Raw genomic sequence first — 60,948 nt, 5'->3', positions numbered from 1 at the left:
AATGCTTTTAAGTAGGTAATTTTATATTTTTATCTGGCTTATCCCATTGTTCACAGGATTCTAAGTGTGCTACCATCCAATCTGAATAAGTTTCGCTTTTTTTTTTTTTTTTTTTTTTTGAGACGGAGTCTCGCTCTGTCGCCCAGGCTGGAGTGCAGTGGCATGATCTGGGATCACTGGAAGCTCCGCCTCCTGGGTTCACGTCATTCTCCTGCCTCAGCCTCCCGAGTAGCTGGGACTACAGGCGCCCGCCACCTCACCCAGCTAGTTTTTTTTATTCTTTTGAGTAGAGACGGGGTTTCACTGTGTTAGCCAGGATGGTCTCGATCTCCTGACCTCATGATCCGCCCGCCTCGGCCTCCCAAAGTGCTGGGATTACAGGCTTGAGCCACTGTGCCCGGCCTTCAAATATTTTTAAAACAGTTCACTAAAGCTAAATAGGTCAAAAATTCCTCACAATGCTATTTTCCTTTCTTCCTTTTTCTTTTCTTTCCTTTCCTTTTTTTCTCCTTCCATCCTTCCTTTTTTCTTTCCTTCCTTTTTTCTTCTCTTTCCTTCCTTCCATCCTTTTTTTCTTTTCCTTCCTTTTTTTTCCTTTTCTTCCTTCCTTCCATCCTTTTTTTCTTCTTTCCTTCCTTCTTTCCCTCCCTCCCTCCCTTCCTTCCATTTATCTTTTTTTTTTGAGGCAGGGTCTCACTGTCACCCAGGCTGGTGTGCAGTGGTACAATCTTTGAATCTCAGCTCACTATAATCTCCGCCTCCCAGGCTCAAGTGATCCTCCACCTCAGCCTCCCGTGTAGCTGGGACCACAGGCGCCTCCACACTTGGAGTTTTTTGTAGAGAAGGGGGTGTCACCATGTTGCTCAGGCTGGTCTCGAACTCCTGAGCTCTAGCAATTTGCCCACAGCAGTCTCTCAAAGTGCTGGGATTACAGGCATAAGCCACCGCACCTGGCTTCTTTTACCCTGTTTTTTTTTTTTTTGACAGTGTCTTGCTCTGTCGCCCAGTCTGGAGTGCAGTGTCACAATCTGGGCACACTGCAACCTCCACCTCCTGGGTTCAAGTGATTCTCCTGCCTCAGCCTCCTGAGCAGCTGGGATTACAGGCGTCCGCCACCACGCCCAGCTGATTTTTTTGAATTTTTAGTAGTGACAGGATTTCACCATGTTGGCCAGGCCGGTCTCAAGCTCCTGACCTTAGGTGATCCGCCCGCCTCAGCCTCCCAAAGTTCTGAGATTACAGGCGTGAGCTGCCGCGCCCGGCCCTACATTTTTGCTTTTAAAATTTTGGGGGGGCCAGAGAGACAGAACGAAACACTATCTCAAAAAAAAAAAAAAAAAAAAAAAAGAAAGAAAAGAAAAAGAAAAAGAAAAAACGAAAACAAAATCTTTTTCGAGACAGGGTTTTGCTCTATGACCCAGGCTGGAGTGCAGTGGTGCAATCTTGGTTCACTGAAGCCTTGAGCTCCGGGACTCAAGTGACCCTCCGACCTCAGCCTCTTGAGCAGCTGGGACCACAGGCACGCACCACCACAACTGGTTAATTTTTCTGCTTTTTGTAGAGATGAGGTTTCACCATGTTGCCCAGGCTGGTCTCGAACTCCTGGGCTCAAGCGATCCGTCTGCCTCAGTTTCCCAAAGTGCTGGGATTACAGTCCTAAGCCACCATGCCCAGCCCCCATTTTCTCTTAATGCTGAAAAAGCTTTCCTGAATTATAATTTTTAAAACTTAAAAGACCAAAAAGGGCCATTTACAGTGGTGCAGATTGAGATTTATAAGCTTCCTTTATCTTGCAATATCTTAAGAACACTTAAAGGTTTTTTTTTTTTGAGACGCAGTCTTGCCCTGTCGCCCAGGCTGGAGTGCAGTGGAGCGATCTTGGCTCACTGCAACTTCCGCCTCCTGGGTTCAAGCGATTCTCCGGCCTCAGCCTTCCCAGCAGCTGGGACCACAGGCCCTGGCAACACACTTGGCCTTTTTTTTTTTTTTTTTTTCCAGGAGAGACGGGGTTTCACCATGTTGGCCAGCCTGGTCTTGAATTCCTGACCTCAAGTGACCTGCCCACCTCAGCCTCGCAAAGTGTTAGGATTACAGGCAGGAGCCACCAAGTCCAGCCGCTTACTGCTTTCTTAAGGTGTTTTCTGGGTATTTACCCTGACTTTGGGGGTGGGTTGGAGTTATGTAAAACAACATCACAGACTTCCTATGAAGACTTTTTTTTTTTTTTTTTTTTTGAGATGGAGTCTTGCTCTGTTGCCCAGGCTGGAGTGCAGTGGCATATCTCTCGGCTCACTGCAACCTCCACCTCCTGGGTTCAAGTGATTTTCGTGCCTCAGCCTCCCAAGTAGCTGGGACTACAGGCACCCACCACCACACCCACCTAATTTTTGTACTTTTAGTAGAGATGGGATTTCTCCATGTTGGCCAGGCTGGTCTGGAACTCCTGACCTCAGTTGATCCGCCCACCTCAGCCTCCCAAAGTTGTTGGGATTACAAGGCATGAGCCACTGTGCCCGGCCTTCCGACCTTTTTTTTTTTTGAGGCACATGTCACCATGCCCGGCTTATTTTTACTTTTTTTGAGACAGGCATGAGCAACCATGCCCAGCCAAAAATTTCTTGTACATGTCATTTGGCATACATGTGAAGACAGCCTTAAGAAATTCCTAGAATTGTCTGGCCGGGCGCGGTGGCTCAAGCCTGTAATCCCAGCACTTCGGGAGGCCGAGACGGGCGGATCACGAGGTCAGGAGATCGAGACCATCCTGGCTAACACGGTGAAACCCCGTCTCTACTAAAAAAAAATACAAAAAATTAGCCGGGCGAGGTGGCGGGCGCCTGTAGTCCCAGCTACTCGGGAGGCTGAGGCAGGAGAATGGTGTGAACCCGGGAGGCGGAGCTTGCAGTGAGCCGAGATCTGGCCACAGCACTCCAGCCTGGGCGACAGAGTGAGACTCCGTCTCAAAATAAATAAATAAATAAATAAATAAATAAATAAATAAATAAGAAATTCCTAGAATTGTCAAACTTACCTCCTGGGCGACAGAGTGAGACTCCGTCTCAAAATAAATAAATAAATAAATAAATAAATAAATAAATAAATAAGAAATTCCTAGAATTGTCAAACTTACCTCCACAGGGATTTTCAATGATCTATTCATACCAAGCAATGTATAAGAATGCCTAGTTCCTCGCACTCTTGCCAAGATTAAAAACAAAAAACTGGCTTATCTTCGCTAATCTTAAGGATGAACAAACTTATGAGTATTCGTGTAATATTATGCATCTTTTCACCTAATATTTAAGAACCAGTTATAGTTACTTTCTTGTGAATGATGTTTCTTGGGAACATAAGCATTTCTAGTTTTCCTATTGAGGACTTTTTCTTTTTTTTTTTTCTTTTTGAGATGGAGTCTCGCTCTGTGGCCCAGGCTGGAATGCAGTGGCACGATCTTGGCTCACTGCAACCTCCGCCTCCCAGGTTCAAGCAATTCTCGTGCCTCAGCCTCCCGAGTAGCTGGGATTACAGGCATGCGCCACCACGCCCAGCTAATTTTTGTATTTTTAGTAGAGACAGGATTTCACCATGTTGGCCAGGCTGGTCTTGAACTCCTGACCTCAGGTGATCTCCCCACCTCGGCCTCCCAAAGTGCTGGGATTACAGGCGTGAGCCACCGTGCCCGGCCGAGTTATCGGTCTTTTCTTTTTTTTTTTTTTTTTTTTTTTTGAGACAGAGTCTGGCTCTGTCGCCCAGGCTGGAGTGCAGTGGCCGGATCTCAGCTCACTGCAAGCTCCGCCTCCCGGGTTTACGCCATTCTCCTGCCTCAGCCTCCCGAGTAGCTGGGACTACAGGCGCCCGCCACCTCGCCCGGCTAGGTTTTTGTATTTTTTAGTAGAGACGGGGTTTCACTGTGTTAGCCAGGATGGTTTCGATCTCCTGACCTCGTGATCCGCCCGTCTCGGCCTCCCAAAGTGCTGGGATTACAGGCTTGAGCCACCGCGCCCGGCATATCGGTCTTTTCTTAATGAACTGGCAGATACTTTACATAAAGGAAATTAGCTCTTTGTGATGAATTGCAACTATTTCTTCCCAAGTTTGCCACAGCTTCCAATTTCCCTTGATGGTAGTTTTTGTTATGCAGAACTTTTAATTTTTATGTAGCTGATTTTTATATATTTTTAAGTTATGGTAAAATACACATAATAATCCATTTTTATTTTTAATATTTTATTTTTCAGATTCTCAGCCTCTGCACAGCCTTAGTACTCCCTGAGAAATTCAACGTTTGCATATCCTTTCCACAAAAATGAGAGGAAAAAGAACCAGTACATGCTAGTGACTGATGCATTTATTAGTTTCTAACAAAAAGTCATACATGGTAGGCACAGTAGAAATACTAACAGAGAAATTAGTTTATTTTGAAACCAATTTTAGTCAGGAAGACTTCTTCACAGAGAATTAGCTGAATATATAAATACTAAATATATCATACCATGTATGTGATATATTTACACCTAAATATACCACACCCTCCTTTTTGGTCACAGACTATTCCAGAAAGATTAAATAGATAACTTTTAATTTGAGGCATTCCAAGAATGTCCACCCTAAAACTTAAAGTGAAATTGCTCTTAGAGAAATATTGATTTGATGAGAAGATCGATCTTGGTCTGTCTTAGCCAAATTGGGTTTATTTTTACTTAACAACCAATGTGATAGTAATAGTTGCAAACTACACTTCATTTAACTACAATCATTACTCAGAGGGCAATCACCTTAAGAGGCAAATGAAGTTTTAAATTAGCACAGAATTTATAATTACCCAATCAACATTGATATAGATGCCATCAAGTATGCAAAGATTAACAAAATTTCTATTACCAAACTTAGGGGAAAAAAACCTAATGACATACAGAAATATCAGCAAATTTAAGCTAGAATTAGCTCTAGGACATTTTATTGTATTTTCACATTAAAGAATAGATTACGAGATATCAGCAGAAATGCTGTTAAAGCTGTTGTTTTACTAATCGTTGTTCACGTTAATGAAACAAAAGATCAATCATCTCTGAGCTAAATTTCACAAAATGAAATTAGTGTCTTCTGATTTAACTGTCACGAGTTAAGAAAGGGCAAAACCCAAGCACCATACTTTCTATTTCTGTTCATAAACTCAAATAAAGGGAGTATCAACACGAACATGTAAGAAAACACATGGTTGTTTCAGGCTCCACAACACAAGATACTGTGAGGTAACTCTGCTGTAATACACTCCCATTTTTCTCTGGAATAGCAGATGAATAGAAAAGCAGGTTTCCAAAAATTCACACAATTTAGTAGCTAATTTTGATTTTGATGCCTGATAGTAGGGGGTGAAAAGCTACAAAACCCCAATGTTTCCTGTGTTCTTTCACAAAGGACGGGGAAGAGGATGCTCTGCCAAACGGCCCCTGCTGCGCCATTCTGGACCAGTTTCAATGATCCGACTGTCAGTCCCCCCATCCAGCCTCATCCTCATCCGGACCAGACTCTGCCCACCCAATCAGTTTCAATGATCCGGACTGTCGGTCCCCCCATCCAGCCTCATCCTCATCCGGACCAGACTCTGACTACCCAGTTTCAATGATCCGACTGTCAGTGCCCCCATCCAGCCCCAGCCTCATCCTCATCCGGACCAGACTCTGACTACCCAGTTTCAATGATCCAGACTGTCAGTCCCCCCATCCAGCCTCATCCTCATCCGGACCAGACTCTGCCCACCCAATCAGTTTCAATGATCCGGACTGTCGGTCACCCCATCCAGCCTCATCCTCATCCGGACCAGACTCTGACTACCCAGTTTCAATGATCCGGACTGCCAGTCACCCCATCCAGCCTCATCCTCATCCGGACCAGACTCTGCCCACCCAATCAGGTTCAATGATCCAGACTGTCAGTCACCCCATCCAGCCTCATCCCAGCTCTTAACTCCTTCTGCGTAGTCCAGTTTCCTTTCTGGCAACTAATTCCCAAAAACCGTGATTTTCTGATTTAACACTGATTCGAATCCACTTTAAACCAAAGGAAACAGGCCAGGCGTGGTGGCTCATGCCTATAATCCCAGCACTCTGGGAGGCTGAAGCAGGCGGATCACCTAAGGTCAGGAGTTCAAGACCAGCCTGGCCAACATGGTGAAATCCCATCTCTACTAAAAATACAAAAATACAAAAAAAAAAAAAAAAAAAAAGCTGGGCAGGGTGGCACATGCCTGTGATCCCAGCTACTCGGGAGGTTGAGATAGGCAAATCACTTGAACCCGGGAGGCAGAGGTTGCAGTAAGCTGAGATCACGCCACTGCACTCCAGCCTGGGCCACAGAGCAAGACTCTATCTCAAAAGAAAAAAGAAAAAAAAGAAAAAAAAAAAAGGAAATAAAAAGAGAAATATCTGGGATTTCCCACATATGAAGATGAATCCAAATTTTGAAACTCCGTCAAACAAAACAAAACAAAACAAAAAAAACACCAAAGGAAATGCTACAATGCCGAAAACTAAATTAAACTGGAGATGGAAATTAGATTACTTTAGGAAAATACCTTTTGAGTACTCTATAAAACATGGGACAATAGCAAGAAAATACATTTTAAACCTGAATGGGTTCCTTAATTACTTAGAATAGTACAATATTGCTTTGATTACCAGTCATGACGAAAAGGTGAGCAAAGGCCATAAAACATGCATTTTTTGGAAAGACAGTGGCACTTGGAGACTTCCTGGAGTTGGCCAAAGCTTAAGCTATCTATAAGAATTGTAAAACTTAATACATATCCATTATTAAGGAAATGACAGGGGACCCCCGCTTACCGCTGAGCTGTGCAGAAGCACATGTGTCTATGCAGCCCTCACCACCACACAGACCTTTATTAAGGACAATGCGTGTGCCCCGAGAGCAGCATGAGTAACATGTGGATAAAGATTCCATGATAGAAAAGAGCTTCACACTCCAGCTTTACTAGATCACAAAGCACTCCCTTTACCAGGCATTACTTTGTGGACCTCTGAAACATCTGAAAAATACTTTTCTGTGAAATGCTAGGCTGTAGGGAATGAGCACTTTTGGATACATTACACTGATCTCTAGAAGAATTTGGCATCTTTCTTCCATTCACTGAATGCTTCAACTGCATCTTTAAAGACAGGTGCCTGTTTTCGTCCCTGGAGCCTCTCTGCGGTTTTGGATGCTCTGTATGAGTTTGCCTTTTGGAGTTCCTGTCTTTGGGATTCTTCCTCTGTCCATTTGGCACTCTGTCTGGAGGGGAGGACGGAGCGCGGAGGTGATACCCATCTGGGGATCCTTTCTGTCGGTTTGGCACCATCTGCTCTTTATCCACCTCCTTCTGAAGTTGTAACGCCAACAACCTGTCCTGTTCTTCTTGTTTATGTCTCTCAAACAGCAGATGCTCCAGATCTATCAGTTTCTGGGTAAAGTTTATTTCTGTTTCCTCTTGATCTGGGGAACATTCGGGAGACGTTTTTCTTCTTTTTGCAGGAAAGTACGGATCCTCGACTGCTTCAAAGGAAGATTCTTGGTTTTTTCTTTTGGAAATATCCTTACTGATCAGTAGGCCCAGCTCTTCGTTTTCTGCCTCACCTGTGTTGTCTCCATTTGTCTGGGTCACCCCTGATGGGGGGGCACACCCACTCTCCGTTCTGCCACAAGGCGTGACTGCAGCTTCTTTAGGGTCGGGAACTCTGGTTTTAGGTCCCTCGTGACTTAAGACACAGAACTCTTTATCATGATTGCCTGCTCTTGTTTTGACGTTTCCTTCGTGGTACCATTCGGCACCACAGGAACATAACCATGGCATAGGGGACTCTGCTGAAGAATCTGCACCTTGTTCTCCAGTTCCAAGGGGTATCTGTGGAGAAAGTGTCGGCATATCTTCCATTTCTGTGTCTTGCCCTGTTGGGCTTTTCATATCACTACTGTCAATGTCCTGCAGAAAACAGAAAAAGACTGAGTGACCTAGGGGAAAATATCAAATCGTGAGATGTAAGTCTAATTACACCGATACTAGAGCGGAACTGTCACTATGCACTATTATTACTAATAAGGGATATTTCTTTCTTTTCTTTTTTTTCCAGACAGAGTCTTGCTCTGTTGCCCAGGCTGGAGTGCAGTGGCACGATCTCAGCTCACTGCAACCTCCACCTACCAGGTTCAAGTGATTCTCCTGCCTCAGTCTCCCAAGTAGGTGTATATTTATTCTTAATAGAATTTTTATTTCATGGGCAAATTTCGATTAAGCTATTACTTCATTTTCACTCCCATGAAAACCTACAGATTAAAACCCATAGACTAGATTCCAAATATGGCCAATAGCTGGTATCAGGACCTGACCTCCTTTCACCTCACAAAGGTCCGCCAGCACAGGGGTTTTTAACCCTTTTCTGTACTGTGGACCCTCCTTTTGGCATTTAGGTGAAGCTTACAGACCACTTCTGAGAATAATGTTTTTAACTAAAAAATTAAGATATATAGTAGCTTTACAAAAGGAACAATTTATATTGTAACACAATCATTAAAAGGTTTAAAAAAAGTGATGTAATAATGTGCATTAATCCACTAAATAATAAGATCTACCAGCCAGTCTAGTAACTCATAATATCTAATTATCTGTGTCATCCCTGAGGTAGTACACCCACTCTCTGTTTTGCCACAAGGCGTAACTGCAGTCTAATATCAACGTAGAGATATGTATAAATGATATTTAAAGATATCTGTAACATGGCCGGGCACGGTGGCTCACGCCTGTAATCCCACCACTTCGGGAGGCCGAGGCGGGCAGCTCACCTGAGGTCAGGAGTTTGAGACCAGCCTGGCCAACATGATGAAACCTCGTCTCTACTAAAAATACAGAAATAAGCCGGGTGTGGGGGCGGCACCTGTAGTCCTGGCTGCTGGGGAAGCTGAGGATGCACTGGGCATGCACCGCACTCCAGCCTGGGCGAGAGATTCTCTCAAAAAACAAAACAAAACAAAACAAACAAGCTAAAAAAAAAAAAAACCACTTAGTGTTTGGAAGACAAAGCTTGGGACTTCTATGAGTTACTTGTATAAGTAACTTGACTGGGTGTGTTTCTTACCAAGACCCCGGAAGCTACAGCCACTGTTAGAAGGAATAATTGACCCTTACAGGGTACGCGGCCTCCAAGTATTAATACACTCACTTGTGTGGCCTTCTTCCAGGCTGTCACCTTGGAGCTCTGCTGCTGAGGCCTCCTGCTGAACACAGATGCCTGATGCTGCCTTACTAGCACACTTTTCCTCATCTTGTAATATTCTTCTTTTTTTTTTTTCTGAGGTAGAGTCTCGCTCTGTCAGCCAGGCTGGCATGCAATGGCACGATCTCGGCTCACTGCAGCCTCCGCCTCCCGGGTTCAAGCGATACTCCTACCTCAGCCTGCTGAGTAGCAGGGACTACAGGTATGCGTCACACCTGGCTAATTTTTTTTTTTTTTTTTTGTATTTTTAGTAGAGATGGGATTTCACCACATGGGCCAGGCTGGTCTCAAACTCCCAACTTTCCACCCACCTCAGCCTCCCAAAGTGTTGGGATTACAGGCATGAGCCACTGTGCTTAGCCTCCCATCTTGTAATATTCTTTTTTTTTTGAAACGGAGTTTTGCTCATTGCCCAGGCTGGAATGCAATAGCACGATCTTGGCTCACTGCAACCTCCACTTCCTGGGTTCAAGCATTTCTCCTGCCTCAGCTTCCTGAGTAGCTGGGATTACAGGAATGCACCACCATGCCTGGCTAATTTTGTATTTTTAGTAGAGACGGGGTTTCTCCATATTGGTCACGCTGGTCTTGAACTCCCAACCTCAGGTGACCCACCTGCCTGAGTCTCCTAAAATGCTGGGATTACGGGCGCGAGCCACTGCGTTCTGGCTCCATCTTGTAATATTCTAAGTGAAGCTGGTGCCAGGTATGAGTTATTCAGTTTTGTGAGTCTGGATCACGTAGGTCAAGGATCAGTAGTCTATGGCTCATGGACCAAATCCAGCCTCCTGTTTTTGTAAACAGTTTTACTGGAATGCATTCAAGCTAATGTGTTTACATATTATCTGTAGATGCTTTCACACTACACCAGCATAGCTGAGAAGCGATGACACAGACCATACTAACTGCAAAGGCGAAATTATTTACTCTCTAGCCCATTTGAAAAAAACTTTGCTTTTTAAGGTAGATTTGCTTTTTATAGTATGTTTATTTTAAAAATTGTAGTTTCCTTTAGAGAAAAAGTGCTTTTTCTCTAGGTGAACCTAAGAGGACTCAGAAAGGGTGTCTGATTAACTATAGTGGCTTTTGCTAAAAGGTAGAAAAACTATGGATATCAGTAATCTATACCATTAATAAACTAGCAAAACTCAGAACATCTTCAGTATCAACATACCTTAGATACGGAGTTTTTCCTGACTTCTTGTACAGCTTCAGAGTGTGAGGCTGACCCAAACGGAGATTTAGGTGCCAAATACCTGAAAGAAAAGTTTACTAAAGTTTGAATGCTTTGAAAGGCAGATGGTATGTACCCAACATAATAAAGCTATTTATACTGAAGGTTGTCTGGTTTGCTGCTTGACTGATTTATCAGAGTGTATTTCATTTCCACGCTTCAGGTATTTTGGTCTAATGCCAGGACAAAACTTAAATGGTTGAGTATTGATATTTTAGTGAAAAACAGAAGAGGAAGTAAAAGTCAAATCTAAATACTTCTTTTCTCTTTTTTTTTGAGATGGCGTCTCCCTCTGTCACCCAGGCTGGAGTGCAGTGGCACGATCTCAGCACACCGCAACCTCCGCCTCCCAGGTTTAAGTGATTTTCCTGCCTCAGCCTCCTGAGTAGCAGGGATTAGAGGCACACGTCACCATGGCTGGCTAATTTTTGTATTTTTAGTAGTGACGGGGTTTCACCACGTTGGTCAGGCTAGTCTCGAACTCCTGACCCTCAGGTGATTGTCCGCCTCGGCCTCCCAAAGTGCTGGGATTACAGCCGTGAGCCACTGCGTCTGGTGTAAATATTTCTTAATTCTTGAAAAAAACTGAAAAAGGCAGATAGCATCAAAACAATGCAAGGCTCTACAGTCTTCACAAAAGTAATGAAAATGATGCTTCATGCCAGGAGAAAGGATATGATAACTTCTTCTTTACGCCAGAAATGTTGTCTGTTCACTACATTTTAAATCTCTACTATTGGGAAAAAGCCCACAGTTAAATTCCTTACTATTCTGGTATAGAGATGTCATCATGTACACTTTTATATCAACTGTCTTCTTTTTTTTTTTCTGAGATGGAGTCTCGCTCTGCCACCCAGGCTGGAGTGCAGTGGTGCAATCTCAGCTCACTGCAACTTCCGCCTCCCAGGTTCAAGTGATTCTCCTGCCTCAGCCTCCCAGGTAGCTGGGATTACAGGCGTGTGCTAGCATGACCAGCTAATTTTTGTATTTTTAGTAGAGACTGGGTTTCACCACATTGGCCAAGCTGGTCTCAGAGTCCTGACCTCAGGTGATCCGCCTGCTTCAGCCTCCAAAAGTGCTGGGATAACATGCTTGAGCCACTGTGCCTGGCCCTCAACTCTCTTCTTAGAAACACATACCTTTGGCCAGGCGCGGTGGCTCATGCCTGTAATCCCAGCACTTTGGGAGGCCGAGGCGGGCGGATCACAAGGTCAGGAGATCGAGACCACGGTGAAACCCCATCTCTACTAAAAATACAAAAAACTAGCCGGGCGCGGTAGTGGGCACCTGTAGTCCCAGCTACTCAGGAGGCTGAGGCAGGAGAATGGCGTGAACCCGGAAGGCGGAGCTTGCAGTGAGCTGAGATCCGGCCACCGCGCTCCAGCCTGGGCCACAGAGCGAGATTCCGCCTCAAAAAAAAAAAAAAAAAAAGAAACACATATCTTTTTTTTTTTTTTTTTTTTTTTTGAGACGGAGTCTCGCTCTGTCGCTAGGCTGGAGTGTCGTGGTGTGATCTCGGCTCACTGCAACCTCCGCCTCCCGGGTTCACGCGATTCTCCTGCCTCAGCCTCCTGAGTAGCTGGGACTACAGGCGCCCACTATCGCGCCCGGCTAATTTTTGTATTTCTAGTAGAGACGGGGTTTCACCGTGTAGGCCAGGATGGTCTCGATCTCCTGACCTCAGGTGATCCACCCACCTCGGCCTCCCAAAGTGCTGGGATTACAGGCGTGAGCCACCACACCTGGTCATATCTTTACATTTCTAAGAATCTTCAATATAACAGGCTGTTTGCCTCTGAAAACATTAAGTTTTTAATATAATGGAAAATGTTATAAAAGAAGGGGGAATAGGGGAATAGAAAAGGTAGGCTACAAGATGGTAGGTATAGTTTAAAAACTGTAAAATATGAAAACACTCACATAACTATGTTTAAAAATGGCAGAAATTTCCCAAAATGTTGGTTGTCTCTAATTGGTGGTAATTTGGGTGATTTTCAAAGAGCAGCTAGCTATTACTTTTAGAATTAAAGAAAAAATCAGTGACTATAAATAATACACAAATCCATAAGTTACACGGTGTCAAAAACACCAACAAGTAGCATATGGAACAATAAAACCTAAACAAAGATCTCATATAAAGAACATTCATTTATTCAATTCAATTATTCATATAAATGAATATTCCTTGCAGGCAAACAAGAGTATGTAACCCATGTATTTAGTTATATCAATCTATATATTTACTCTGTAAACTTTGAAGAACAAGAACCAAATTCTCAGTTGAAAAGAAGCTTGGTCTCATTTAGTTTCTCAAGGCAGAAGAATTGATTCCTTCTGCCAATGCTGATGCTGGACCACTAGTTACCGAGTATACTAGTACCAAAGTATCACTGTTCTAATTGTTGTTTTGAAGTTCATAAGCAAAAAACAAAATGTTGTTACTTATCCAATAGAATCACTGAACATTCATTAACTCTCTTGGATATTCCTTATTTATAATAACCAAGTTATGTATGAATACATGCTCATCCTAAAAAATTAGCAGAACTGGCCGTGGTGGTTCATGCCTGTAATGCTAACACTTTGGGAGGCTGAGGTGGGAGGATTGTTTGAGGCTAGGAGTCTGAAAACTGGACAACACAGCAAGACCCATCTCTACAAAAAATTAAAAAGAAAAATTAGCTGGGCATAATGGTGTGTGCCTATAGTACAGCTACTCCAGAAGCTGAGGTGGGAGGATCGCTTGAGCCCAAGAGTTTGAGGCTGCAGTGAGCTATTTTCTTGCCACTACGGCCTGGGTGACAGTAAGACCCTGTCTCTTAAAACAGAAATATGGGAAATACATGTCATCAGCCCTTTCTCTTCCCATGTTTTAAGAACTTTTTTTTTTCTTTTTACCTTGAATCTGAATTTTTGGGATCCATTTCCATTTGCTTCCTTTTACGTTTTATATTAAGTTTCACCTAAAGCTGCCTCCTTACATATTTTAGGTTCAGCCCAAAGGTTTCTCTGTACATAGTGAACTACAGCCTAAATGGAGGTGTGAACAGCCTGTAACATACTCTTGTGCCAGTCACCAAGTTTTGGCCAAAGGGGATCAACTGTTCAAATTAGGCCAATGCCAAGCTGTAACCACTCCGGCTGTTTCTGCACCTCACTTCTGCTTTCCGTGTATCACTTTCCTTTTTCTGTCCGTAAACCTTCCTGCAACATGTGGCCCCACTGGAGTCTCTCTAAGCCTACTGTGGCTCGAGAGGCTGCCCAATTTGTTAATTGTCCTTTGCTCAATTAAACTGTTAATTTGTGTAAGGTTTTCCTTTTAACATATGTAATCAATTTTTTAAAAAATATGACTTCTATGAAATACACACTATCTTTTTTATTTATTTTATTTTTGGGGGGACACAGTCTCGCTCTGTCGCCCAGGCTGAAGTACAATGGCATGCGCCTCCTGGGTTTAAGCAACTCTCCTGCCTCAGCCTCCCAAGTAGGTGGGATTATAGGCATGCACCACCAGCGAATTTTTGTATTTTTAGTAGAGACAGGCTGGTCTCGAACTCCTGACCTCAGGTGATCCACCCACCTAGGCTCCCCAAAGTGTTGCGATTACAGGCATGAGCCACCGCACCTGGCCATTGTTTTATTTATTTATTTTTTGAGACAGAGTCTCACTCTATTGCCCAGGCTAGAGTGCAGTGGTGCAATCTCAGCTCACTGGGTTTTAAGCAATTCTCTCTGCCTCAGCCTCCTGAGTAGCTGGGATTACCGGCACTCGCCACCATGCCTGGCTAATTTTTGTATTTTTAGTAGAGATGGGGTTTCGCCATGTTGGCCAGGCTGGTCTTGAACTCCTGACCTCAGGTGATCCACCTGCCTCGACCTCCCAAAGAGCTGCGATTACAGGCGTGAGCCACCGCACCTGTAAGGCAGGGTCTCGCTCTGTCACCAAGGCGTAAGTATGGTAGCACCATCACAGTTCACTGCAGCCTTGACCTCCCAGGCTCAAGTGATCCTGCCACCTCAGCCTCCCAAACAGCTGAGACCACAGGCATGCCACGCCCGGCTAATTCTTGTTATTTTTTGTAGAGGCAGGGTTTCCACATGTTGCCCAGGCTGGTCTCAAACTCCTGGGCTCAAGTGATCCACCTGCCTTGGCCTCCCGAAGTGCTGGGATTGCACGTATGAGCCAGCACACCCAGCCTCACTCTTTTTTTTTTGAGATGGAGGCTCGCTCCGTCGCCCGGGATGGAGTGCAGTGGTGTGACTTTGGCTCATGCAACCTCCGCCTCCTGGGCTCAAGCAATTCTCCTGGCTCAGCCTCCCCAGTAGCTGGGATTACAGGTGCCCGCCACCACGCCTGGCTAATTTTTTTGTATTTTTAGTAGAGACGGGGTTTTACCATGTTGGCCAGGCTGGTTTTGAACTCCTGACCTCAAGTGATCCGCCTGCCTCAGTCTCCCAAAGTGCTAGGATTACATGCGTGAGCTACTGCACCCAGCCCGTGATTTGCTTTTTTCACTAATGTGTTAAGATCTTTCCAAGTCTGCCTTATGAAAACAAATAGTTTATGAGAGAACAGTCATATAACATATGTAAGAATCACAGTACAGCACGGATGGGGAGGGGGACACTGACTGGAAAGGGAAAGGGCACGAGCAAAGCTTTGTAAATATTCCCTGTCTTCATCTGGAGGGTGGTTTATACATACACAAAAATTCACCAGAAACTATACTTAGGATTGGTGCACCGTCTTTTTAAATTTAAACTGTTTTACTTTTTCTTTTTTACCCTGTCTTATGGTGCTGAAGACTGGTGTACTTTAAAATATGTGTTTGCTGCTCTGTGGTCCATTAAAAACAAAACAAAACAAAACAAAACAAAAAACATGTTGTTCTTCTAAAAAATTTAAACATTTCGATCACCACGAAAGCCTATATGCTTATTACATGGTTGAAGGGAAAAGAAATCATTGGCTCTAAAGTCTCCTATGGGGCCTCCTCATCTCCCACCTCACACTATCCCGAGTTTCTTATATCTTACTTTTTAAAACAGATTTACCACACTTTTGCATCTCTAAACACTTTACTGATTAGCACTGTATGATTCTGAGCGAGATTCTGTCTCAAAAAAAAAAAAAAGAAAATTTGAAAAGTTGGAATTCTGACTCGAATTGCACTAACTCTATCGATCAGTTTGAGGAGATCCAACCATTTTGTAGTATTAGGCATCATCTTCTAACCCATGAATATTGTATATTTAATATAGTACAATGTTCTCCATGGGTCTTACAGATTTTTAGTTTTTTGAGACATGGTCTTGTCTGTTGCCCAGGCTGGAGTGCAGTGGTAAAATCATAGCTCACTACAGCCACAACCTCCCAGGCTCAAGTGATCTCCTGCCTCAGCCGTCTGAGTAGCTGGGATGACAGGTGTGTCATCATGCCTGGTTAATTTTTAAAAATTTTTTAAGAGATGGGGTCTCCCTCTGGTGCCCAGGTTCGTCTTGAACTCCTGGGCCCAAGCAATCCTCTCGCCCAGTCTCCCGAAGTGCTGGGATTACAGGCATGAGCCATCATGCTTGGCTCAGATTTTAATACATTTATTTCTAAGTACTTTTATTTTCTGATACTACTATCGACAGAGTATTTTTAAAGTTACATTTTACAACTGACTTTTTGTATAGATTTTATATCTGGCAACCTTGCTAAACTCTTCATTCTAAAAATGCACCTCTGACTTTTTGGGTTTTCTACATAGATGGTTACACCGCCTCTGAAGAATGATAGCTGCTTTTCCCCTCCTTTCCAGACTCGTATGTTTTATCTCCTTTTATTGTGTTACTGTGCAGACTAAAATCTCTTAACATGAGTCTGAAAACAGGTGGAGAGTAGCAGGCCACCTTTGTGTTTTCCTGACCTTAAAAGGGGAATGGCTGGGCGTGGTGGTTCACTCCTGTAATCCAGGCACTTTGGGAGGCCCAGGCAGGAGGATCGCTTGTACCCAGGAGTTTGAGGTTGCAGTGGGCCATGATCACACCACTGCACTCCAGCCTGGGTGATAGAGCACGCAAGACTCTGTCTCAAAAAAAAAAAAAAGAAGGAAATAATTTCCATGTTCCACTATTAAGTATGATATGTGATGGAAGATTTTGGTAGATATCCTTCAACAGGTTAAGAAAGTTTCCGTTACCACTTCATTAAGAATTATCATCTCGGCCGGGCGCGGTGGCTCACGCCTGTAATCCCAGCACTTTGGGAGGCCGAGACGGGAGGATCACGAGGTCAGGAGATCGAGACCATCCTGGCTAACACGGTGAAACCCCATCTCTACTAAAAATACAAAAAATTAGCCGGGTGCGGTGGCAGGCGTCTATAGTCCCAGCTACACGGGAGGCTGAGGCAGGAGAATGGCGTGAACCCGGGAGGCAGAGCTTGCAGTGAGCCAAGACTGTGCCACTGCACTCCAGCCTGGGCGACAGAGCAAGACTCTGTCTCAAAAAAAAAAAAAAAAAGAATTATCATCTCATGTATTTCATATTCATACAGCTAATGGAATAACTTGCATTGATTCATTTTCTACCATTAAACCAGCAATGTATTCCTGGAATTGTCTTTTTAAACACATTTTCAGCTGCTGTTCTCTTTTTTGAGACATGATCCTAGCTCACTGCAGCTTCGACCTCCTGGGCTCAAGCAATTCTCCCACCTCAGCCTCCCAAGTGGCTGGGGTTATAGGCATGTGCCACTGCGTTTGGCTAATTTTTTAATTTTGTGTAGAGACGGTGTCTTACTATGTTGCCCAGTCTGGTCTTGAACTCCTGGCGTCAAGCAATCCTACCACCTCAGACCTCAGCCTCCCAAAGTGCTGGGATTATAGGCATGAGGTACTGTGCCCGGCTTCTTTCTTTCTTTTTTTTTTTTTTAAAGATACAGGATCTTGCTATGTTGTCCAAGCTGGTCCCAAAGTCAAATTCCCTGGGCTTAAGCAATCCTCCTGCCTCAGCCTCCCAAGTAGCTGGGACTACAGGTACGTGCCACAACACCTGGCTGCCCTTTCTTCTTTTCTGATATGGCATGTAAAGCCTTCTAAATACTACTGTAGCCACATACCAGTTTTCACGCATATTTTCAGTTCTGTATTTCCAACAAAATTTACTCTTCAATCAACAAGTTGTTTAGAAATTTTTCTTAATTTTAAAACTATATAATCCTATTATTCTTTTTTTTTTTTTTTTTGAGACGGAGTCTCGCTCTGTCGCCCAGGCTGGAGTGCAGTGGCCGGATCTCAACTCACTGCAAGCTCCGCCTCCCGGGTTCATGCCATTCTCCTGCCTCAGCCTCCCGAGTAGCTGGGACTACAGGCGCCCGCCACCATGCCCGGCTAATTTTTTTTTTTTTGTATTTTTAGTAGAGACGGGGTTTCACTGTGTTAGCCAGGATGTCGATCTCCTGACCTCATGATCCACCCGCCTCGGCCTCCCAAAGTGCTGCGATTACAGGCGTGAGCCACCACACCTGGCCCCTGTTATTCATTTTTAAACTTTTGAATTGCGGTGGGATTCACATAAAATGGAACGCCACATTTTGTTTACCCATGCATTTGTTAATGGACATTTGGGTTGTTCTACCTTTTGGTTATTTGAATAATGTTGACACAAATATTCATGTACTAGCATTTGTTTGAATATCTGCTTTCAGTTCTTTTGGGTACATATCTAGGAGTGGAATTGCTGGGTCATGTGCTAATTCTGTTTAACTTTTTGAGGAATCACCAACTGCTTTCTGCAGCCACGACACCACTTTACATTCCTACCAAGCAATGCGCAAGGATTCCAGTTTCTCCACATCTTTGTCCACACTTACTCTTTTCCCTTTTTGTGGATTATAGACATTCTAATGGGTATGAAATGCTATCTCACCGTGGTTTTGATATGCATTTCCCTAATAACTAATGATGTTAAACATATCTTCGTGTACTTATTGGCCATTTGTACATCATGGGAAAAACATCTACTCAAGTCCCTTTGTCCAGTTTTTAATTATTTGTCTTCTGTTGTTGAGTTAGAAGAGTTTTCATATATTCTAGGAAACAGACTTTATCTGTTTTAAATATTGTTACAACTTTAATCCGTCAGTTTCTCAATTTTTGCTTTTAAATCCTTAGTTTTTTCTTGTATTTCTGGTAATTTTTTATTTTCAAGTATTTCAAAGTATATATTTAGATACATAAAGATTCATGAGTTATACAGCCTTAAGCAGAATATTGTATCCATATGAAATACCTCTCTGCATTTTAGTGGTTTTCTCTTCATTTTCACTTTGCACATCATGAGAACTGGCGACCCTGATATTATCACTTTTTTTTTTTTAATAGTACCTCCCTCATTTAACATTCCCTTCTCCTAAGCTTCCTCCTACCCCAAATCCAAAATTCCAACAAATCTTGGAAGGCGGTGAGTTACCTGCACATACTTCCTCAGTTAAACCAGAAGTCCTTACATGCTTTTCAAGTCTACATGGTGGTTTTTAAACTTTTCCAACTATGAATCACACGGGGAAGCTGATGTTTGCACAAAGCCGCCAACACCACCGAGTACCTGACCCTGGAGGGTGCTGTGGTGAAGCTCAGTCTCGCCACCCGGGACGACCTGGCTCATGCCTGACCCTGGAGGGTGCTGTGGTGAAGCTCAGTCTCGCCACCCGGGATGACCTGGCTCATGCCTGACCCTGGAGGGTGCTGTGGTGAAGCTCAGTCTCGCCACCCGGGACGACCTGGCTTATGCATTCGGTGTAACAGAGAAGAAATACGAAGACAAATTGTAAACTCCTTCAATGAAGATAAGCCTATCAGGGACCAGTTTTATTCATCTGAATTTAAACCAAGAGGAAGAGGAATCCGACGGTTCACTTTGAGAAAAGTGGATATCCTGAGCCAGTAAGATAAAGTATAAATCTGCACAACAACTGGCTGAGTGAAAAGCCTGCCACATTTCACCTCTCTCTTCATGCTAGCCACGAGGAAGCTGTGTGAGTAGCTCTCCCCTTTTCACTCTACCTCAACCTCAGACTATCTTCATACAAAGTTCATGGACCAACTTTGAGAATCAGTAGTCTATATGAACAGAAAACGCTGGCATATAGTAGGAGGTCAATAAATAATTCATAGCCACGCTCACTTACTTCTGAATATTTCCAGTGTTTCTTTGTTTGTTCTTACTTTTCTTTTCAGACTTGGGTGTAACTGGATCAGATTTTCTGGAATTCAAGGGAGAAGCCGAGATACTTCCCTCACAGAAATTGTTCTTCAACAATAGAAAAAGCATAACAGACATTATGAGAGAGAACTTTATGATAAAATAAGCTATTAATTTGATTAACTCAGAAATATAAACAACATTTTTCAGAAATTATAGTTACATTTAAATTCTATACATCCCTTGAAGAATACTGGCCATGCAAAAATCAGAATAAACTATGTTCATCCAAGTTGTTCTAAATTAATTACATTTTTAGTGTACATCATCAAGCACAAAATAAGGCATAAAACTAATCCCATTAGCTGATAACTCCTGTTGATTTTTCTTTCCTTTCTTTTTTTTTTTTTTTTTTTTGAGACAGAGTCTCGCTCTGTCGCCCAGGCTGGAGTGCAGTGGCGCGATCTCAGCTCACTGCAAGCTCCGCCTCCCGGGTTTACGCCATTCTCCTGCCTCAGCCTCCCGAGTAGCTGGGACTACAGGCGCCCGCCACCTCGCCCGGCTAGTTTTTTGTATTTTTTTGTAGAGACGGGGTTTCACCGGGTTAGCCAGGATGGTCTCGATCTCCTGACCTCGTGATCCGCCTGTCTCGGCCTCCCAAAGTGCTGGGATTACAGGCTTGAGCCACCGCGCCCGGCTTCTTTCCTTTCTTTTCTTTTTTGAGACGGAGTCTCGCTCTGTCGCCCAGGCTGGAGCGCAGTGGCCGGATCTCAGCTCACTGCAAGCTCTGCCTCCCAGGTTCACGCCATTCTCCTGCCTCAGCCTCCCGAGTAGCTGGGACTACAAGCGCCGCCACCATGCCCAGCTAATTTTTTGTATTTTTTTTAGTAGAGACGGGGCTTTACCGTGTTAGCCAGGATGGTCTCGATCTCCTGACCTTGTGATCCACCCGCCTCGGCCTCCCAAAGTGCTGGGATTATAGGCGTGAGCCACCATGCCAGGCCATTTTTTTTTTTTTTTTTTTTTTAAGACAGAGTCTCACTCTGCTGCCGAGGCTAGAGCGCAGTGCAGCAATCACGGCTCCTTGCAACCTTGACCTCCCATGTTCAAGTGATCCTCCTGCCTTCACCTCCCACGTAGCTAGGACTACAGGCATGAGCCACTATGCTTGGCTAGGTGGGGTTTTTTGTTTTGTTTTGAGACAGTCTTACTCTGTCATCCAGGCTGGAGTGCAGTGGAGTGATCATAGCTCACTGCAGCCTCAACTTCCTGGGCTCAGACAATCCTCCCATCTTAGCTTCTCGAGTAGCTAGGACACAGGCATGTGCCACCATGCCCAGCTACTTTTTAAAAAATGTTTTGTAGAGATGAAGTCTCACTATGTTGCCCCGGCTGGTCTCCAACTATTGGAAGCAAGTGATTCCCCCACCTCAGCCTTCCAAAGTGTTGGGATTGTAGGTCTGAGCCACTGCGCCCAGCCTGTTGATTTTTCTAATAAATAATTTTACATAATTACTTTTATCTATATGGACATATTCAAAGAGTTGTGGATATACCCGAAAGAAGAGTTCTATGTAATAATATTTTAGTTCTGGACTTTAAGGGCATATTAATAAAAATCATAAATATTTACTTGCTGTACCAGTCTCATAAGTTTCTTACTACCCTAATGGAAAAGTTCATATATGGTGATGATGAATATTTGGCCTTAAACCACCAAACTTTCATAAATAAATAGAAAATTATTCTAGGCTGGGTATGGTGGTTCATGCCTGTAATCCCAACACTTTGGGAGGCCGAAGTGGGTGGATCACATGAGGCCAGGAGTTCAAGACCAGCCTGGCCAACATGGTGAAACCCCGTCTCCACTAAAAATACAAAAATCAACAGGGTGTGGTGGTGCCTGTTATGCCAGATACTCAGGAGGCTGAGGCAGGAGAATTGCTTGAACCGGGAGCTGAGGCTGCACCACTGCACTCCAGCCTGGGTGACAGAGTGAGAGGCTGTCTCAAAAAAAATTAGTTAAAAAGAAATTATTCTACAATATCAATAAATCTACTCATAAAAAATAAGTTAAAAAATTATTCTACAATATCAGTAAATCTACTCTTATAATACCACGGGAAAACTAGATATATTTCTTCCCTATTCCAATTATTATTCCATTGGTCAATGACTTTTATTTAGTTTCCTGATTGTGTATCTTTCTAAAGTGATTCTACTCAAAAGACACATAAAAAGGTGCATATAACCCAAAATTTGGAGAGAGATATATATATATATTTTTTTGAGACGGAGTCTCGCTCTGTCACCCAGGCTGGAGTGCAGTGGCCAGATCTCAGCTCACTGCAAGCTCCACCTCCCGGGTTTACGCCATTCTCCTGCCTCGGCCTCCCGAGTAGCTGGGACTACAGGCGCCCGCCACCTCGCCTGGCTAGTTTTTTGTATTTTTTAGTAGAGGCGGAGTTTCACCGTGTTAGCCAGGATGGTCTCGATCTCCTGACCTCGTGATCCACCCGTCTCGGCCTCCCAAAGTGCTGGGATTACAGGCTTGAGCCACTGTGCCCGGCCGGGTATATTATTATAAATGGTATGCTGCACCTGTAGTCCCAGTTACTCGGGAGGCTGAGGCAGGAGAATGGCGTAAACCCGGGGGGGCGGAGCTTGCAGTGAGCCGAGATCGCGCCACTGCACTCCAGCCTGGGGCACAGAGCAAGACTCCGTCTCAAAAAAAAAAAAAAAAACAAAACATAAATGGTATGCTGCTCAAAAAAGAAAAAAATTCCCAATTCTGAGTATACTCATTTTGGTAAGTGTGTGTGTGTGTATATATATATAAATATATGTGTATACACACACATATATAAATAAATGTATATATATGTGTATGTATATTTATATACACATATATAAATATATATATGCATATATATGTATATATATAAAACACATATATATTTTATTCTATTGTACTGTATTTCCCAGAGTAAGACCTGTCTCAAAAAACAATACAATAGAATAAATACAATAGACAATAGTCCTATTGTATTTCCCATGATTCAATGGTAAGTGTATGTTAAGATATCTGTTATTTGAAAGCTGAGGAATTGTTTTCAGAGGCTCTCAAACTTGAATGTTTCACACTTCCCTAGATGCCTCTGAAGATAGAATTCCCTAGGTCCCATCCCTAGAGACTCTGATTTAATAGATTTGGAGTAAATAGGAGAGTTCGTATGTCAACAGCACTCCCAGGTTGCTCTCCCAGGTTCGTTCAAACCACTAGGCTCCACTGTACCCTCTGATCTTAAAGTATGTGTTTTATCACACGCCCTTTAATTCATTGTTTTACAGGCAGCAATTTAACTACAGGAAGCATAACATCCAAGTTTAATACATTATCTAAAAATTTAATGTGCTTTACTTTCAAAATGTGATTTATATCCATAAAATGGAATATTGTTCTACTCTTTAAAAGAATTAGATTGACTACATGTAGTAATATGAAAAATCTCTAAGATGTATCAAATGGAAAAAACGTACGCAGCAAAACAGTGTGATTGCTTTTTATAGAATCCTTTTTAGATGAACAAAGAAAAAAAGCTTTTTTTTTTCTGAGACGTTCTTCCAGGTTGAAGTGCAGTGGCGAGATCAGCTCACTGTAACCTCAAACTCCTGGGCTCAAGGGATCCTCCCGCCTCAGCCTCTCCCAGTAGGTGGAGCTACAGGCACGTACCACCACACTTGGCTAATTACTTAATTTTTCTGTAGAAACAGAGTCTCACTTTGTTGCCCAGGCTGGTCTCAAACTCCTGGGCTCGAGCGATCCTCTCGCCTCAGCTTCCCAAAGTACTGGGATTATAGGCCTGAGCCATTGCACCCTGGCAAGAAAAAAGTTGTAAGAAACTGTTAATAGTGGTTACCTTTGGGGAAAGAGACTGATATAAATGGAAGAGGAACGGGAGTGGAGAGGTGAAAGTAGGTTTAAAAGGAAGCTTTCATTCTTCACTGAATAGCTTTCCTACATATAAAAAAGTTTTTAAACAATCTGCAGTGACTCACGCCATAAACCCAGCATTTTGGGAGGCTGAGGCAGGTGAATGGCTTGAGCCCAGGAGCTTGACATCAGTTTGGGAAACATGGCAAAACCGTGTCTCCATAAAAAATCAGCTAGACATGGTGGTGCAAGCCTGTAGTCCCAGCTACGTGGGAGGCTGGAAGGGTCACCGGAGCCCGGTGGTCCAGGCTGCAGTGAGTCGTGATTATGCCACTGCACTCCAACCTACGTGACAGAGCAAGACCTGTCTCAGAAAACCAGAAACCCCAAAACCTGGATTAGAGCAAACATGTAACAACATGCAAAACAATTTTACTTTAAGTTAAGCAAAAATGTCATCAATAGCTTCTAGTTATGGCAACGCCATCTCTTCTGTTCTTTGAAAACCACAGTCAGGCCGGGCGCGGTGGCTCAAGCCTGTAATCCCAGCACTTTGGGAGGCCGAGACGGGCGGATCACGAGGTCAGGAGATTGAGACCATCCTGGCTAACACGGTGAAACCCTGTCTCTACTAAAAAATACAAAAACTAGCCGGGCGAGGTGGCGGGCGCCTGTAGTCCCAGCTACTCGGGAGGCTGAGGCAGGGGAATGGCGTGAACCCGGGAGGCGGAGCTTGCAGTGAGCTGAGATCCGGCCACTGCACTCCAGCCTGGGCGACAGAGCGAGACTCCGTCTCAAAAATAAAAAGAAAACCACAGTCAAAGCAATAGGAATGTTAATAGTTAGCTTTCCGTATCAGCAAGCTCCGAACACTCAAGTTCAACCAGCCTGGGGTGGAAGAGACAGTCTTTGTGGGATGCAGACCTGGAAATACAAGGAGCTGATTCTTCCTATGAGTGGGTTCTGCAGTGGGTGCAAAGGGATGACCGTACCTCAACGTTCTCTCCTACAACTTACAATATCAATGCTTAGCTTTCTTGCCAGTTCTTCATCACTTCTCAGTTGTTCTTCCATCGCTCTTCGCCTTTTTTCCGCCTGTCTTTTTTCCTCCTCTTCCTCCTCTGCCAACAATCTGTGTATGTACTCTTCACTGGCTTTGTTCTCTTCTTCCTCGCTGGCCCGCCGCTCTGCCTCCACCTTCAAAGTGATTAGTAAAGAGCAATCCTTTTCTGAACGCTTTGGTATACGTGCAATATTTCATAATAAGAATAAAGTAGAAAAAGAACAAATTGGCAGAGATTTAAGTGATCTCAAATGAAGTCCAAATCTGGAGTAGATTCCTGCAAGATAGCTGTCCCATCTCAGCCTCCCAAAGCACTGAAATTACAGGTGTGTGCCTCCACACCCAACCTGAGATGTATCACAAGTGAGAATCACACACAAAATTTTGAACGCTAACAAAAAAAGAGAAAAATCTCTATTTATGTAAAACTTTACATGTAATTAAAACATAATGCTTCACTATAAACACTGCTTTTTAGGTACTTTTCCTATTTAGGAACTTCACAGCCCTTTAACCTTTCCTCATCTAAATCCATAATCTACCACCCTTTTTCTTTAAGCTCAAAACTTTAGGGAAATAAAAAAATGTCCTGGTATGGACTAAATTAGGAAAAAAAAGAATTTAAAAATTTCCTTCATATGTAAAATGCTTAGGGAACACTATCACATAAGAGCATTAATCATGTAGAAGTAAATTATGGCAAAAAACAAAGCCCTTATAAAATATATTAAAAATATCCATATTTCAAGATATACTAGTTATATAAGCACACAAAACTAAATTAAAATCTAAAACTAAAAACACAGCAGAGAAATATTCCAAAAAAAAGAATATTTAGCACCTACCTTACTTATTTCCTCTTCATATTCTCTTCTCAATTCCCCAGGTTTACTTAACAGACGAACTGGCTGACAGTCATCAGCTATTTCATATCAAAAAATAAAATAACACTGTAAGCAACACAATTTTATGGTAACTTTGGTCTTCCATTAAAACTTACTAACATTAAAATGAAAAATTAAAATATACAACTATTAATAACTACAGCAATATCTCCTTTTGGAATTCGATTTAAAAAAAAAATTTTTTTTTTCTAGATTTATTTATCTTTTTTGAGACAGAGCCTTGCTCTGTTGCCCATGCTGGAGTGCAGTGGCGCAATGTCGGCTCACTGCAATCTCCATCTCCCAGGTTCAAGCAATTCTCCTGCCTCAGCCTCCTCCTGAATAGCTGGGATTATAGGCATGCACCACCACACCTGGCTAATTTTTTATATTTTTGGTAGAGACGGAGTTTCACCATGTTGGCCAGGCTGGTCTCGAACTCCTGACCTCAAGTGATCCACCCACCTCGGCCTCCCAAAGTGTTGTAACTACGGGCGTAAGTCACTGCGCCTGGCCTGGAATTCCATTTTATAAGGCCAGAGGTTTAGGGGTTTGGGTTTGAAATGGCACATGAATGCAGATACTTAACCCTTCCTCTAAACTCCATTAATATGACAGTAAAAGAATTTTTAAAAACTGTAATCCTACAACAGCAGAGATTAGCAGAGGAAGTTAACCAATTAAAAAAATTTTTTTTTTTTGGAGACAGAGTCTTGCTCTGTTGCCCAGGCTATGCAGTGGTGCAATCTCAGCTCACTGCAACCTCTGCCTCCCGGGTTCAAACAATTCTGGTGCCTCAGCCTCCTGAGTAGCTGGGATTACAGGCATGCCCCACCATGCCCAGCTAATTTTTGTATTTTTAATACAGGTTTTCGCCATGTTGGCCAGGCTGGTTTCGAACTCCTAACCTCAGGCAATCTGCTCACCTCAGCCTCCCAAAGTGCTGGGACTACAGGTGTAAGCCACCGTGCCCGGCCCTACTTAAAATAACAAATTTCTAGAAAATGGGAAGGCAATGAAATAGAGATAATTGATACAGCAGTAATGAAAGAAAAGAAATCCTTGGAAGAGAAGACTACAGGTGAGGTAGAACTGGAAGGGGATCTGCCTCCTATCTGCCTAGAGTGAGGCTCAATAGAGTCCAGAGTGAGGAAGAGGCGGACCAAAAACAGAACTCGGGGTTTATAAGCCGTTAAATCAGAATCCTTGACGTACTGGCATTTCTCCCTGAATATGGGTGCAGGTGCACACACGCATATGTCTTTAAAGAAACAGATCTAGAGAGAGCCAGAGCAGCTAAGGTAAGAGGTGGCGACCCAGAGCAAGGTCCTCTGCAATCGGGCAGTTAGGGATGGCAAAGCACAAAGGCCAGGTTTCCATCGGCTGGAACTCAACATCTGCCCATCACCAATACCCTTCTATGTATACAGAGCTTTTGTCCTGGGCCTCATTCTCAAGCCTAAAAGCTAGGCCAAGGATCATCAGACATTTGAAATACCTCTGCAAGACTAGAGAAACAGTAAACTATACAAAGAGAAAAAATCATCACCCTGGAGTTGAAAGATAATTCCGGGTCAGAAAATAACCTAAGTGCGTGTATGTGTCCTCAGCAAATGTGACAAGAATGTTTTTCTATAAAACAAGACACTGTTTTGTAAAGGGTAAAATGGGAACACCCAAAAAAGAGCACCCATCTGCCTGTTTCAAGGGGCAGCTGCTACGCAACTCCAGCTGACTACGACTAGCAGGAAACTCAGGCCTGTCCGTGCTATACTTTTGCTTTCTCAAGAAAATCCAGAGACGGCAGGGGTGGATGTTGGGAGACGACTTAATGGGTACAATGTACATTATCTGTGTAGTAGGTACCCTAAAAAGCCCTGACCTGGCCACTATGCAATCTCTACACGTAACACAATTACCCTTGCACCCCATAAAAGTATCCAAGTAAAAAGAAAAACAAAAAGAAAATCCAGAAATCCAGATGTTAATAAGAAATCTTCCAACTTAAATATTGGCATTGGATGGACCACAAAAAAACATACACACAGGATTCCTATGGCCTGCAGGCCAGCAGTTTGAAAAGTCTGCAATAGAGAAACTTAAAAAACAGTGATGTGACTCCAAAACAATTAGGGATGCAGTATACTGAATTCTCATTTATTTTGGTCACTAAGGAGGATCTATTCAAGACAATACAATGGCATATACAGGGGAGACATATATAAGGCTCCTTAAAAAGCAGGATACTCAGCTGGCTTAAACTGAGACCTAGATCAGCAATCCTCAAAGTAGAATCTATGAAACTGGACTTTTTTCAGGGAAACTGCAGAGTCACACTATTTTCATTTAAAAAATGAAGGTAAGCTGGGAGCGGTGCCTCACGCCTGTAATCCCGGCACTTTGGGAGGCTGAAGGTTGAGGCAGGTGGATCATGAGGTCAGGAGTTCGAGACCTGCTTGGCCAATATGAAAAACCCCTGTCTCTACTAAGAATACAAAAATTAGCCAGGTGTGGTGGCACGCACCTGTAGTCTCAGCTACTCGGGAGGCTGAGGCAGAAGAATCGCTTGAACCTGGGAGGTGGAGGTTGCAGTGAGCCGAGATTGTGCCCCTGCACTCCAGCCTGGGTGACAGAGGGAGATTCCATCTCCAAAAAAAAAAAAAAAAAAAAACACCCAAATAAAACTACTGACAGTAGACCGGGCACAGTGGCTCATGTCTGTAATCACGGCACTTTGGGAGGCCAAGTCAGGTGGATCACTTGAGGTCAGGAGTTAGAGACCAGCCTGACCAACATGGTGAAACCCTGTCTCTACCAAAAAGTACATTAGCCGTGAGTGGTGGCGGGCGCCTGTAATCCCAACTACTCGGGAAGCTGAGGCAGAAGAATCGCTTGAACTTGGGAGGCGGAGGTTGCAGTGAGCTGTGACTGTGCCACGGCACTCCAGCCTGGGCAACACAGCAAGACCCGGTCTCAAAAATTCAATACATAAATAAAAGGCGGGGGTGCTGTGGGGGCAAAAGGCCAGGTGTGGTGGCTTATGCCTATCAGCCCAGCACCTTGCAAAGCCAAGGTGGGAGAGTCACTTGAGCCCAGGAGTTTGAGGCTGCAGTGGGCTGTGATTGTGCCTGTACACTCCAGCCTGGGCAACATAGTAAGACCTCGTCTTTACAAAAAAAAAAGGGGGGGGGGCCAAGGACTTACATAGACATTTCTCCAAAGATTATATACAAATGACCAATAAGCACATGAAAAGATGTTCAACATCGACAGTCATTAGAGAAAAACGAATCCTAACTACAGAGATCCCGCTTCATAGGACGGCCAACACTTGGTTTTTATAATAGTCATGCATTAAGATATATACACACACAACAGAGTATTCGGCCAAAAAAGAAACGGGATCGACACACGCTAGAACTCGACGGACCCTCGACACACGATGCCGTGCCGAACAGCCAGACACCAAACGCCAGATACTGTATGGTTCCCCTCGTACGAGATACCGGGAGTAATGAAACCCGCAGAGGCAGAAAGAATGGAGGCTGCCAGCGGCTAGGGGAGGGGCGAATGGGGAATTATTGTTTAATGGGCAGTTTCCAGTGTGGAAGATGAGAAAGTTCAGAGATGAATGGGGGTGACAGCTGCACAAAAACGTGAACGTACTTCATATCACTCAACTGTACATTTAAAATGGTTAACACGGCAGATTTTATGTTACGTATCTTTTACAATAAAACCGGAAAAAAAGTAAATCACTTTACACATTAGATACAATAAAATAGTAGCTAAGAGGCTGGGCACAGTGGCTCATGCCTGTAATCACAGCACTTTGGAAGGCTGAGGCAGGAGGAACACTTGAGCTCAGGATATCAAGACCAGCCTGGTCAACACAACAAGACCCTATCTTTGTTCAAAAAAAAATTTTTTTTAAGTAGCTAATTTAGGAAAACAATAATGGAGGCAGATGTATTATATTAGAAAGCAAAGCATATCATTAAGCAGAATTAAACTAAGCATGTGTGGTAATGACACAGCTATTGATAAAGAGATAGTTAAAAAAAACAAAAAGCCCGGGCCAGGTGCCGTGGCTTACACCTCTAATCTCAACACTTTGGGAAGTGGAGGCAGGTGGATCACTTGAGGTCAGGAGTTCAAAAGCAGCCTGGCCAACAAGGCAAATAAACCTCTCTCTACTAAAAATACAAAAATTAGCTGGGCGTGGTGGTGCATAGCCCACTGCAGCCTCCAACTCCTGGGCTGAAGCAATTATCCTGCCCTGGCCTCCTGAAGCGCTGAGGTAACAGGTGTGAGCCACTGCACCCAGTCCATGTGCTGTGTACCTGTAATTCCAGCTACTCAGGAGGCTGAGACAGGAGCTTAAACCCGAGAGGCGGAGGTTGCAGTGAGCCAAGATCACGCCACTGCACTCCAGCCTAGGTGACAGAGTGAGACTGCATCTCAAAAAAAAAAAAAAAAAAAAAAAAAAAATTAAATACATAGCCACAAATTGCTCTGGAAAATAAGCATACGATTAGTGAAACAGTACATATATCAATGTTACTGGATTATTACCAAGTAGTGTGGCTATAAGTGGCAATCAAGGGCAGGGGGAGTTAAGATGCCTACCTCATACAATACTCAAATTCAAGGTGGATTAGAAAGTTTTTAACGGAAAAAACAAACTATAAATGACTAAGAAGAACATATGAGATAAATTCCAAAACAATTAAAACTTCCATGTGATGAAAGACATCATGAAGTTAAAAACAAACTAGAAGTTACTTGCAAATACATAAATCCCCAGAGAATCAGTGTCCAGAATATACCAGAACTTCCACATATCAATTAAAAACCACAACAGGCAAAGGAAAGGCACGTGCAGTTTACAGAAGATGCCCAACTACAGCCAGCGGAGAACTGCACTTTTCTTAAACCATGAGTGACAGATGTTTAAAGTTTATTTATTTCTACACAAACTGAATCTAAATGAAGATCAGTAAGTTACTCAACTGCAGACACAAGTTAAAATTGTCTTCATTTGCCTTTTTCTTTTTTTGTGGAAACAAGATCTCACTCCTGCCCAGGCTGGAGTTCAGCGGCACGATCATAGCTCACTGCAGCCTCCAACTCCTGGGCTGAAGCAATTGTCCCGCCCTGGCCTCCTGAAGCGCTGGCGTAACAGGTGTGAGCCACTGCACCCAGTCCATGTGCTATTTCTTTGTCGATGGAGTTTCGCTCTTGTTGCCCAAGCTGGAGTGCAATGGTGTGATCTCAGGTAACTGCAACCTCCACCTCCCAGGTTCAAGCGATTCTCCTGCCTCAGTCTCCCGAGTAGCTGGGATTACAGGCCTGTCCTACCACACCTGGCTAATGGTTTGTATTTTTGGTAGAGACGGGGTTTTACCATGTTGGCCAGGTTGGTCTCGAACTCCTGACCTCAGGTGATCCACCTACCTTCCAACGTGCTGGGATTACAGGCATGAGCCACTGTGCCTGGTCTTGCATTTGCTATTTGTTTTTTTGTTGTTTTTTTTTTTGAGACGGAATCTCGCTCTGTCGCTCAGGCTGGAGTGCAGTGAGGCAATCTCGGCTCCCTGCAAGCTCCGCCTCCCAGGTTTACGCCATTCTCCTGCCTCAGCCTCCCGAATAGCTGGGACTATAGGGCCTGCCACCTCGCCCGGCTAGTTTTTTGTATTTTTTAGTAGAGATGGGGTTTCACCGTGTTAGCCAGGATGGCCTCGATCTCCTGACCTTGTGATCTGCCTACCTTGGCCTCCCAAAGTGCTGGGATTACAGGCTTGAGCCACCGCACCCGGCCTTTTTTTTTTTTTTTTGAGACAAGAGTCTCACTCTGTCACCCAGGCTGGAGTGCAGTGGCGCAATCTCAGCTCTTTGCAGCGTCCACCTCCCAGACTCGAACAATGCTACTGCCTGAGCCTCCCATGTAGCTGAGACTGCAGGCGCCACCACCACACCCGGCTAATTCTTGTACTTTTTGTAGAGAGGGGTTTTGCCATATTGGCCAGGCTGGTCTCAAACTCCCAGGCTCAAGCAATTTGCCTGCCTTGAGCTCCCAAAGTACCGAGATTACAGGTGTGAGCCCCTGCAACTGGCCTGCTTGCTATTTCTTAAACAATTCTAACTTCATGAGGAATTTGAATATCTCAGTTTTATAGAAAGTGACTATACAATTTCTGCCATCTGTTGGAGACAACTCTCGACACTCTTCAGTTCTGGTTAACTCTAAAATTTCTGTTGACACCCACTTCAGTTAAACGTTCCTACTACACTCGATATTTTGCTTCTTCACAGCAAGCGTTCTTCCGAGGCAGCCGGGACCCATTTAAGGAAATATGTCCCCATGCTTTTTATTTTATTTTGAAGGAAAAATCCAAGTTAGTTAAAGACCCGCATGTATAATACTGGATGAAAAATAAAAATAAATAAATAATAAACCTTAACTTGAACAGTTGAGCTGTTCATAAAACTGTCCTCCCATCACTGAACTAGACTGCTTGTTGTAGCACCACGTAAATGGCAGTTCCCTTCTCCCAATTAAATCTGCATTCCTGGGCTGGGCACAGGGTGCAAAACATAAAGAGACAGTTAAAAAACAAAAAGCCCAAAACTGCTCTGGAAAATAAGCTTATGATCTGTGAAGCAGTATGTACATCAGTGTGGCTGGATCGTCACCAAGTAGTGTGGCTATAAATGGCAATCGGGCAAAGTGCTGACTCACACCTGTGATCCCAGCATTTTGCGAGGATGAGGCAGGAGTGTTAACTCCTGCAGGAGTTTCACCACATTGGCCAGGCTGGTCTTGAACTCTTGACCTCAGATGATCCGCCCACCTCTACGCCCCGTCTCTACACAGAATAAATATACAGAGGACGGGTACGATGGCTCACGCCTGTAATCCCAGCACTTTGGGAGGTCGAGGTGGGTGGATCATCTGAGGTCAAGAGTTTGAGATCAGCCTGGCCAACGTAGTGAAACTCCTGCAGGAAGATGAACTCCTGAGCTCAGGAGTTCGAGACCAGCCTGGGTAACTTAGTGAGACCCTATCTCTACAAAAAAATAAAAAAAATTAGCCTGGCATAGTGGTGTGTGCCTGTGGTCCCTGCTACTCAGGAGGCTGAGGTGGGAGGATTGCTTGAGCCCCAGGAGGTGGAGTGTACAGTGAGCCGAGTTCGCTCCTCAGCATTCCAGCCTAGGCAACTGAGTGAGACCCTGTCTCGAAAACAAAATAACATAAATTTGCACTTTCTGCCTCAATATTTATTTTGAAAATTTTCAAATCTACAGAAATTGCAAAAATAGTATGATAAACCCCCATTTAACCTGCATTTAGATTCATGAAGTTTTTAAATTGCCACATTGTCTTTCGTGTGTGTTTTCTGAACCATCTGAAAGTTGCATGATCATAACCCTTCACCAAATCCTTAAGTGTACACCTCATGAGACGCTGTCCTTGTAAGAGATGCTGTCTTTATCTCCTGATCTTGATATACAATGATCAAGTTCAACAAAGTTAACAATGATGTATTACCTGTCACATCAATGATAAAATTTCACCCACCATCCCCATAATGTCTTTAATAGCAACTTTTGTCTTAATCCATGTTCTAATCCAGGGTCATGCACTGCATTTAGCTGTCATTGTCTTTTAACCTCCCTTTAAACTAGAACGATTCCTAAGGCTTTGCCTCCATGACATTGACATTTTTGAGGTACTAACAACTACGTTTTGTAGAATTTCAACTTGGATTTTTGTTTTCTCACAATTAGACTCAGGCTATGCCTTACACTCATCCGATCAGGAGGCCGCAATGTTTGTCTGTACCATGGATAATGTTAACTCTGATCACTCCATTACCGTGATAACAGGCTTCTCAACTGTATCCTTTACCCTTTGTAATTAATAAGCAATCTGTAAGGTGATATTTTCAGACTATATGAGTCTTCAGTTCTCCATCAAACTTTCAAGGAGGGGTTTTGGCATCCATTTGTGATTCTTGCCTGCATCAATTTTTACAATGATAGTCGCAAACAGAAAGGAAATTTAGACATTCTAAGGCTGATTCTTCCCTACTATAGGATTCTTTTTTGAGAAATCCAAATGTAAAACACACCTGTCTCCATCACACTAATTCACTTTCAAATACTTCATTTTTTAAAGCTATTTCATGTATGTGCTTTCTTACAACCTTCCTTCTATAAATTAAGAATACATAAAGTAAATGAGTAGATTCACTTTATGTGTTATGTGTTAACAAAGTTAATTTTATAAATTATCAATGAATAATACTGAACATTTAAAAAATTTTACTTAAAACAGTCTCAAAAGCCATAATATAATCAGGGATAAATATTAGTTCCTCAGGGCTGCCATAGAAAAGTACCACAAATTGAGTGACTTGAAAATACAGAAATTTACTGTCTCACAGTTCTGGCTAGAAGTGCAAAATAAAGGTGTCAGCAGGGCCATGACACTTTTGAAACTTGTAGGGGATCCTTCCTTGCCTCTTCCTTGCTTCTGACGGTATGCTGATAACCTTAGACGTTCCTTGGCTTGTAAACACATCACTCCAGTCCTCCAGCCTCGCGTGGTACTCTGTGTCTTTACATCATCTTCCCTCTGTGCATGTCTGTCTCTGTGTCCAAATTTCTCCTTTTTATAAGGAAACCAGTTATAATGGATTAGGGCCCATTCTAATGACCTTATTTTAACTTCATTACTGAAAAAAATTGAAGATGACCTACACAAACAGAGAAATACACTATTTTCATGGATACAAGGACTCTACCGTTTGGATGTCAATTCTCCCCAAATTGTTCTATTAAGTTCAATGTAACCCCAAGCAAACTCCTAACAGGCTGCTAGTAGAAACTGGTAAGTTGATTTAAAAATTTAAATAGGTGGCTCAGGCCTGTAATTCCAGCACTTTAGGAGGCTGAGACGGGAGGACTGCTTAAGGTGAGCTGTTCAAGATCAGTCTGGGCAACATAGCAAAACCCCGTCTCTACAAAGAATAAATATACAGAGGAAGGGCACCATGGCTCACGCCTGTAATGGGAGGTCGAGGTGGGCGGATCATCTGAGGTCAAGAGTTCGAGACCAGCCTGGCCAATGTGGTGAAACTCCTGTCTCTATCAAAAATACAAAAATCAGCCGGGCATGGTGGTACATGCCTGTATTCGCAGCTACTCAGGAGGCTGAGGAAGGAGAACTACTTGAACCCGGGAGGCAGAGGTTGCAGTGAGCTGAGATCACGCCACTGCACTCCAGCCTAGGGGACAGAGCAAGGTTCTGTCTCAAAAAGAAAAAAAAAAGATTTACTCTAAATTCACAGTAATCAAGACAGTGTGACACTAATATTAGAATCAACAGATCAATGAAACAGAATAGACCCACATTATTTTTTTTAAAAAGTCTTTTCAACAAAGGTACAGGAATAACTGACACCCATATGGGAAAAAGTTAACCTCAACCTCCTCTTACACAATATTCAAAATTAATTTGAAATGGATCAAAGACCTAAACATAAAAGCTAAAACTGGCCGGGCGTAGTGGCTCACACCTGTAATCCCAGCACTTTGGGAGGCTGAGGCGGGCGGATCATGAGGTCAGGACTTCAAGACCACCCTGGTCAACGTGGCGAAACCCCATCTCTACTAAAAATACAAAAATTAGCCTGGCATGGTGGTGCATGCCTGTAGTCCCAGCTACTCGGGAGGCTGAGGGAAGAGAATCGCTTAAACCCGGGAGGTAGAGGTTGCAGTGAACCAAGATAGCACCACTGTGCTCCAGCCTGGGCGACACAACAAAATTCTGTCTCAAAAAAAAAAAGGTAGAACTATAAATCTTTTAGAAAAAAACATAGCAGTATCTTAGCCTGAGGGTAGCAAAAGGTTTCTTAGGCCATAAAAAGCAGTAAACTATAAAAGGAAAAGTTTAGGGGACTTCATGAAAATTAAGAATTTCAGCTCATCAAAACAATTAAGAATACCTGGCAAAGTACCAGTATTCAAAATATATAAAGAATGTCTGCGACTGAATAATATAAACAATTTAGGGGCAAAAGAATTAAACAGACACTTTACAATGGAAGAGAGCAAAACTGCCAATAAGCACATGAAAAAGAACACTATCATTAGTCACTTGGAAATTGAAACTAAAACAGGATACTACTATCAATAATAAAAAACAACTGGAATGGTTAAATTTTAAGACAGAAAACATCAAAAGTTGGTAAGATGTACAGAAACCAGAACTTGTATGCTGTTGGTGGGATTACAAAATGACACAACCACTTTCAAAAAAGATCTGGTAGTTTATTCTTTTTTTTTTTTAGATGGAGTCTTGTTCTGTCACCAAGGCTAGAGTGCAGTTGCGCGATCTTGGCTCACTGCAACCTCTGCCTCCTGGGTTCAAGCAATTCTCTGCCTCAGCCTCCCGAGTAGCTGGTATTACAGGTGCCTGCCACCACGCCCAGCTAATTTTTGTATTTTGAGTAGAGATGGGGTTTCAGCATCTTGGCCAGGCTGGTCTTGAACTCCTGACCTTGTGATCCACCCTCTTCGGCCTCCCAAAGTGCTGGGATTACAGGCGTAAGCCACTGTGCCTGGCCGGTAGTTTCTTAGAAAACCAAATGTGTACCTGCTCTACACCATGTAATTCCAGCTCCTCAGTATTTACCGAAAAAAACCCTGAAAACATCAGGCCACACATACTCACACACAAAAAAACTTGTACGAGAATCTTCTCAGCAACTTTATTCATAATATCCAAAACTGCAAGCAACTGAGGCACTATCAGTGGAGAATGGCCAATAATATACAGCATCGTCAACAGCGGAATAATACTTAAAAAACAACTGCCTAGGCCGGGCGCGGTGGCTCACACCTGTAATCCCAGCACTTTGGGAGGCTGAGGCAGGAGAATCACCTGAACCCAGGAGACAGAGGTTGCAGTGAGCTGAGATCCTATCACTGCATTCCAGACTAGGTGATGAAGCGAGAGTATGTCTCAGAAAAGAAAAAAAAAAAAAAAAAAAATTGAACCTTATGATGAATAACCCCCAAAAAGATATGCTGAAGTCCTAACTCCCAGTAACTAAGAATGTGCTCTTATTGGAAACAGGTTGTTGCAGATATAATGGAGTTCATACAAAGAGTAGAGGGCCTTTAATCCAATAGAACTAGTGTTCTAGTAAGAAAACAAAGACATACAGAGGAGACGGCCATGTAAAGACAGACACACCGGGAAGCTCCGTGTGCTGATGGAGGCAGAGACTGGAGTGACTCAGCTGCAAACCAGGAACACCATGGATTGCAGCCACACTGGAAGCTAAGGAGAAGGGCATGGAACAGATTCTCCCCTAGAGCCTTCAATGTGCATGACCCTGCTCCCTGCTGGCATCTTGGGTTTGGAGTTCTAGTCTTCAGAACTGAAAGAGAATAAACTTCTGCTAAGTTTGTGGTACTTTGTTACAGCAGCCCTAGGAAATAAAAAGAATTCCATTTATATGAAGTTCCAGAACAGAAAAAACTCATCTATGGTGGATAAAAACTAAAACAGGCCGGACGCGGTGGCTCACACCTGTAATCCCAGCACTTTTGGAGGCCGAGGCAGGCGGATCACGAGGTCAAGAGATTGAGACCATCCTGACCAACACAGTAAAACCCCGTCTCTACTAACAATACAAAAATTAGCTGGCCGTGGTGTCACATGCCTGTAATTCCAGCTACTCGGGAGGCTGAGGCAGGGCAACGCCCACAACTCAAAAAAAACACATGATTAAATGACAGGCAAAGTTGTGGCTTTTTCTAGGTTTTGGGAGAAAAACAGAAACAAAAAGAATGAATGAGCAAAGGATTTGAATAGATATTTCATATTTCTCCAAAGATGATATACAAACGGCCAATAAATGCATGCAAAGATGCTCGCCATCCTTAGTCACTGGGGACATGCAAATAAAAACTACAATGGGATAGTATCTCATACCCATTAGGATGGCTACTATCAAAACCCAGAAAATAGCAAGTGTTGACGAGGGTGCAGAGAAACTGGACACCCATGCACTGTTGGTGGGAATGTAAAACGGCACAGTCACTGTGGAAAACAGTATGGTGGTTTCCAAAACCAATTACACATAGAATTACCATATGATCTAGAAATTCCACTTCGAGGTATACATCCAAAAGAATAGAAAACAGGCCCCTGAACAGACATTTGTACACCCAAGTTCACACCAGCATTATTTCTAATAGCCAAGAGTGGAAGCAACCGAAGCGTTCACTCACAGACGAATAGGTTTCTTTTAATGTAGCATATACACACACTGGAATACTATTCAGCCTCAAAAGGAAGGGAATCCTGTCACATGCGATATGGATGAACCTGGAAAACATTATGCTAGGTAAAACAGGCCAGACACAAAAGGAGAAATACCTAAGAAAATTCCACTGATAGGAGGTACCTAGAGCAGGTGGGTTCACAGAAATGGAAAGGAGAAGGGTGGTTGCCAGGGATAGGGGGAGGGAGGAACAGTGAGCTTAACGGGTATGGAAATTCAGTTCGGGAGGATTAAAAAGTTCCGGAGATGGGATGGTGGTGACGGATGCACAGCAGCGTGAATGGAGGTGATGCCACTGAACCATAGCATTACAAATGGTTAAAATTTTCCTTCCTTCTTTCTAGTCAAAAATAAAAGCATTTTTAAGTGGTTAAAATGGTAGTCTGGTTATATTTTACCACCATTTTTTAAAACACAGAGTTAAGATACCAGTTCACTTGTACTAAGATGGCACGGAAAATAACAAGTGTTGGTGAGGGAGTGAAGAAATTGGAAACTTCATACTCTGCTAATGGAAACGTAAAATGGTACAGCCACTGTAGAAAACAAATGTGGCAGTTCCTCAAAAAGCTAAACATAGAATTACCATAGGATCCAGCAATTCCACTCTTAGATATGTAGACAAAAGAACTGAAAACAGGTTATTCAAACAAATATTTGTACATAGATGTTCATGTTGCCAGTATTCAAATAACGAAAAAGGTGAAAAAACCCAACGTCCATCCAATGGATAAACAAAATGTAACAAGTATATCCATAAAACAAATTATTATTCAGCCGGAAAAATGAAGTACTTATCCATGCCACACTGTGCATGAACCTCAGAAACACGCTAAGTGAAATAAGCTAGACACACAAGATCCTATATTGTATAAGTCTCTTATATGAAATACCTAGAATTGCCAGATTCATAGAGACAGAAAGTGGAATAGAAGATGCCAAGGGCTACCGGGAAAGGTGAAAGGGGTAGTCAATGCTTCACGGTTAGAGTTTATCTGGGGTGATGAAAAAATTTTGGAAACAATGGTGATGCTTACATTGCGAATGTAATTAATTCTATTGAATTGTACTTAAAAATGGTTAAAATGTCAGTTTGTTATATATATTTTGGACAGTATTTTAAAAATTAATAATGCAATATATCAAAAACCATTAAATTGCACTTTTAAAAATTTTATTGAATTTGTGTTACCCAGACTGGTCTCAACTCCTCGGTTCAAGCGATCCTCCCACCTCCGCCTCCCAAAGCGCTAGGATTACAGCTGTGAGCCACCGCACCCGGCCAAACCGCACACGTTTAGTAGGTGAACTGTCCGGTATGTATTTCAATAAAGCTGTTTTTCTTAAACTATTGTTTAAAAATGGTTAAAATGGCATTTTGGTTTTTTACCACAATAAAATACATAAATGTTTAAAAGGCAGGTACACATATAACTGTGACCAAAAAAATTAAAAAAAAAAAAAAAAAGACCCGTAGACGAGAGCGCACAGACAGGAACCACTGCACGGCTTATTGCTCACACTAGCGGAGGAAAGAGTCAAGGGTTCAATCTGGGGCTCCTGAGTCCACCGGCTGTAGCGGTTAGTGATAAAAAAGCGATTTTTGACTTGTTGCATGATTTTCTTTTTGGAGACGGAGTCTCGCTCTGTCGCCCAGGCCGGAGTGCAGGGGCGCGATCTCAGCTCACTGCAACCTCTGCCCCCCGGGTTCACGCCATTCTCCTGCCTCAGCCTCCCGAGTAGCTGGGACTACAGGCGCCGCCACCGCGCCCGGCTAATTTTTGTATTTTTAGTAGGGACGGGGTTTCACCGTGTTGGCCAGGATGGTCACGATCGGCTCGTTGCATGACTAGGAGAATAAAGAATTACGTGAATGGAGATGTACAGATAAGTAAATCAGAGGCCGGGCGCGGGGGCTCACGCCTGTAATCCCAGCGCTTTGGGAGGCTGAGGCGGGCGGATCACCGAGGTCAGGAGTTTGAGACCAGCCTGACCAACATGGTGAAAACCCGTCTCTGCGAAAATACAAAAATTCCGGGCGCGACGGTGCGCTCCTGTAGTCCCAGCTACTCGGCAGGCTGGGGCAGGAGAGTCGCTTGAACCCGGGAGGCGGAGGCTGCAGTGAGCCGAGATCGCGCCCCCGCCCTGCAGCCTGGGCGAGAGCGAGACCCTGTCTCAAAAAAAAAAAAAAAAAAAAAAAAAAGAAGGCTCTAGACGGGCAATTCTTTAATTTTTAAAACAACAAACACCCATCGAACACAGCGCGGGCATCGTGACAAGGGACAAAATCTTGTCCTTGACTTTACAACCCATCGACATTTGGGGACCCATAAACCCCCAAACCTCTGAGAACTATTTAGACAAACACCCGTGGGGCTTTTTGGTTTGTACTTTTTAAACGGAGAAGCCATGATTCACCGTTTCAAAGATTTGCGGCTTTCGGCCAATAATCAGGCCGGGGTTTACTCACCCACTTCCTCGGCCTCCTGCCCCGACGCTCTGAGCTTGCACTCCCGGGGATAGTGCTTCTGAATGACCTTCCACAGGTCCACGTTGACGAGAGAATTCCTTCGGGTGTGGTACCGAGTCCACGAAGACACGCGGCGGCGACAGAAGGGGCAGCAGAGACTCGCCTTCTCCACGGTCGCCTGGAAGCACGGTCTGCACAGCGTGTGGCCGCACGGCAGGGTCACGGGCTCCACGAGGATGTCCATGCAGATCCCGCACTGGCACTCGGACCGCGAGGGGACGGCGCCTTTGGGTAGAGCCATTTTAGTATCTTAATAAAGTCGACTGAACGACGACACCTGCGCGAAAAACAGTCCTATTTTCGGCCAACCACAGACAGAGCAAAAGCACAGTTTTGTGTTTCAATATCGCGCCCAGAAGCGTATCAGAATTCGGAGAACAGGGGCATCCAACCCGCCTCGAAGCAAAAAGGCGCTCTCAGGGTCAGGCAAACAGGAACGCCCCGGAGGGCGGCGTCTTTGTCCATGTTTACGGCAAACGTCCGGCAAGCAAACGATTGCAGGCTTTCGTCGGAGGAGCCGCGCTGCTCCGGGGCGTGAACCCTGCGGCTGCGGCTCCTGGTGCAGCGAGGGGAGCGCGCCAAGTCCCCTCCTCCCCTCATCCGGAGAGGATGCTCCGCTCAGCTCGGGGCAGCCCGGCCCCGGGACGCGGCTCCGGGAGGAACTCGGGCTCCGGCTGCTGCAGAACTTCCGCTTTGGCGCTGCTGCGGGGGCGACGCGCGACTCCCGGGTTCAGCTTCCCGGCGCCTGGCGCAGTTTCCCAGAGCTCCGCGCCCGGGTCCCTCTTACGCAGCCAGAAGCCCTATTCGTTGCAGCGGCGCAGCAGCCACCGGGCAAGCGCCAGCAACGTCACAACCGCCCGCCAAAATCGCGCTTCCCACCCAGAAAGCTGCCCAAGGGCGGACGCTCCCGGGGCGGGACTTCCGGCGTCTGCGCCCCGCCCGCCCTCCCAGCCGGAGACGGCCCAGCCCCCGCGTCGCAGCGCCTGCTGGTGCAGCCTGGGTGGAGCCTGACTTTACCCGGAGATTTCTGCCAGGCCTCAGACACCCTGGGTTTCTTGGTTTCTGGGTAGAAAAAGGGAAACCGCAAAACAAATTCAACAGCCACACACGGCCGGGCGCGGTGGCTCACGCCTGTAATCCCGGCACTTTGGGAGGCCGAGGCGGGCGGATCACCTGAGGTCGGGAGTTTGAGACCAGCCTGGCCAACATGGCCAAACCCCGTCTCTACTAAAAATACAAAATCAGCCGGGTCTGGTGGTGCGCGCCTGTAGTCCAGATTGCTTGGGAGGCTGAGGCAGAAGAATCGCTTAAACCCGGGAGGCGGAGGTTGCACTGAGCCGAGATCGCGCCACTGCACTCCAGCCTGGGCGACAGCAAGACTGTATTAAAAAAAAAAAAAAAAAAAAAAAAAAAAAAAAGGCTGGGCTTGGTGGGTCACGCCTGTAATCCCAGCACTTTGGGAGGCCGAGGCAGGCGGATCACAAAGTCAGGAGATCGAGACCATCCTGGCTTACAGGGTGAATCACCGTCTCTACTTAAAAACAAAAAATATATATATCTATACACGTATATATATACACACACACACATAAAAAATAAAATAGCCGGGCGAGGCGGCGGCGCCTGTAGTCCCAGCTACTCGGGAGGCTGAGGCAGGAGAATGGCGGGGACCCGGGAGGCGGAGCTTGCAGTGAGCCGAGATCGCACCACTCACTCCAGCCTGGGCGACAGAGCGAGACTTCCTCTCAAAATACTTTTAAAAAATTTTTAAAAAGCCGAACAGTAATACTTACCTCAGTACCCTTGTGAGTACGTTTTTTGTTTCTATTGATTTGTAACGAAGCTGCTTAGGTCGCTTTCCAAAATTCTTTAAAAAGCATCTCCAAGAAATATTGTGGTCAGAGAATCCAGAAACCTGGGACAATGTAACACACGCTTACACTTCCTTCTGTACGGCCCAGACACTTATGCAGCCCAGAGTAGGTTGTTTTAGAATTGCCTTCCCTTCTGAAAGGGCCTGAGGCCCTTTGGCTTGGGCGACAAACGTCAAGGCTGGCTGAATCCCAGGGCTTAGATGTTATTCATGGGCATCATTTAGATAATATATAGTTTATTGTTTCAACAATCAAAATTCTACAAAGGAGATTAACAAGAATATAACTTCACATTTTATGCATGTTGAAGTAAGTAACCACGCTGGGCCGGCTTGAGGCTTCTATGGTTTGTTTTAGAGTTGGTGTGCTGGGCCCTGAGGTTTTTTCTCTTTTGTTTTAGAATTAGGCTTTCACATCGTTTGAACCCAGGAGGCGGAGGCTGCAGTGAGCCAAGATCACCCCGATGCACTCCAGCCTGGGGGACAGAATGAGACTCATCTCAAAAAAAAAAAAAAAAAAAAAAAAAGGTGAGACTCGTTTTGGAAAAAAAAACAAAACAAAAAGCCAGACACGGTGGCTCATGCCTGTACTCCCAGCACTTTGGGAGGCTGAGGCAGGTGGATCACTTGAGACCAGGAGTTCAAGACCAGCCTGGCCAACATAGTGAAATCCCCGTCCTTACTAAAAATACAAAAATTAGCTAGGCATTGTGGCAAGCGCCTGCAATTCCAGTTACTCAGGAGACTGAGACAGGAGAATCGCTAAACCTGGGAGGCAGAGGCTGCGGTGAGCCGCGATTGTGCCACTGCACTCCAGCCTGGGGGACAGAGCAAAATTCCACCTCAAAAAATACAAATAAATAAATAAATAAAAGAATTGGGGTCTCACTGTTTTGTCCAGGCTGGACTACAACCCCAGAGTTCCAGGGATTCTTTTGCCTCAGCCTCTGGAGTAGCTGGGTCTAGAGCTTGCAACGCCATATCCAGCTGCAGACCTGTGTTTTTTGAGGGAATATTCAATCAGTGTGAAGGAAGAGAAAAGAAAATCACTGTGCATGAAAACGGACTGTAAGTTGTTTTGAGACTGCTGAGAGCATTCAGGCTGGGTAGAGGAATTTTCCAGGTTGAGAAAAACAAGGAGACATGGGTCCTTGGTAGAAATCTTTGGGAGCTTTTATTTCAATGTGGGTTCAGAAGCCTGTTATTGTCTGTGATAGCTCACACCTGTAATCCTAGCACTTTGGAAGACCAAGGTGGGAAGATCACTGGAGCCCAGGAGTACAGGTCCAGCCTGGGCAACATAGTGAGACCTGTCTCTACAAAAAATAAAAAAAATCACTGGATGTGCTGGCTTACGCTTGTACTCTCAGCTACTCTGGTGGCTGAGGTGGGAGGATCACTTGAGCCCAGGAGGTCAAGGCTGCAGTGAGCGGTGATCATACCACTGCACTCCAGCCTGGGTGACAGAGCAAGACCCTGTCTCAAAAAAAAGAAAAAAAAAAGAAACCTGGGACTGTCATTCAGTTGTCTACAGTATCAGTCCCTTAGCTTGGAATTTCAGGCTCATTTTCTGTTCGTTTGTTTGTTTTTTTGAGACAGCTCTTCATTCTGTCGCCCAGGTTGGATTGCGGTGGTGTGATCTCAGCTCACTGCAACCTCCACCTCCTGAGTTCAAGCGATTCTCGTGCCTCAGCCTCCCAAGTAGCTGCAATTACAGGCACATGCCTTGTAATACCACGTGCGTTGTAATACCATGCCTGGCAAATTTTTGTATTCTTAGTAGGGATGGGGTTTCACTATGTTGGCCATGCTGGTCTCAAACTCCTGACCTCAGGTGATCCACCCACTTTGGCCTTCCAAAGTGTGGGATTACAGGAGTGAGCCACTGCACCGAGCCTTCAGGCTTCCTAATATGTCCACAAGGTGGTTTTCCCATGGAGTCTCCCATTATTCTTTTAAACATGCAACTGTGATTTATTCTCTGTCATCCGTACATTTTGCTTTCATGACATTGCTTTCTCGGTTCATCCTAATGGGTTACTTTGTGGCTGTGCCTACTTCAAACATCAATTTGGTGGCTCACACCTATAATCCCAGCACTTTGGGAGGCAAAGGCGGGCAGAACACGAGGTCAGGAGTTCCAGACCAGCCTGGCCAATATGGTGAAGCTCCATCTCTACTAAAAATACAAAAATTAGCTGGGCGTGGTGGCAGTTGCCTGTAATCCCAGCTACTCGGGAGGCTGAGGCAGGAGAATTGCTTGAACCCCGGAGGCAGAGGTTGCAGTGAGCCCAGATCACACCACTGCACTCCAGCCTGGGTTGACAGAGCACGACTCCATCTCAAAAAAAAAAAGAAATTCACTTCTTCCAGAGTGTACTTTTATGTGCAATTTAATGCACTTCCCACCACCAGTGATGCCCCTTTTCTAAATTCACCCAATCATATATTGCCCAGTGATACTGATTTTTATTGCAGTTTTACCATTGAACTCCTAGATTTTGATTTCTATCTTCAGGTGCTTATGTCTTGTGTAATGGATATATTTCACGTACTTCCTCAAATTTCCTTCGCCTTGTTTGTTTTCTGTACCCATAATCATGTGTTCGCTTGGGGCTCACTAGTTGCATTTCTGGAATCTCTGGCTTCTCCTGCCACTTCTGAACAATGCAGGAGCTGACTTCTCAGTGGCTGCTAGGACCTGGGTAATGCATGCTGGGAGTATGGGGGCGGGGGTCACTCCCCATGGAGTAACTTTTGCCAGCTGAAACCAATGGACTGAGTAAGCACAATACTTAAATTCCCTTTTCTCCTTCCTTCCGAGAATGCGAGGATGGATTCTCCAGTGTGTCTGGAGACAGGCAAGACTGAGTGAGTGTACCTGCTGAAAAAGCTGCTGTGTCTCTTCTGGCTCATTTTCAAGGCGGGGCCAGCAAGGTAACACATCACCATGTATTACTTCACATCCTCCTCTACCTAACTTCCTTCCAGCTTTATTCACTCTGGCTGTCCTGAATTTGTACCTCCCAAATAAAGCACTGGCACTTAATCTTTACCTCGAGGGCAGGATCCACATTTTTAATGTTTCTGTTATCCACAGCACCTAGTACATGGCATTTGGTATTCAATAAATATTATAAATAAATGATCAAGATGTAAGAATCCCCTTTCTGGTATAAATAACTATGGTACTTCATTAGAGAACAAATACACATTAAGATACAATTTATAGTATCTCATGATGTATATTTTAGGTATTTTGTGTTTTAATTTATGAAAATAGAGATGAGGTCTCACTCTTGTTACAGCTCTTTTACTCCTGAATTTGATGAGTTCTGCGTTCTTGTCCCATGACTGAGAAGAATGAGGCACACAGACACTGGAGAGTGAGTAAGGCAGAGTAGAATTTATTGAGTGACAGAAAAGCCTCTTGACAGTGAGAGGGTACTCGATGGTGGGTTGCTGGCCACGAGCCTGAGTCTATGGGTTTTTGTGGGCTAGAAATGGACAAGTGCATGCTGATTGTTCTGTGGCTATGCTTGGAAAAGCACCATTCAGAAATAGGTACGACAGTATAGAGGACCAATCGGGGAAGGGTAGGTATGTGTAAAATAGGTGAAGGATAAGGACTAATCAGAAGAGAGGGTGCCAGACGAGAATGGGAGCTCTCAGTCTGGTTCATGGATTTATCCGGAACTCATAGCTTGGTTTTCAGGCTTTAAACTGTCCTTGGCTTGAAGGTTGAGTTTTACCAGGGACCTATCCCTGTCTGCCTAGGAATTTACCTGCCTCCTATTGCTATCACTATGTTTCCCAAGCTGGTTTCAAACCCCTGAGCTCAAGTGATCCTCCTACCTTGACCTCCTAAGATGCTTGGATTAGAGGCATGAGCCACCATGTCCAGCCTTGTTTATTTTTTAAATAGGTAATATACATTCACATGGTTCAAAATTGAAAATGCCAAAATGGATTAACAGTGAAAAGACCTCCTCTTATCTTTGACCCCTAGCCTCTTAACTTTCTTTCCTGACAACTAATGTTGTCACTTTCTTGTGTATCTCTGCAGAAGTTTATGGATAGATAAACTAATATGCATTATATATATATTTGATTTTGTACCTTTTTTCCACTTAGCAATATATATTGGAAATAAACATTTGAAAAGAACAATGCATTTGGTGGTAACTTCATATCATTACACAAAGAGCTTCTTCATTCTTTTGTATGGCTACACAGAAAGTATCTATTGTATCCATTTGTCATAATTTATTTAACATCCCCTCACTCTTTGCTATAAAAATAAGACTGTAATACATTGTGCATACTTTTGGCCATTTCCAAGATGAGTCACTGGGTTATAGAGTAGCAGGTTAGTTTTTGATGGATGGTATCGACCCTTTGAGGGGCGACTTTTGCTCTTCAGGGGTTCTGACTGCTTTCGCCTTCTCAATTACCTGCACAGCCCTCAGCAAACTGTCCTGCAGAGCCTGGTTCTTTACCATGTTAGTAATCAGGAACGTGATGTCCCTGATGTACATCTGCCTCGCTTTAGCAGTATAGTGTTCTGCCTTGTTACCGTGTGCAATAAAGAAGGTACAAAGTGCTGTGATGTCTCCTTCTTGCAGCCCACACTCCTCCAGAATGGAATCCCATACAACTCTAATGCGCTCGTTCTTAACTTTTCGTCTGAGTACAGAGGCTAAGGTTGGAAGACCTCTCACCAGGTCTGGCAGCTTCTCAAGCACACGAGTATGCAAGCAGATAAGTACTTCAATGACGTAGCTGTATAAAATATTCAATTCCATTGAAGTGAACCTACAAAAAATATAGAGAACTTCTTAAGCAGTCAAAAATAATTTATACAGAAACAGAAAATGAATTCTTTTAGGATAACTCAATATGAACCCACTAGGAGAACCAGCTGTTGTAATTTAGAAAATATTTACTTTAGAATTTAAATTCAAAATCAAATACTTACCTTTTTGTTTGTTTGTTTTAAAGAGATGGGGTCTCACTTTGTTGCCCAGGCTGTTCTCGAACTCCTGAGCTCAAGTGATCCTGTTGCCTCGGCTTCCCAGAGTGCTGGGATTAAAGGCAGGAGCCATCATGCCCTGCCAATATTTACTTTAGAATTAATGCAGATAGACTGGGCACAGTGGCTCACTCCTATAATCCCAGCACTTTGGGAGGCCGAGGTGGGTGGATCACCTGAGGTCAGGAGTTTGAGACTAGCCTGACCAACATAGTGAAACCCTGTCTCTACTGAAAATACAAAACTTAGCTGAGTGTGGTGATGCATGCTTGTAATGGTAGCTAATCAGGAGGCTGAGGTAGGAGAATGGCTTGAACCCGGGAGGTGGAGGTTCCAGTGAGCTGAGATTGCCCCACTGCACTCCAACCTGGGTGACAGAGCAAGACTCCATCTCAAACAAAAAAAAAGACAGAAAAAGAAAAAGAAATTAATGCAAATAAGGCTTTGGCAAGCAAGAGACCCTGTGATGAGATATGTACCATAGTTCCTGGCATATAAAGAGATGCGCAAATTAATCTTTTTTAAAAAACATAACCTAAGAAAATGTAATTGCTTCACAATCCATTGTGGGAAAGATACTAAAAAATTCAGTTTTGGAATGACCACTGGAAGCTCTCAAAGCCACAGAATCCCACTGATTTCTCAACTGATACTCACTTGAGTGCCCGAACTGCTGTCCACATCTCATCTTGGGCTGCTTGGTTTGCCAGAGTCTTACTATGATGCTCGAATTTCTGCATCAGGTTTTCCTTGGTGAAGTCTAGTTCTCTGAACTGTGCTTCTAACGCTTGGAGTTTGTGGTCTACTCTATAGGATAACAGAATCAAGGGTTAGTTTAGGTTATAGGACAAAACTAAGGTTTTGCTTTAAGCTGAGGCTCTAGTACATTATTTACAACCCCTGCCAAATTTGGATAACTTTTTTTTTTTAACTTTTACTTTAAACTATGAAGGGAAAATGGGTAGCTATTTGAATTTGAAAGTTTCAACAAAAATGGTTCCATTTGCCGTTCCCTCTAGCCACCATCCTTGTCCTTTCATCCCATGTATTGCAAACCTTTGAACTATCTAATTACTTGAATTGCCTATCATGTCTTGTTTTTGTATTATACTTTATGCTTTATTTGTTTATGTATGTATTTATTTATTTTCTAATACAGAGTCTCACTCTGTCACCCAAACTGGAGTGCCATAGCACAGTCACTACCTCCCAGGCTCAAGTGATCTTCCCACCTCAGCCTCCCGAGCAGCTAGGACTATAGTTGTGTGCCACCATACCTGGCTAATTTTTAAAAATATTTCTTTTGTAGGGACCAGGAATTGCTATGTTTGGCTGGTCTTGAACACCTGGGCTCCAGTGATCCACCTGTCTTGGCCTCCCAAAGTACTGGGATTACAGGCATGAGCCACCATGCCCGGGCTATATCTTATGCGTTAAAGACTATTTTATGTAAGCATTACTTTGGTGTTCACAGCAACCAGAAAAAGTAAAGCAGTCATTTTTACTATTTTGCTATTAAAGAAATTGAGTCTCAAGAGGATTGAGACCTAATGTCATAAAGTTAGCTAGTGCTGAGACCAGTATATAATAAGGTGACTTTTTCTACCCTATTCTGGTTGTCCAACTCTTACCCTTTCTTCCAGAATCAGCTCAAATCCACTGCCTTGTTAAATTCCCCTTCTGCCTGGTGATCGCCTTGCCCGCCTACTTCTCGCTTACAAGCACTGCCTCTGTATTAGGGTTAGCGTTTCATGAACTAAACTGTAAGTTCTTGGAGGGAAGGAATCAGAGACTATTTCTTAGATACCTTTATGCCTGTCTCCCAATACCCAGCAAAGATCTTACACTGTAATACAAGTTTTCCTGTATGATTGACATCTTTGATGTGAATGAAATGCTGAGTTTTGTAACCCAAAATGAGGATTTGAGTAGCTCTGAACAGCCGTGACCATCAGAGGGTGCTGTGGCACCAGCATTATGTCTAATTAATCACAGAGACTGGAGGACACACCTCACTTGTCTGAGCCACCTAGATTGTCGTTATGAGGGAAGTGATAAGTCAACACACATGCTACTTCTCTGAGCTTCTGTGTCCCCAGTGACCCGAATACCTTTGTGACTGCCCAGCATTCTATGCTTGATCATCTTTTATTCTTGGTTCTGAATTTCTCTCAAGGCTAATTCTCCTTCAGGTACTACATCTCTCCTAAGCTTTAAACCTGTATTTTTTTTTCTTTTCTTTTCTTTTCTTTTTTTTTTTGAGATGGAGTCTCGCTCTGTCACCCAGGCTAGAGTGCAGTGGCACAATCTTGGCTCACTGCAACCTCTGTCTCCCAGATTCAAGCGATTCTCCTGCCTCAGTCTCCCAAGTAGCTGGGACTACAGGCGCCACCACACCTGGCTAATTTTTGTATTTTTAGTAGAGATGGGGTTTTGCCATGCTGGCCAGGCTGGTCTCAAACTCCTGACCTCAGGTGATCCACCCGCCTCAGCCTCCCAAAGTGCTGGAATTACAGGCGTGAGCCACCGCGCCCGGCCTAGACCTGTATTTTCAATATGTTTTGTGCATCTCCACAAAGATGGAGATGTCAAACTCAACTCTCCTAAGCTTAACCTACTAATACCTCCCCCATCTTCAGAAATTACTGTGAAGAAATGTCAACTGCTTTATACATAGATAAAACTCAGTATAAAATGTTCCCTTTGTAGGAATAAAAGCCTGTGTGACCTAATGTGCCTGCAATTTCTGTCTACAAGGCAAAGCCATGTGATTTGAGCCGGGTGCAGTGGCTCACTCCTGTAATCCCAGCACTTTGGGAGGTCAAGGCGGGAGGATCGCTTTAGTCCAGGAGTTTGAGACCAGCTTGGGCAACATAGTGAGACCTCATCTCTACAAAAAATAAAAAATTAGCCTAGTGTGGTGGTGTGTGCACTTGTGGTCCCAGCTACTGGGGAGGCTGAGGTATGAGAATTGCTTGAGCCCAGGAGGCCAAGGCTGCAGTGAGCTGTGATGATGCCACTGCACTCAGCTTGGGCAACACAGCGAGACCCTGTGTCAAAAAAAAAAAGTCATTTGGCATATACTATTTGTATTAACTTCTAGACCTTTAAGACTATATTGCTTATAGGTCTTCTGTAGTTTGAATCTTAGAGAGTAATTCTAGCTTGTCAATCAGTATAAAAATGTACAGTTGCAGTTCTCTGGAATCCTCTCACCAAAGGACAGTCCCAGGCCATTCCACAAAAATCTAAACCAACATGCAAGTCTGAGTGCAGGCTGTTTTGTTTTACTACAGTTCCCTAGTCCCGTTAATGACCTCACCATCCAACCAATTCCTTGAACTAGAAATCTCAGAATAATTCTCAACGTTTCTTCTTCCCCCAATTTATGTCTCTCTAACCCATTCCTGCCTCTCTATCTCCACTAAATGAGTTTCTCATCATCTTTCACTAGGACTCAAGATTACAGTAGCCTAACCGGACCCCTGTTTTCCATTTCTCATCCATCCTCCAGACACATTCTTCTAAAACACAATTCCGATTCTGTAACTCAGCTGATTACAAATGGTTGACGTTATCCTGGCTTGCCTAGTGATCTACTCAGAGGCAAATTGGATCTCTTCGGCAGGAAAGTCAAGGGCCTTCACCCTTTGCTCCTGTCTTCCGCCAGTCCCCTCACCCATCCTAGTCACCAATACATGAGACATCTCTTGTCATCTGCTTGAATACATCGTGTGGTTCCAGGCTTACATATGGCATATACCCACTGTTTCCTCAGCCTAGAATTCCTTCCCATATTTTTCTCCCTCATAAGCTCCTACTTGCACTTTAAGATCCAGCTTAAATGACCCTATATGAAGAGTTCCTTTTTCTAGTGTCAAAGGCAAATTGGTTGATCCTCCTTTCATATTTGCACAGATCTTTAGGAACATCACTGTTGAAAGGTCAGTCACATTAAATTGTAAATATTTTTCAAACTTTTCTCTTTCCTACAGGTTGTGAGCTCGTTGTGAGCTCCTTTTACCTTTTTTTGTAAATCTAGAATTTAGCACATTCAATGGCGTTACTGCACCTGGGAGCAGACTTTTCTTTATTGTTAATTTACATAGGTTTGGGCCTGGAAGACTTAAACCACTGTAATAGAGATGGAATTCTTTTTTTGGATGGAGTCTCGCTCTGTTGCCAGGCTGGAATGCAGTGGCACAATCTCAGCTCACTGCAACCTCTGCCTCCCGGGTTCAAGTGATTCTCCTGCCTCAGCCTCCCGAGTAGCTGGGATTACAGGCACCCACCACCATGCCCGCCTAATTTTTGTATTTTTAGTAGAGGCAGGGTTTCACCATGTTGGCCAGTATGGTCTTGATCTCTTGACCTTGTGATCTGCCTACCTCAGCCTCCCAGTGTGCTGGGATTATAGGCATGAGCTACCGCGCCAACCATAGAGACAGAATTCTAATGAGCATGTCTGTAGTTCTTTGTTTATTTCTATTCTTCATTCTTCTCTTACCCATCTTCCCAGAATAGCAGACCCATGCTTGCTCCCTCCCTATAGCCCTCAGCAACCTTTTCATTGCCTCCTTCAAGGATATCAGGGTTGTGGTTTCATTGTTCATCTTCTTAAGGCAAAAGGAAAGAAAACAAAAACAAAGCAAAACAAAAAAGCAATAAATGTTTGAATCCAGAATTTTCTGCTGTCTTCCTCTCAGCAACAGGCAGCAGTAGCATGAGCACTCAATCTACATTCTGCCTGAAAGGTCACTCAGTACAAGAAGCTTTTAATAGCTTGCATATCCAAATATAGTTTCAAAGAACTGATCCTGTGAACACAGGTGTCCTGGAATGCACTATCACATTTGCGTTTGAAAACTGAACCATAGTATATCAACACAGAGCAACAACCACGTATAATTATGACTCTGTATACATGACTGTAATGTATATACAGATACATTAATGTAACATACAAAATTAAGTTACATGGAAATGTTACTGTCATATTTTAACAGCTTCATTATTCAATTACAACCTAAATTAGGTTTAAAGAGTGCCCCAGATCTTTTATGATGATGGTATCAAAGCAAAAAACCTAACCATCATTAGAAACTACTAAATGCTTGTTATGGCTGGGCATGGCGGCTCACTCCTGTAATCTCAGCCCTTTGGGAAGCCAAGGTGGAAGGACTGCATGAGCCCAGGAGTTCAAGACCAGCCTGGGCCACAGAGCGAGACTGTGTCCACAAAAAATACAAAAATTAGCCAGGAGTGGTGGTGCACACCTGTAGTCCCAGCTACTCAAGAGGCTGAAGTGGGAGGACTGCTTGAGCCCAGGAGTTTGAAGCTGCAGTGAGCTATGATAATGCCACTGCACTCCAGCCCGGGCAAGAGAATATATATATATACATATATATATATAGAGAGAGAGAGAGAGAGACAGACAGACAGAGAGAGAGAGCTTCTAGTATTAGATTAGGAATTGAATATAAATACGGAAATAAAATAGGACTCCTGTTTTCATGAGATTTAAAATCTAATTGGGAAGATAGAATGTATCCTTAAACAGAACATGTATATGGGATGTGTGCTAAGTACATGGAGACCATAAAAATGATAGAAGATGGGAGACTAAGTCACTGAAATCATGGGTCGTTGGGGAAATGCTCACACTGAAGTTAGTACTTGCCTTGGCCTTAAAGGTCAAGGTCTTTGATTATCAGAGAAGAGCGTTAAGGGTGTTACAAACTGGAGATGTTGGTGAGCAAAATCACAGAGGTGGCAAGGTAAATAATGTGTTCAGGAAACAATGAGTAGGTATGTTTTGAGCAAAAGATTCATATAAGAAAAAGAAAATAACCACACCATTTAAACTGGTAAGAGCGATGTCACGTATTTGTTCTTTCATTGAATAATTTATTCACTTATTCAATATTTACTGAACATCACAGATATTAACCGAATGGATAAAACCTACGAATGGATGAGCAGCACTATTCCAGGCACTGGTAATATAGTGATAAGTAAGGCGAAATCCTTGTCCTCAAGGGGCATGCTCGCAGGGAGACAGCACATAAGGATTACAAGAGAGGGGATGCTTCTAGCTAGCCTGGTAAGTAGTTTGGACAGATGTGAGCCGTTGGTTCTAGAAGATTAATCCAGGACCGGGCGCAGTGGCTCACACCTGTAATCCCAACACTTTGGGAGGCCAAGGCAGGCAGATCACTTGAGGTCAGGAATTCGAGAACAGCCTGGCCAACATGGCAAAACCCCATCTCTACTAAAAATACAAAAATTAGCTGGGCATGGTGGCACACACCTGTAGTCCCAGCCACTTGGGAGTCTGAGATAGGAGAATCACTTGAACCCAGGAGGTAGAGGTTGCAGTGAGTGGAGACAGCGATTGTGCCACTGCACTCCAGCCTGGGTGACACGGCAAGACTCCATCTTAAAAAAGAAAAAAAAAGAAAAAAGAAAAAAAGAAAAGATGAGCCCGGGCGCGGTGGCTCACGCCTGTAATCCCAGCACTTTGGGAGGCTGAGGCGGGCGGATCACAAGGTCAGGAGATCGAGATCATGGTGAAACCCCGTCTCTACTAAAAATAGAAAAAATTAGCCGGGCGAGGTGGCGGGCGCCTGTAGTCCCAGCTGCTCGGGAGGCTGAGGCAGGAGAATGGCGGGAACCCAGGAGGCGGAGCTTGCAGTGAGCCGAGATTGTGCCACTGCACTCCAGCCTGGGCGACAGAGCGAGACTCCGTCTCAAAAAAAAAAAAAAAAAGAAAAAAAGAAAAAAAAAGAAAAAAGAAAAAAAGAAAAGATGAGCCCGGGCGCGGTGGCTCACGCCTGTAATCCCAGCACTTTGGGAGGCCAAGGTGGGCGCATCACGAGGTCAGGAGATCGAGACCATCCTGGCTAACACGGTGAAACCCCGTCTCTACTAAAAAATACAAAAAAACTAGCTGGGCGAGGTGGCGGCGCCTGTAGTCCCAGCTACTGGGAGGCTGAGGCAGGAGAATGGCGTGAACCCGGGAGGCGGAGCTTGCAGTGAGCCGAGATCGCGCCACCGCACTCCAGCCTAGGAGACAAAGTGAGACTCCTTCTCAAAAAAAAAAAAAAAGAAAAGATGATTCTAGCAGTGATATTGTAGTATAATAGGAAATATATTTGGTCTTTGTCCCCATTTCAGTCACAAAGCTCCTAAAACCCTGGGAATTTCCTGAGTGATAGGAGTGTCCTTTGTTATTCATAATGAGCCCCTTTTGATCACATGTGAGTTCATGCTAATGAGGTGATTTAGGGTGGTGCAACTGGATTAGCCTCCAGATGGGACTGGTCACTAGAAAGACCAAGTGATTATAGGTTGGAACTTTCAGAGCCACTCACCAACCTCTAGGAATTGGAATGAGTGAGCTGGAGATTAAGTTCCATAGAAACTCTTGGACAATGAGGTTTGATGAGCTCCTGTGGTGTCACAGAGAGGGTGTGGAAGCTCTACAGCACCCTCCCCCATACCTTCCTCTATGCATCTCTAACAGCACCCCCCATATCTTCACCTATACATATCTAACAGCACCCCCCCATCCCTTCCCCATGCATCTCTAAAACTGCCTGTTCATCTGTGTGGCATTCACATAGCCACACCTAGTCAAACCAATCCCCTGGGCTCTATGCAAATCAGACACCACCTCCTTGAGCCCTCCTGACATAACCAACTGTTTCTGCTAAAGGAGGTTATTCCATTTGGAGCCCTCCTCCCTCTGTTTAGGGGAGCTGTTCTCTTCCTTCTTGCCTATTAAACTTTCCACTCCTTAATCCACTCTATGTGTGTCTTTGTTGCTAATTTTTTTGGCATGTGACAAAGGACCCTGGGTGTTTCTCCAGGCAATGCAGCCGTATCACCACACTCAGCTAGTTTTTGTATTTTTAGTAGAGACGGGGTTTTGCCATGTTGATCAGGCTGGTCTTTAACTCCTGACCTCAAGTGATCCACCTGCCTCAGCCTCCCAAAGTGCTGGAGACAAAGGAGCCTGGCACAAGACAAAATACCCTGGGTGTTTCCCTAGATAATGGAGCCATATCATTTTTGGGGGCTCATCCGGAATCCCAAGGTACAACATTCAATGGAGCAGTGAGTAGAGGAGTGGACTCAAAATTTGTCCTTTCATTCTGAGGCTCTTGGTCTCCATTTAAAAATCAAATCAAATCAATAACAAGCATCCATCAGCCAGTTAAAGACACGTTTAGTGTGGCTGCCATTCTTAGAGACTTGGATATCAGGCTTACTGGAGAGAACATGGAGACTCCCGTGCAATACCCATGGGTCATTGGGCATGTTGGTCATGCTTCCAACCAGCTTCCTTTCATGAGGAAACCTAACCATCCCATGAGGCCAGGAAAAGTTCTGAAGCAATTGAGAATTTCTGGCCAGTGCACGCCCTTGTATTATTCAAATGCTTCTGGACTGGACTCAACCTCCAATAGCCTGCCCACATGTTGGTAAAGGATCCCCAGCTAGCCTGTTGGAAAATTTCCCTTCTTTTTCTGTCTGTGATCACTATGTCTCTTATTTTCTCTGTATGTCAAATGTGATGGAATTTTTGCAGCCCAGGGAAGTAATCCTGTTAGGGAAGATCAGGAAACGCTGTAGTAACCGTGGATGTAGCTCAGGATCTTGCCATCTTCTAGGAACAGAGGGCCTCCCCTTTCCCCCACAGTGAGGTCACTCACTATTGCTCCTCTCGCGAGCGCATGGTATTTCTAAGCCAACAGGGCCACCTCGTGGGAATAGAAATCCCCTCCATAGGATACATTGTTGGTCCACTGTAGCTTCCCAATTTTTCCATTTTGCAGCTTTCTTTATACTGCTTCTGTGAATGGGAAAATTCTATCCCAACAATTAGGAGTAAAATGTCCTCTGCAGCCAAATTTTAGTCCTGATACTGTCCCATCAGCAGGAAAATCACCATTAGGTCCTTTAGTCCCTTTAAGGCACCTATTCTGGCTCCAATTAAAACAGTACTTAATTAGTAAGGGGATTTTTAAGTCCAGAAGTTAACCCAAACCATTTTCTAAGGGTAAATGCTTTAGCACGGGCCATAATAGCAGCCAATCTAGCACATTCCCTCTGTTAAAGGAGCCTTGCCTTTTACATGTTTTTTTCCCCAAGATCCATTTTCCAGGGAGGCACACAGATCACACAAGTCTAGAAAATAAAAGGGGAACAACACACAGAGAACTAGGACAGAGCAGGTATGCATGACTAATCCCATATTCTAGTTTCTCTAGTTCCATGGCTTGGAGGGTCACGCCTCCAACCATGGGCGGCACATTTAACAAGGTGTTGGGACCCAGGAACCAAGGAGGGAAAACAGTCAGGGGGACGCTCCCACTGTCTTCCTTCTCCACACTGGGTCACACACTGAAAGGAAGGAGACTAAAAGGATGACTTTTTCTCACTTCTTTTTCTAGATAGGAAACAGACCATCTATAACCTGCACTCCTCTGGAGTGCATTCTAAAGAGCTAGGACTCCTTCAACCCTGAGACTTTGAAGAAAAAGCGCCTCATATTCTATTGCACAAAGGCATGGTCTTCTTACCATCCTGGGGACAGACAAACCAACTGGAGGGGGCCTTGCTTTTAATATTATCCAACAATTAGATCTTTTCTGTAGACAGAAGGGCAAATGGTCTGAGGTCCCCTATGTATAGGCTTTCCTTGCCCTGCAAGACAACCCAGATCTTTACAAGCTTTGTACAATGGACCCAGTTCTTTTAGCAGCCATGGCAGGCAAACCCATAGGGAATAATTCCCCAGAGCTAAAGCAGATTCTAGAGGAGCAATCTGAGACAGCTATTGAATGTCCCAACTCTTCTCCCTCATCCAGAACTCCAATCATGCCATCCGCTCCTCCAGCTCCACCATCTTCAGTATCACCCACTTTACCCACTTCACTCTTAGCTCTGCAGGAAATGCCTGATGGAAATGGTGCTATGAAGGTTCATGTTCCCTTCTCATTACAGGATCTTAAGCAAATAAAGGGAGAGAGGCTGATTTTCTGATGACCCCCATAGGTATATAGAAACTTTCCAAAATTTAAATCAGGTGTTTGACCTCACGTGTTGCTCCTAAGTCAGATTCTCACTGCAGCTGAAAAGCAGGCAGTTCTTCAGGCAGCAGAAAAATATGGAGATGTGTAGGTGAAGGATTACCTGTGTGCTGAGGCAAGAGACTGAAGGCACAAACTGTTTCAGTATAATAAAGAAAATAGTTAGAATAAGAAGACTTATAATACAAATTAGATATAGAGATGATCATGGACATTATCAATCATTAGTATAAACATTATTAATCATTAGCTTTTAATATTACTCTTCATTGTATTACTAATATAACCAAGGAATAACCGGCAGGTATAGGGTCAGGTGCTAAAAGGACATTGTGAGAAGTGACCTAGAAGGCAAGAGGTGAGCCTTCTGTCACATCTGCATAAGGGCCATTTGAGGGCTCCTTGGTCAAGCGGTAACACCAGTGCCTGGGAAGACAGCCGTTACTTAGCAGACTGTGAAAGGGAGTCTCCATTTCCTTGGAGAAGTCAGGGAACACTCTGCTCCACCAGCTTCTTGTGGGAGGCTGGATATTATCCAGGCCTGCCCGCCAGTCATCCGGAGGCCTTAACTCCTCCCTGTGGTGCTGTGCTTCAGTGGTCACACTCCTTGTCCACTTTCATGTTCCTCCCGTACTCCTGGTTCCCCTTTGAAGTTAGTAGTAGATAGCAGTAGAAGAAATAGTGAAAGACGTAAAACCTTTGATCTTTCTTATAGGTGCATAGAAGAAAATGCTGACGTATGCTGCCTTCCCTCTCTGCTTCAGCTACCTAAAAGGGAAGGGCCTCCTGTCCCATGATCACATGACTTGCTTGACCTTATCAATCACTTGGACAACTCACCCTCCTTACCCTGCCCCCTTGTCTTGTATACAGTAAATATCAGAGTGCTCAGCCATTTGGGGCCACCACTGGTCTCCACGTCTTGGTGGTAGTGGTCCCCCCGGCCCAGCTGTTTTCTCTTTATCTCTTTGTCTTGTGTCTTTATTTCTTACAATCTCTCATCTCCGCACACAGGGAGAATACTCACTAAGCTCCATAGGGTTGGACCCTACAGAGATGAGCAACATGTCTCCTACAGCAGACCAAAGAGATAAAAAGGAAATAGGGAAGGTGAAGAAAAAAATGGAAACTTCATTCCCACTAGGAAGAGAAGCACTTCCGGTAGACAACCCTCATGGGAACCACAATAGCTCAGTAGATGAATGGAAAAGAAAGCACTTTGACTGTGCATATTAGAGGCCTACAAAAAACCAGAGCCAAACTTCTTAATTACTCTAAACTATCCATGATAGACCAAAAACCAGATGAGAATCCCACAGCCTTTATGGAAAAGCTGAGAGAGACACTAACAAAACACACCTCTTTATCCCCTGATTTAGCTCAGGGACAGCTCATCCCGAAGGACAAGTTTATCACACAGGCATCTGCAGATATTTGAAGGAAACTACAGAAGCAATCTATAGGACCAAATAGCACCCAAGAAAACCTCCTGAGAATAGCCACTTTGGTCTTTGATAATAGGGATCAGGAGGAGACCCAAGAAAAAGAGAGGAAGCACAAGACAAGGACAGAGGCCCTAGTGGCAGCATTGCAAGCTTGCAAAGTGCAGGATCCCTAAGGTGCATCCACTACCTGTTATTGATGTGGCAAGTTGGGGCATTTTAAGAAGGAATGCCCAAACAACAAGAAGCCAGCTCAACCCTGTCGTCTGTGATGGAAACCACTGGAGATCGAACTGCTCCCAGAGATGGAGGTCACTGTGTTCAGAACCAGTCTCACTGATGGTCCAGTAAGACTGATGAGTCCCACGGCTCAACACCCGGCTCCAATAGCTCAAACTGCCATTACAGCACAGCAGCTCCAGGTGATTCTGGAAATTGAAGGAAGGAAGGTAGATCTCCTTCTGGATACTGGAGCCAGACTCTCTCTTTGCCTCTCTAATGTAGGCCTCCCCTCTTCCCATAGCACGACTGTAAGGAGCGTCTCAGGAAAGACTCTAATCCGACTTTTTTTTTTTTTTTTTGAGACGGAGTCTCGCTTTGTCGCCCAGGCTGGAGTGCAGTGGTGTGATCTCGGCTCACTGCAAGCTCTGCCTCCTGGGTTCACGCCATTCTCCTGCCTCAGCCTCCCAAGTAGCTGGGACTACAGGTGCCTGCCACCACGCCCGGCTAATTTTTTGTATTTTTAGTAGAGATGGGGTTTCACTGTGTTAGCCAGGACCTGTTGGGCATCTTTAGAAATAAAATTGCTGAGCCATAGGATGTACTTATAGTCAGGTTTATACATATTGCTAGTTTTGCAAGATTATTGTACTGTTTTCATTTCCATGTGCAGCATATGAGAGTTCCAGTTGCTCCCCAGTTTCAGCAACACTGGTATTGTCGGTGTTTAAAATAGCCATTCTGGTGACTGTGTTTTAATTTTCACTCTCTGGTTTCCAATGAAGTCAATCACATTTTCATATATTTATTGTTCTTTTGGATATCCCCTGGCCTGTTCCTATCTTCTGCTTATTTTTCTATTGGACTGCCTATTTTACTAATTTATTGATCAGTTGATTGAGTTATTGTTCTGAATTAGAGTCCTTTGTCAGTTATACTTACTGCACATATTTTCGTCCACTCTGTGGCTTTCTTTTCTTTTCTTTTTTTTTTTTTTTTTGAGATGGAGTTTCACTCTGCCCCAGGCTGGAGTGCAGTGGCGCAATCTTGGTTCACTGCAACCTCCGCCTCCCAGGTTCAAGCAATTCTTCTACCTCAGCCTCCTGAGTAGCTGGGACTATAGGCACACACCACCAAGCCCAGCTAATTTTTGTATTTCTAGTAGAGATGGGGTTTCACCATGTTGGCCAGGATGGTCTCGATCTCTTGACCTCGTGATTTGCCCACCTCGGCCTCCCAAAGTGCTGGGATTACAGGCGTGAGCCACTGTGTCCGGCCCACTCTGTGGTTTTCTTTTCATCATCTTAATGGTGTGTTTTCATGAACTAATATTCTTAATTTTAATGTAGTCCAATTTATCATGTTTTCATTTTGATGTCCTATATATGAAATTTTTCCTACCCCAACTTCATGAAAATATTTTTTCCTTCTAGAAGCTTCACTACTTTACCTATTACATTTATATCTGTAATATGCCTAAGATTTAGATTTTTGGATTAATGTGAAGAAAGGGTCAAGATTCTTTTCTTCTCCATATGGATATACAACTGACTTAATCCTATTTATTTATTTATTTATTTATTTATTTATTTGAGATGGAGTCTTGCTTTGTCACCCAGGCTGGAGTGCAGTGGCCGGATCTCAGCTCACTGCAAGCTCCGCCTCCCGGGTTCCCGCCATTCTCCTGCCTCAGCCTCCCGAGTAGCTGGGACTACAGGCGCCCGCCACCTCGCCCGGCTAGTTTTTTGTATTTTTAGTAGAGACGGGGTTTCAATGGGTTAGCCAGGATGGTCTCGATCTCCTGACCCCGTGATCCGCCCGTC

At 44.0% G+C, this 60,948-nt stretch overlaps 2 protein-coding genes across 4 annotated transcripts; both read right to left on the bottom strand.

The window, feature by feature from the left end:
* Nucleotides 1–4,330: 4,330 nt before the first annotated feature.
* Nucleotides 4,331–41,362, bottom strand: RNF168 (ring finger protein 168). 2 transcript variants are annotated; one of them, XR_012095634.1, is made up of 7 exons: nt 40,403–41,362; nt 25,532–25,608; nt 24,641–24,820; nt 19,676–19,797; nt 10,438–10,519; nt 5,659–7,975; nt 4,331–5,582 (listed from the first exon to the last, which is right to left on the bottom strand). XR_012095634.1 is itself a non-coding variant. In XM_008009658.3 (6 exons), exons 1-6 carry the CDS (start codon nt 40,701–40,703, stop codon nt 7,022–7,024), a joined length of 1,716 nt encoding a protein of 571 aa, XP_008007849.2. In that variant the 5' UTR covers nt 40,704–41,362; the 3' UTR covers nt 4,331–7,021. The 2 variants fall into 2 exon arrangements, 1 of the variants encoding a protein (XP_008007849.2); XM_008009658.3 differs by having other exon boundaries at nt 4,331–7,975.
* A 4,360-nt stretch (nt 41,363–45,722) lies between these two features.
* On the bottom strand, nt 45,723–52,116 carry SMCO1 (single-pass membrane protein with coiled-coil domains 1). 2 transcript variants are annotated; one of them, XM_038003124.2, is made up of 3 exons: nt 51,875–52,116; nt 48,025–48,174; nt 45,723–47,150 (listed from the first exon to the last, which is right to left on the bottom strand). In XM_038003124.2, the coding sequence occupies exons 1-3, from the start codon at nt 51,898–51,900 to the stop codon at nt 46,706–46,708; spliced, it is 621 nt and encodes a 206-aa protein (XP_037859052.1). In that variant the 5' UTR covers nt 51,901–52,116; the 3' UTR covers nt 45,723–46,705. The 2 variants fall into 2 exon arrangements, with proteins under 2 accessions (XP_037859052.1, XP_008007848.1); XM_008009657.3 differs by having other exon boundaries at nt 51,931–52,116.
* Nucleotides 52,117–60,948: the final 8,832 nt, after the last annotated feature.

This window comes from Chlorocebus sabaeus, chromosome 15, assembly GCF_047675955.1.
Source record: "Chlorocebus sabaeus isolate Y175 chromosome 15, mChlSab1.0.hap1, whole genome shotgun sequence".
In the NCBI taxonomy this organism is placed as follows: domain Eukaryota; kingdom Metazoa; phylum Chordata; class Mammalia; order Primates; family Cercopithecidae; genus Chlorocebus; species Chlorocebus sabaeus.
Note: the sequence above shows the minus strand (reverse complement) of the source record. Positions and strands in the feature narration are given on the sequence as shown.

What these genes read in the sequence shown, in the direction of transcription:
- RNF168 (XM_008009658.3), bottom strand. Translation starts at nt 40,703, where the DNA reads ATGGCTCTACCCAAAGGCGCCGTCCCCTCGCGGTCCGAGTGCCAGTGC. An exon ending in ATGAAGAGGAAATAAGTAAG is followed by an intron (nt 24,821 to 25,531) that starts GTAGGTGCTAAA and finishes ATCACTTTGAAG; the next exon opens with GTGGAGGCAGAGCGGCGGGC. An exon ending in AACACTGGAAATATTCAGAA is followed by an intron (nt 10,520 to 19,675) that starts GTAAGTGAGCGT and finishes CTTTTCTTTCAG; the next exon opens with GTATTTGGCACCTAAATCTC.
- SMCO1 (XM_008009657.3), bottom strand. Translation starts at nt 51,980, where the DNA reads ATGAACAATGAAACCACAACCCTGATATCCTTGAAGGAGGCAATGAAA. An exon ending in TTGAAGGAGGCAATGAAAAG is followed by an intron (nt 48,175 to 51,930) that starts GTTGCTGAGGGC and finishes GTTATCCTATAG; the next exon opens with AGTAGACCACAAACTCCAAG. An exon ending in ACAGCAGTTCGGGCACTCAA is followed by an intron (nt 47,151 to 48,024) that starts GTGAGTATCAGT and finishes TATTTTTTGTAG; the next exon opens with GTTCACTTCAATGGAATTGA.